The 68496-nt window shown below is 54.1% G+C and overlaps 4 protein-coding genes and 1 long non-coding RNA gene across 12 annotated transcripts in view; 3 read left to right on the top strand and 2 right to left on the bottom strand.

The window, feature by feature from the left end:
* The window catches only part of Slc15a5 (solute carrier family 15 member 5), a gene marked incomplete at its 3' end in the record, with an annotated part of 17698 nt that extends 12902 nt beyond the window's left edge, over positions 1–4796 (top strand). The window contains exons 13-14 of the mRNA XM_090324450.1: positions 3663–3771; positions 4394–4796. Coding sequence (XP_090180576.1) covers positions 3663–3771; positions 4394–4796 — 512 coding nt within the window. The remainder of the gene's footprint in view (positions 1–3662; positions 3772–4393) is intronic.
* An 8006-nt stretch (positions 4797–12802) lies between these two features.
* On the bottom strand, positions 12803–20879 carry Dera (deoxyribose-phosphate aldolase). The gene is made up of 9 exons (XM_090324513.1): positions 20801–20879; positions 19274–19494; positions 19015–19162; positions 18303–18398; positions 18013–18147; positions 17330–17461; positions 14182–14294; positions 13724–13873; positions 12803–13208 (listed from the first exon to the last, which is right to left on the bottom strand). Exons 1-9 carry the CDS (start codon positions 20826–20828, stop codon positions 13152–13154), a joined length of 1080 nt encoding a protein of 359 aa, XP_090180639.1. The 5' UTR covers positions 20829–20879; the 3' UTR covers positions 12803–13151.
* A 694-nt stretch (positions 20880–21573) lies between these two features.
* On the bottom strand, positions 21574–30963 carry Strap (serine/threonine kinase receptor associated protein). Of its 2 annotated transcripts, none has more exons than XM_090324432.1 (10): positions 30633–30963; positions 29232–29367; positions 26279–26360; positions 25797–25869; positions 24576–24672; positions 24287–24424; positions 23598–23734; positions 22890–23039; positions 22723–22788; positions 21574–22070 (listed from the first exon to the last, which is right to left on the bottom strand). In XM_090324432.1, exons 1-10 carry the CDS (start codon positions 30742–30744, stop codon positions 22012–22014), a joined length of 1050 nt encoding a protein of 349 aa, XP_090180558.1. In that variant the 5' UTR covers positions 30745–30963; the 3' UTR covers positions 21574–22011. The 2 variants fall into 2 exon arrangements, with proteins under 2 accessions (XP_090180558.1, XP_090180557.1); XM_090324431.1 differs by having other exon boundaries at positions 21574–22073; positions 30633–30960.
* Positions 30964–31195: 232 nt separating this feature from the next.
* On the top strand, positions 31196–42208 carry LOC150042464 (uncharacterized). 7 transcript variants are annotated; one of them, XR_016533604.1, is made up of 4 exons: positions 31196–31503; positions 36603–37501; positions 40181–40562; positions 41966–42208. It is a non-coding gene; the product is annotated as an uncharacterized LOC150042464 (long non-coding RNA). The 7 variants fall into 7 exon arrangements; XR_016533608.1 differs by having other exon boundaries at positions 31208–31503; positions 37400–37501; XR_016533606.1 differs by having other exon boundaries at positions 31208–31538; positions 37400–37501.
* A 6912-nt stretch (positions 42209–49120) lies between these two features.
* The window catches only part of Eps8 (EGFR pathway substrate 8, signaling adaptor), a 30421-nt gene continuing 11045 nt past the window's right edge, over positions 49121–68496 (top strand). Inside the window, 15 exon segments of the mRNA XM_090324449.1 lie at positions 49121–49282; positions 58986–59064; positions 60028–60104; positions 62279–62346; positions 62859–62940; positions 62943–62977; positions 62980–63021; positions 63112–63261; positions 63536–63553; positions 63555–63610; positions 64112–64248; positions 65167–65237; positions 66037–66163; positions 66455–66543; positions 67117–67191. Of these exon segments, the coding sequence (XP_090180575.1) occupies positions 59006–59064; positions 60028–60104; positions 62279–62346; positions 62859–62940; positions 62943–62977; positions 62980–63021; positions 63112–63261; positions 63536–63553; positions 63555–63610; positions 64112–64248; positions 65167–65237; positions 66037–66163; positions 66455–66543; positions 67117–67191 (1086 nt within the window). The 5' untranslated portion in view covers positions 49121–49282; positions 58986–59005.

The raw sequence follows: 68496 nt of genomic DNA, 5'->3' as shown, positions 1-68496 counted from the left end.
TCCCAGCTACTCAGGAGGATCCAGGTTCAAAATCAACCCAGGGAAGGAAAAGTCCATGAGACTCTGATTTTTCCCATCAACCACATACAGGATAAATGCTTCCCTGAACTGTGGGCTCAGCAGAACCCCGACGCCATGGCCCTTGACTGCGTCTCTTCCCTTCTTTACATTGGGAAAAGGACCAACTCGCCAGCTAGAAAATCAGAATCCTAACGCTCCACAAGAGTAGCCGAGCATGGTCCCCAAAATTCTGATTTTCGAGCTAGAATAGTGGTTGGGTAGAGACTGGATTCTATAGAATTATTGTTATTATTATTATTATTTTCGCACACCTCGCAACTCTTGGAGCAGTTGACAAACATTCAGGGAAGTAACATAGCTTCGTGGCTTTGAATATCAACAGCTGACGCGAGCACCCTCCGATCATAAATAATTCATCGTGCGGGGCTGGAAGTTAATTACCTGCCGCAGTAATTGCTCAATAAAGTTCGCCACCCCGATCCTCTTTCTCTTTTATAGACAAGTCACATCCTTGGCTCCCTGTTTCAGAAGCCCCCGAATTTTTACCTGGCAGGGCACACAAAGCATAGTTTCTTTCTGAAAACAGGACACCCCACAGGCGAGTGCAGACTGACGTCCACTCAGTCACATCAGACAGGTAGACATGTGATTTCAGTCAGCCGTCCCCCCGCCCCCCAAAAGGGATTATGTCCACTTTTTCTTTACAAGCCCTCCCCCCCCCGTCCTGGCTATGGTCAACTGAAATCTGATCTACTTCTTATAATTCTTTTTTGCTTCTTTTTGCTTTGTTGTGCATCATAATTTGTTTTTCCTTGCGCATAAAATACAGAATTTTATCTTTCTCCCTAATGAAATGCCACCCCGTCACCTGAGCATGTAAATAAAGGTGGTTGGTGGGGGAGAGGGGAGGACAGGACTTGATTCTACCATTGGCACATTACCCACCCTCATGCTACCTTTGCCTTGCCCTGCAAAATGCAGCTAGCAAAAATCCCTAAGATTGGGCTGGGACCCTGGCCTAGTGGTAGAGTGCTTGCCTAGCATACATGAAGCCCTGGGTTCAATTCCTGTGTTCCACATACATAGAAAAGGCCAGAAGTGGTGCTGTGGCTCAAGTGGTAGAGCTCTAGCCTTAAGAAAACCCAAAAACAGTGCTCAGGCCCTGAGTTCAAGACCTAGGACTGGCCAAAAAAAAAATTAAAGACCCCTAAGATTTCCCCCAAATGATTAATTCTTTAAAAATTAATTAATTAATCAAACTAAAAATTATTACCTGGGAAAGGGCTGAAAAGAGAGCTTTGCGGGAAATTCTTATGGGCCTCGCTGGGAACGGAAGGTAGCCAGCTCGCCCTCCTCTTTTGGGGGGTATCAGCCGTGTTCCCAGCTGTGTCTCCCCTGTGTCTTGATGGCGGGACATCCGGTGGGTCTGGGTAGTTAGCCGTCGGAAGATGATTCTAAAAGGGAGGCGATGTGCTTTGTTCACACGAGCCGGTAGTTGGTTGTGGCTGGCTGTGCTGAGTTAGGGTCCCCTTCTCCCCTAAAAAGGAAAATCGCACCCTGAAATCCAGAAACCAACACATGCGTGGACTCATGCCTACATGGGGAGGTGTGGACTGGATTGTGAGGCCTGTATTCATTTCAGAATATGTGTGTGCGTGTGTAGATATGCGTGTGACACACACATAAACAATGCTTGCTATAGCCATGCCGTGATTTAATTCACATCCACTGTCTTCCACACTGGACGGGGGGATTCAGCCTGTGGTCGGGTGCAGTCAGCAGACACCGAATTTCAATGCCCGGGGCCATGCTGTTTCATTACAGGGGAAGAATCTTCCAGAAATATCTGACACTCAGATTAACTCCAGATCCATCCCTTTGACGGATGCCACCCAATGACAGTCTGTCACTAATGGCGGCGGTGGGTGATTAGAGCCTAAGCCTCGTCTCTGCAGCGCCTTTCCATGGTAACTCATGGAAACCGTCCCTGGATCTCAAGGGTTGTACGGGCTTTTTGTCACTTCTGCACCTCTTTAGGTTAAATCTCGTGGCGTTCCTGGAAAGAACGAAGTCACCCTTCACGAGGACGTTGGCTGTGCCCGGCAGGGCCCACGCCAGCGGCCTCTGCTCTTGCCATGGGCAGTGCATCCAGATTCCTCTACTGTGTTGGAAAGGCACCGAAGAGAGCAAATTCCCTTTCTGAAAATAGCAAACAATGCAGCTTCACTTATTCATTCATTCATTCATTTTGCCAGTCCTGGGGCTTGAACTCAGGGCCTAGGCGCTGTCCCTAGATGCTGTGTGTGTGTGTGTGCGTGTGTGTGTGTGTGTGTGCGTGTGTGTGTGTGTGTGTGTGTGTGTGTGTGTGTGTGTGTTTATATACAGTCAGGTGCAGTGGCTCACGTCTGTCATCCTGGCTACTCAGGAGGCTCAGACCTGAGGATCGCAGTTCAAAGCCAGCCTGGGCACTAAAGAACGTGAGACTCTTTATCTCCCAGGAACCACTAGAAAACTGGAAGTGGGGTTGTGGCTCAAGGGTAGGGCGGTAGCCTTGGGCTGAAGAGCTCAGGGACAGCACCCAGGCCTAGAGTTCAAGCCCCAGGACTGACCAATAAACATATATATTAAATATATTATATAGGCATATATATACATATATACAACTAAAGCAGCTAGGTAGTGAGTCTTTGAGTGGGGACTGTCACCAAGCCACCTGACTCTTCTGGAAGGTTCTTTCTCAGGCTGGGGAGGTCCCCTTTCCCGCCCAAAGCCCTTCCCTCTTTCTCCTCTGCCTCACACTTCAGTTCAACCGCTAGAAATGTCAGGTGGAAAAAAAAAAAAAAGATGACACAAATGTGAATGAGGACAATAAAAGTTTATCAGCTCCTAAAATCAAGTTATGGGGCCTAAGAGCTGAGTCAACGGACGATGTTAAATGGAACATTTTACAGCCTGCCCAGGGATGATGACGATAAATAATAAAATAAAATATAATAAAATACGGCAGAGAGAGGAGGAAGGAATCTCTGACAGACAGCAAGCGGAGATCTCGCTCGCTCAGGCTGCCCCGGTGACAGTTTCATGGTTTTATTGTTTTGTCAGTCCTGGGACTTGAACTCGGGGTCTGGATGCTGTCCTTGAGCTCCTTTGACCTCAGGCTGGCGCTCTACCACCTGAGCCACAGCTCCACCCCTCGCTTTTTTGGGTGTGATGGTTCCTGGGAGGTAAGAGTCTCACGAGCAGGGAGCCCGTGAAATCCCAGCCACTCAGGAGGCTGAGATCTGAGGCTGCAAGTTCAAAGCCAGCGCCTTGAGTTCAAGCCTCTGGACCAACACAAGTGGCAATAATAATAATAATAATAATAATAATAATAATAATAATAATAATGTGGTTAGAAGGTTCCAGAACTCTACAGACACACCACTTCCCCGGAGATGTCCTCACAAAGGACAATACTGCGTGATCATTCTACTGTGAGTTAGACTACAGGGTGAACTGGACAGGGCAGTTGCCCCTGAGCTCTGGCGATTATGGAAAAGGGATGAAGCCCTCTGTGGATGGTGGGGGGCGGGGGGGATAAAAAGAAGATCCCCAGAACTCCCCGCTCCTCGTGGGGTAACCCTGACCCTTTCTCCATGCAGGCAGCTGGTTCCCGGCCACGCTGGACGCAGGCCGCCTCGAATGCTGCTTCTTCTCCCTCGCCGGCCTGACGCTGCTGAGTCTGCTGGGCTTCTGGAATCTTCCACTGAGGTAAAGGTCGGGGGAGAAGTCCACAACCCGCTTCCGAGGTGAGAACTGTCACCTGGACTGGCCCAAACAGCAGAAGAGAAATCAGAGTTGGAGACCAGGCCCCCCGCCCTGTCTGTCTGTCTGTCTGTCTATCTTTGCCTCCCTCTGTCTCTGTGTGTCTCCTCACAGTCTGTCTCTCCTCCTTGGTCTCTCTCGGTGTCTCTCTGTCTCTCCTCTCCATCGTTCTACATCAGTTTCTGTCTCTGTCTGTCCCTCTGTCTCTGTGTCAGTCTGTCTCTCTCCCCGTGTCCGTCTGTCTGTCTGTCTGTCTGTCTCTCTCACCATCTCTTTGTGTCTGTCTGTCTCTCTCACCATCTCTGTGTCCGTCTGTCTCTGTCTCTTTTTCTCTATGTGTGTCTCTGTCTGTCTGTCTGTCTGTCTGTCAGCGGGGAGGAGTCAGGAGCAGCCACAGCAGGACAGCACCTGGAGGTGAGGTGAGGCCTTGCGTGGCCTGGGTTCCCACGGGCTCCTCGGCCATCAAGTCCTCCAGCTGCCAGGCCCTGGGGCGCCAGGGTGCACAGAGCCACCCAGCCCCTGCCCTGCAGCCGGCCAGATTGCTCGCTCTCCCTCCTCCTCCTTCTAGGCCCTGTCACCTGCGTCCTTCAGACACCATGGGACAAGATGGCCTCCTCCTCCAGGAAATGGCTCCGAAATTCTACGGCAGCGTGCAGGAAACCCCGCCACACACACCCGTCAAACCACACACACACACACATCAAACTATACACACACCCGTCAAACCATACACACACACATCAAACCACACACACACCCGTCAAACCACACACACACCCGTCAAACCACACACACACACACATCAAACTATACACACACCCGTCAAACCATACACACACACATCAAACCACACACACACCCGTCAAACCACACACACACCCGTCAAACCACACACACACACCCGTCAAACCCCACACACACCCGTCAAACCCCACACACACCCGTCAAACCCCACACACACCCGTCAAACTACACACACACCCATCAAACTACACACACACCCATCAAACTACACACACACCCATCAAAACCCCCCCACACCCATCAAACCACACACACACACACACACACACACACACACACACACACACACGATCATCACGGTATGACCAGGACATGACTTCTCGTGGGCTGATAACATTTTCTCCGTCCTGCACCCCCCGCGGAGAGCAACACGTACAACGAGCTACCTGATAAAACGCCTGGGGGATCCCTATACAACTTCTACCACTTCTTTTTGTCTTTTCTCTCTTTTTCATTTTTTTGCCAGTCCTGGGCTTGAGCTCAGGGCCTGAGCACTGTCCTTGGACTTTCTCAAGGCTAGAGCTCTACCACTTGAGCCTCAGCACCACTTCTGACTTTTCTATGTATGTGGTACCGAGGAATCGAACCCGGGTCTTCGTGCATGCTAGGCAAGCACTCGACCACTAGGCCAAACTCTCTGCCTCATATCATGTCTTTTAGTCCACTTACCCGGCCCTCACTGCAAGCAGACGCCATAATCATGTAATAACCATATCTCATTTTGCTATATATCCCTTGTGTCTCATTATTATTATTATTATTATTATTATTATTATTATATCTGGCCTTAATGGGAGTTACAGGGAAGCTACACCTGAATTTTCTCAGAGTTCCAAAGCAGGATTCACTGAAATGGAAGCCAGACTATACACATGACGGAGTGCGTAGCTGGCAAACAAAGCAAATGCTGGTAAATCAACATCAGCGCACAGGTACCCGCGTGCTCAAATGCTGGCATGTCGTAGCAAGAGGAGGAAGAAAAATAGGAAAGTTCTAAGGATGGGGTGGGGGCAGTGGAACAAAGCCTACAGAGAGGGGGACGGGGAAAACTCCCCAATTCCAACAGCATCACTGATGGTCATTACTTTAATTCAATAAGAAAACAAGTGTCCCAGGATTCGATCCCAGGGACTGTCAAAACGCAAATCTGGCCTGGCCCCGGGCAGCCGTCTTGAAGTTCAGCAGGAATCTAACTCCATGCAGAAACAACATGGCAAGCACTAACTATTATTAGCTATTCACGGGTGTGTGTGTGTGTGTGTGTGTGTGTTTATGATCGGCCATTTAGAGACACTGTCGTCATTAAGGCAATAACACGGCCACTCCCCAATTAAAAATAAATAAACAAGCTACATCAGCTCCCTCTGCTGAGAATTATTCATTAAAGGACCCCTAGTCAGAGCGGAGAGTGGACAGGCAGGAACCCCGTCTTCTCTGCGGGAGCGGGGGGCTCAGAGGGCATCTTAGTTACCAGCCCAGGTTTATCTTTCTCCCTGAGCAGAAATAAAAGCAGTGGGAGGGTGGACTGGAGAGAGAGAAGATAAGGCCTCATTTGGGAGGCCGCTGGAGTCTTCCAGACAGGACAGGGAATCCGCCAGGTTTCTCGGACCCCTGGCTCAAAGCCACTTTGCTTCCCGACTGGGAAAGTTCCAGCTTCAACTCCAGAAAGAAACTCACGTTTTCCTCCCCGCCCCTTTCTTGCTCCATACATGCCCGGAATTAACTAAGCACCTACACAGCGCATGGCTTGGGCAGAAGGAGGCGGAAGGTTTGCTGTCCAAGCTTTGGATGTTGCTGTTGTTTAAAGGTGAGGAAAGTGTGGAATTTCTCCCCTTCTGGACATCTGTAAAAGAAGAACAGGCATGGTTCAGTCCTTTCTCCATCTCCTGGAGCGGATGTGTGTGTGTGTGTGTGTGTGTGTATAAATAAATTACAAAGCAGTTGGGAGGAAAACCATGAAGATCACCACCAAATCTGAACATATAGTGCTTCCTCATTTTACAGACCAGAATCTGAGGCTCAGAGACAAAACATGCTTGTTCACGACCATGGACTGAGTAATAGAAATGAGACTAGTGTATATCTTAATAATAACAACAGCATATTAATAATAACAACATAACAGTATAGTCTATATGGATGATAAAATTATATATTAATAACAATCACAATAAAATATAACAATATAGTATATATGAATAAGAATACACCCATTCTTAAGAATAACTAATAACAGTGTATCAATAATGCCAATAATAGTAGCAATACATTAACAATAACAATGCATATTATATGTTAACAATAACTATAATTTATGCAATACAATGAATAGCAAGAATATGAACAACATATAAAAATATAATAATAGTGTTATACGAATAGAACTAATAATAATGTACTTTTCATATATATGGAATCGTTCTGATCTAACTCTAAATCCAAAATTCAGCCAGTTTTTCCCCAGGGATTGCCTGCTTAGAGATCACCCGAACACTTCTTCCTCTGAGCTGGGCCCCTGAGTTTCTCACTGGCTTCTTTTGGGGGGGATATGCCTGGGGTTCCGACAGCCTGGCCTGCAGTTCTCAGCCTGCAGGGGAAAAGCCACGTCCCCCGCACATTCGAGGACCGGTGGGGACATCCAGTGGCCAGCCAGGTGGACGACAACCGAATTTTCTTTTGTTATTATTGACTTTAAATTTGGTGTCAATCCTGAGGTTTGAACTGGGGGGGGGACGGGGGAGAGGGGAAGGGGGGAGGGGGAGGGGGGAGGGGGAGGGAGGAGAGGGGGAGGGGGGACTGTCCCCAGGCTCTGTCCCCGACCTCCTACCCTCAAGGCTGGTGCTCTACCACTTGAGCCACACAGCTTTTGGGGGGGGGATTTTTGCTAAAGCTTTTCAGAGCTGAAATCGCTCATTCGAGCCGTTGCTGGGACCACAGTTCTGCTGCAGCTGGGCCATGTGGCCACTTCCAGGTCACGGAAGGAGCGTGGCCCATCCTGATTTCCAGAGAGCACAAAAGAAGGCTTTTCTCAAGGTGCAAGGTCACAAGGGCGTTGAGTGTCTGGTGTCTTCAGAGACTTTTCATCTCCGTCTCCTCCCCTGCCCCAAGCTCAGTGCTACATCAAAATTGCACTGCCCTCATTTTGTGCAGCGTTTTCAATCTCCTCTCCCCCCACCCCAACATTGGCTCAAGGCGTCGTGAATCGCTGATACAGCCCCCTAAATAAGAAATCTGGGGCCGGGAGTTTGGCCTAGTGGTTAAAGTGCTTGCCTAGCATGCATGAAGACCCGGGTTCGATTCCTCAGTACCACATACATAGAAAAAAGCTGGAAGTGGTGCTGAGGCTCAAGTGGTAGAGCTCTAGCCTTGAGAAAGTCCAAGGACAGTGCTCAGGCCCTGAGCTCAAGCCCAGGACTGGCAAAAAAAAAAAAAAGAAAGAAATCTGTGTTCCGTGCCCTCCCTTCATGACTGACAAACAGAACCGAGCAGACAGAAACTTTGAAATGGCCCGCTTGGCCCCTCTGTCGTCTCTCAAAGTTTCTCCAAAGAGGAGGAAGAAAAAAAGATGTGTTTGTTTACTCGCTGTGGCTCTGAATGGACAAAGAAGACATTGCCTAAGTCGGGATCACCTTTAAGAATCACCTAGATGCTCAATTAATGAAGAGTTTTGCCAGGAGAATAGGAGCAGAAGGGTGTCCTGGAATAACCCCAGACCCATCCGTCACAGCAAGGGGTGAAGATTGGTTTGGAAAAATGCCCGAGTGTCCTACAAAAGTAGCATCAAAGCTGGGTGCCGTGGCTCCCGTCCGTCACCCCAGCTTCTCAGGAGGCTGAGATCTGAGGATCAAGGTTCAAAGCCAGCCCGGGCAGGAAAGTCCCTGAGACTCTGATCTCCAGTGAACCACCAGAAAACCAGACGTGGAGCTGTGGTTCAAGTGGTAGAGCGCCAGACTTGACCAAAAGAGTTCAGGCCCTGAGTTCCAGATCCACAAAGCACCAAGTCCTTGCAGGCAGCACAGACCATCAAGAAAGGAGGAAAACAGACAGAAAGAAACACAAAACCAACATGTCCGCTAGACACAACCGCACGCTACCAGGTGAGGAAACCAGAAACCATCGAACCATCTCACCATGGCTTTTGGTCCCCTCCATCCTGATATTGGTCCCATGGAAAAACACATGTTCCGGGCGAGGCAAAACACGTGTGTGTGTGTGTATGTGTGGGGTGTGTGTGTGTGTGTGCACACACGCACACGTGTGGCGGAAGTACCTTACCATTTTGTGGACTCCGCTCTATCCCAAAGATTCTTGTTATCCAGCAAAGCTCACCACATTCTTTCCCGGTGCATTGAATTAAAGGTGGTGATGGTGGTTGGTTGGTTTTGTGTTCATGGACTCCGGTTTTCTTTCAAATGTGGGGATGGGGGGCTGGAAAGGGGAAAAAAATAGCTCACTGGAATCCATCTTTGAGGCTGGAGAAGCAACGGATGACCGAATGAAAGATAGAAATCCAACATCTACTCCACCCCCCCATAGCAGGGTCTGGTTGATGGCTGACAGCAAAACATACATGCATGTGTCTCTTTATCTCTGTCTCTGTGTCTCTCTCCACCCCTCCCCTCACATCTAACACCCCCAGCCACATAACTATCACTGAGAAACCGTCGTTTATCACAGGTTACAGGAGAAAAGCAAAGCTCGGAACCACCGCCCACCGCCCCCCTTTCTTTCAGCCGCCCTTGTCTGTTGTGGAACCAGGGGCGTGAGGGGGGTACCCCCAGTTTTGTTCTGCTATCGGCTCCCTCATCAAGTTAACAAGCCACCAGCCACAGCTCGGAGAAGCCGGCTCGTTCCCAGAGATCTTGCATATTCTATTATACCCAACGCCCCTCCACCCCTTTCAACCTCGTGAATCAAATATTTATCAGCTGCGAACCTCTTCTTCTTCTGCTGCTTTTTATTTTCTTGCCTTTTTCTTCCCTTTTCTTTTACTGGCTGTCTCATGTTTCAGCTCAAACGTTGCTTGGCCCACCAGCCAGTTGCCAAACCTGTGAAGTGGGGAATTAGCCACACAAGGAAGAAAAAACAGAACTTTATTTCATTTTTATTTCAGAGGAACAAACAGCCAACAAACCTTCCCATCCCGTTCCAACCTCCCTCATTTTTTGTTTGTTGGTTTTGTGCGTGGGTCCTGAGGGTTGAACTCACAGCCTGAGCACCGTCTCTTGACTTTCCCTCCAGGCGGGCGCTCTACCCCTTGAACCACAGCTCCACGTCTGGAGATCAGAGTCTCCTGGACTTTCCTGCCCGGGCTGGCTTTGAACCTGTGATCCTCAGATCTCAGTCCCCTGAGGAGCTGGGAGGACAGCTGCTGGGACCCGGCTGCGTTTTTCATCCTGCACTCTCCTCCTCAGAAAATGGTTATTATCCTCTCGTGATTGCCCGGGGGACCAGGGGAGAGGCCTGGGGTCTCCACAGGTCTAACTGGTACTTACACCATGATGGAAAGCCATTTTCTGAACAGATTAAAAGAAGGAGCTGGCGGCCCCCGCCTGTATTCCAGCCACTCAGGAGACAGGGACCTGAGGATGCTGGTTTAATGCCAGCCAGGCAGCCAGACCCAAGAAACTCATATCGCCAAGTAACCGGCAAAAAAATAAGGGAGGCGTGGTTCAAGTGGTAGAGAGCCAGCCTTGAGCCAAACAGCCAAATGAGAGAGTGAAGCCCTGAGTTCAAGTCCTCTCAGCAAAATGGACAAAAAATGAGACTCAAGGTCAGGAGTGTGGCCTAGTGGTTAAAGTGCTTGCCTAGCATGCATGAAGACCCGGGTTCGATTCCTCGGTACCACATACATAGAAAAAAGCCAGAAGTGGTGCTGAGGCTCAAGTGGTAGAGCTCTAGCCTTGAGAAAGTCCAAGGACAGTGCTCAGGCCCTGAGCTCAAGACCCAGGACTGGCAAAAAAAAAAAAAAAATTCTTGACTTCACACAACCTGGAGTCTCTTGAAACCACACACAGCTGGGCAGTTTCCAGTTTCCATGTTTTCTAGCCGACGCCACCGACTGTGGGGGACTCACAGATCCGTGTGCACTCTTCCACAAGGGAGTGAGATCAAGGAGTGGGGGTAAAACCACAGTCTCACACATGCCAGGCAAGCGGCCTCATCCTGTGAGCCCTGTACCCCAGGAATCCAAAGGCCTTGTGCCTGGGGTCCCCTCGCTGAGGGGCTGGGATTGCAGCTGTCTGCCACCATGCCTGGCTCCAGAGAGAGGCAATTGTTGAGCACTTTCCTGAGAAGAAGGAAGGAGGAAAGAAGAAAAGAGAGGGGGAGGAAGAGGAGGACGAGGAGAAAGAGGGAGGAAAAGGAGGAGATGAGGAGGAAGAGAAGAAAAGGAGGAGGGACAGGGAGGAGTGGAAGTAGAGGAAATTCTGCCTTCAAGAGGCGAACATACACCTGAATATCAAGTATGGTGGGTGGCTATTACTAGATATTTAGCCCATTTTTCAGTCACTCGTCCCTGCTGGTGGGATTTACTCATAGAAGCGTGTCTCCAGTCATGGCATAAAGTGCTTTGTGTGGATTACTTAAGAAAAAAACAAAAAGCCTCATCACGTTTCCATAAATGAGTTACCAGCGCCAGGCGTCGTCTGATCGAGACCCGGTAAATATCATTTGAAAACCCATCTGCACCACCACACAGAAGTAGGGGACCGAGGACTGAGCCCCGGGTTCCTTCTGCACAATGCCCGGGACTCTGCTTCCTGATTGCGATGTTGAAACCCTCACTGTCCTCTTCTGATTCCCGGGCCAATCAAGGCAACCCCAATAATCAGGACACATGACAGTACCCCAGGGGAAAGAGATAGCTTTGGGCCTTCTGGGCATCTGTTACCTTCTGGGCCAGGACAGGCTCTCGCCTGTCACCCCACCCCTCAGAAGGCTGAGATCTGAGGATCGCAGGTTCAAAGCCAACCCGGGCAGAAAGCCCATGAGATTCTGATCTCCAATGAACCAGCAGAAAACCAGACGTGGAGCTGTGGCTCAAGTGGTAGAGCGCCAGCCTTCAGCGAAAACAAAATGCCAACTTAAAATATGATCCCTACACCAATGAAAAATAATTAAGATACTAGTAGGGAGGAGACAGATGATAGACACACAGACGAACGGAAAGAGTTTTTGTTTTTTGTTTTTGCCAGTCCTGGGGCTTGAACTCAGGGCCTGAGCACTGTCCTTGGACTTTCTCAAGGCTAGAGCTCCACCACTTGAGCCTCAGCACCACTTCTGGCTTTTTCTATGTATATGGGGTGCTGAGGAATCGAACCTGGGTCTTCGTGCATGCTAGGCAAGCACGCTACCACTAGGCCAAACTCCCAGGCGAGTTTTTTAATGCACGCATTGCACGTCATGGAAGAAACTTGTTGAAACGTGAGTGCCCCCCCGCACGTGTGGATTCGTGAAACCATTTGGCAAAATCATGTAAGACGCAGCAAATGCTTTTGTACACTTTTGTGTTCCCACAAACAGAACCACGAGCCGTCCGGTCATGGCGGAGGCTGGGCCGGCGGAGGCCTGGAATGCGAGGCCCCCTCCCTGCAAGGCCACGGAGGCCATGGTCACCCAGGCCAAGTCAAGTCTCTCCCTCCTCTCCAGCTGCCACGACCGGCCTGGCGACAGCTCCTCTAAGGCCAGGCTGGTGAGAAGCTGGCATTCCCGTGGTGACAAGGCCGAGGCGCTGGAGACCAGGCCACCCCCCCCTCCAGTCTGTTTCCTGGCACCCCAAAAGTGCCTGCGGCTGCTGCTTCCCTCCTCTCTTCTGCATCGTGGCCTGTCAGGTTCTCCAGTGAGCAGACACACGCAGTGTGAATCGGATGCAATTTAGGGGTCTCCTTCATAAATCACCCCGAGACCCGGAGCCGGGGTGAGAAGGTGCGTGCGTGTGTGCGTGCGTGTGTTGTGTGTGTGTGTGCATTCACACCTGTGGGCTTTCAGACCAGTGAGAAGGGCTCAGAGTCAGTGCCCGGGCTGCAGGCCAGGGGAGGCTGACCTGGGCCATGGAGCCCCCACCCCACCAGAGACAAAGAGGAGAAGACAGCGAGAAAGATGGAGAAGACGGGGAGGGGGGACAGGGAGGGAGGGAGGCGGAATGGGAAGATGGGAGGATGGGAGGGAGGGAGGGAGGGAGGGAGGGAGGACACAGAAGCACGGCGGGGACGTCTCATTTAAAGGCTTCCACGGCGTTTATTGCTCGTTTCTCTGGCAGTGCCATCCAGGCGCCGGGATGCCAGGGTCTGGGCCTGTGCCACCTCCTGCCCGGCCGCGCCCGGCACCCCTGCCATGGGCTCTGCTGGCGTGGGATGGGGAGGAGAGCAGGCCGCGCTCCGTGCCAGCTTCTCCACCGCTCCAGCCTCAGCCCCACCTCGGCTTTACTTCTCGCTGCTGCTCTGGAGACTCGCGGGCCTCGCTGGCGGCTCTCCCGCCCGACCAGCCTCCCCTGAAGCCTGGCACGGCCAGGCGGCCGGGGCTCAGGACATGGGAAGGTCGTGGAAGGCCGAGTACCGCCCGGTCACGTGATGGTAGACCTGCGGGGAGGAGGGAGGAGGGAGAAGGAGGGAGGAGCGAGGGGGAGGAGGAAAGAGGGAGGAGGGAGGAAGGAGGAGGGAGGGGGAGGAGGGAGGAGGGAAGGGGGAGGAGGGAGGAGGGAAGAGGGAAGAGGGAGGAGGGAGGAGGAGGGAGGGAGGAGCAAGGAGGAGGGAGGAGGGAGGGAAGGGAGGAGGAGGGAGGAGGAGGAGGGAGGGAGGAGGGAAGAGGGAAGAGGGAGGAGGGAGGAGGAGGGAGGGAGGAGCAAGGAAGAGGGAGGAGGGAGGGGGAGGAGGGAGGAGGGAGGAGGAGGGAGGGAGGAGCAAGGAAGAGGGAGGAGGGAGGTGGAGGAGGGAGGAGGGAGGAGGAGGAGGAGGAGGGAAGAGGGAGAAGGGAGGAGGAGTGAGGGGGAGGAGGGAGGAGGGAGGAGGGAGGGGGAGGAGGGAGGGAGGTCCTCTCCAGTCCTGCCCATCCCTGGCCCGCAGCCCCCCCGGGTCCCGGGTGCCGCCCCCCTCACCTGCCTCTCCACGTCCAGCAGCAGGGCGCTGGCCCCGAGCCGGAACAGCCCGGGCTGCAGCCACTCGACGCCCAGCTCCTCCCTGACCAGCGCCAGCCACGCCAGGGCGTCCCTGGCACTGCGGATGCCGCCTGCCGGCTTGAAGCCCACCTGCGATGGGGGGGGAGAGGGGGGACCCCTCAGTCAGCACAGCATTCCTGGCGAGGGAATGCACCCCATCTCAGCCCCAGCCACCCCCCACCCCGCCTGCACTCCCCTTCTTCCCCCTCCTCCTCTCCTTTCCTCCTCCTCCCCCCTCCCCCTCCCCCACCCCCTGCCCTCCTCCCCCCCTCCCCTGCCCCTTCCCCTCCCCTCCCCCTACTCCCTTGCCCCTCCCCTTCCCCCTACTCCCTTGCCCCTCCCCTCCCCCCCTCCCCCTCCCCCACCCCCCTGCCCTCCTCCCCCCCCTCCCCTGGCACCTTCCTGCCGGTCCTCCAGAAGAACTCTCGGATGGCCCTGAGCATTACTATGGCGACAGGGAAGGTGGCATTGACGGCTTCCTTCCCTGTAGACGTCTTAATAAAATCAGATCCTGGGACAAGAAGGAAGGGGCCAGGTTAATTCAAGTGTTTACATCCGCGTGCTCGTGTACACGCACACTAGATACGTATGTACATACATATATATATTTCCAGGTTTTTAACACCTGGGGACGGAAAGGAGTGGTATAAAAACACTTTTTTGCTTGGCCCCCCAACCATCCCTCAGGGACACGACCTTTCTTTCATGTTGAAAGAACAAAAGGAAATTTATTAATTATTCTTATTACTGCTCAGCCCTGGGTCTTGAACTCAGGGCCTGGGCGCTGTCCCTGAGCTGCTTTCCCTCCAGGCTGGCGCTCTACCCCTTGAACCACAGCTCCACATCTGGTTTTCTGGTGGTTCACTGGAGATCAGAGTCTCCTGGACTTTCCTGCCCGGGCTGGCTTTGAACCTGCGGTCCTCGGCTCTCAGCCTCCAGAGCCACGGGCACCACAGGACTGCCCCGCCCTGGTGGGCTGTGTGCCGTGCTTCCCGTGGCTGGAGAATGTGCTGAGACGAAGAGGAACCCAGGCCCCGCGGTGTCCACTCTGTGGCCGCCCGTGGACGACGCCGTCACTCACTCCTTCCCCCACCCCACTGAGCGGCGGTCTCTCGGGTGGACACAGGCCCCCCCCACCCACAGACCCTTCCAGAAAGCCCCTGCCGGCCACTGCCCTGGCCAGACTCCTGGTAACCTTGGCAACAGGAGACACCCCGAGTCCACTGCAGCCGCAGGCCGACACTGGGGTCTCCCTGACCCCAGGGCCTGTTCTCAGCCCTTCCCAGCCCACTCTCACCCTGTACCCCGTGGATGTGCTGTCCCAACTCTGCCATGACCCTCCGCCCCTTTCTATCCACCAGGGGATGGCTTACTGACCACAAATCCCGGGGGCCATACAGCCCACGCCTTTCTCTACCTGGCCACGAGACAAGACGCAAGGCTGTGGCCCCCGCCTGTCACCCCAGCCCCTCAGGAGGCCGAGATCTGAAGATCGGGGTTCAAAGCCAGTCCGGGCAGGAAAGTTCATGAGACTCTGATCTCCAGTGAACCACCAGAAAACCAGACGTGGAGCTGTGGTTCAAGGGGTAGAGCGCCAGCCTGGAGGGAAAGGAGCTCAGGGACAGCGCCCAGGCCCTGAGTTCAAGCCCCAGGACCGGCACAAGGAAAATAAATGATCTCATCATTGAAAGAAAGGGGCCCAAGGCAAAGCTGCTTGTCTAAGAAGTCACGGCCCACAAGATGAGGAAAAAGCAAAAGGGCAAAGTTCTAACAAGGGCCAAAATATCACCACATATTCAGAAGCCCGCAGCTTCAGAGACTGTCCAACTTTCCGCTTTGCTCACTTGAAAAACCTTAGCACAATACTTTTTTTTTTTCCTGGTGGGCTTTAAAGCTACCCCAAGCTTTTCTACAGGGCCGTAATTACGGAGCTCCGTGGTACCGTTTCATTAAAAAACTTTCATTAAATAACAGCTGCTCTTGTATATGGTCTTGTAGTCAATTTGGTCAAACAGAATGACTGCTAATCAGCTGTTGATAAAAATAGAAGATGAAATTTTAATTCTAATAGATTAACCGCAAACTCGAGACCGTCTTCAAAAAAAGAAGGAAAAAAAAACCCCATCCCGCTCTGGTCTCCAGCGGATTGAATGACTGTTCAGTAACTCATTAGCGAACAGAAGCACGGAGAACATTTCCAGTTCATTAAAGAAATGTACTATGTATTTTTGCATTGTCCTTCTGATTCCTTACAGGGAGAATCTTAATTACAAGATAATGGATAATGGTTATTAAAAGCAGGCTTCCTGTAATGAACCTCTATTCATTTGTGAACCCCAGAGACCACAGGGGGGGGCAGGAAGGGAGGGGAGACTAGAATGACTGCCTCCCAAAGATTAACGGATCAAATTATTATTCAATTTGGAAAATCTCATTCGGGCTTCGTCGAAACAAGAAGAGATTAAACTCTAGTATTCAGACCACAGCAGTACATTTAAAATAATAATAATAACAATAAGCTTAAGGCTATTACTGTATAATAAGCTTCCGGTGTGATTACGAAGCGAAAACACCAAGCTTACAGTGAGAATACACACTTCCTTTTTCTTTCTCTCTTTTTCTTTCTTTTTTTTTTTTTTAATATTTCTAGAGCCAGTCTGGTTTGTGATGGAGGAAGTGACTGGAACCCAAAGGGTGATTATTCCACAAAGGAATAAATAGCCTGGTGAATGTATTATTTGCATTTCATACTTTACTAATGAAACGTGGAATTTAAGATGCAGGGCGGCTTGAGAAAACCCGTCTTTGAGTGCTGACCCTCTGATAATTTTACGGCTTGCTAAGAAATTACCCACTAAAGCTGGCCACAGTCATGTACTATGACGCTGACACTAATTCATACTTGCATCATGTCGTGGCTCAAGTGGTAGAGCACCAAGCCTTGAACGGAAGAGCTCAGGGACAGTGACCAGGCCCTGGGTTTAAGACCCAGGACCAGGACTAAACACGAATAAATAAATGAATAAATTAAATAAATTAAAAAAAAAAACAGAGAAAGAAAAGGAAAAAGAAGAAACAGCTGCTAAACTGCTGTTGATGACTGAATAATCAACTGACGCAACAGGCAACAGGCTCACAGCGCCACCTACCGCCCCGAGAGGAGAGCACAGGGATAAAACGCCACCCAAACGGAGCAAGGCTCACAATTGTCCAATCCTTTCCAGGTCACTCACGCTGCTCCCACGAGAGACGTCCCCACGGGCCCGGCCCTCCCTCATGGGAACAAGCCAGAGGCTTTCCTTTTGACCGATTTCCCCTGCTAGGAATAGGCCTCTGGGGGCCCAGAGAGCGTGGCCTCGTGGTAGAGCCCTCGCCTGGCATACACGGGGCCCTGGGTTCGATTCCTCGGTGCACGTCCACAGAAAAAGGCCAGAAGCGGTGCTGTGGCTCGAAACTTGAGCAAAAGACGCTCGGGGACAGCCCCTGGGCCGTGAGTTCAAGTCTCACGACTGACAAGAAATAAGTAAAATGAAGAAGGTGGCCTACCTGCCATCAAAGCCACCATGCTGGCCTTGTAGACGTTGGTGAGCGAGCCCAGCTCCCCAGTGGCCAGGATTGTCTTGAGGTGCACGTGCTCTCCGCAGGCCCGACGGAACTCCTGGATCTCGTGGTACAGGGCTGGGGACGGGAGGAAGGAGGGTTACGGAGGGAGCAGCACGACGCTGTCGCTTGTCACATCCCCCCCACTCAACGTGCGATGAGATTGGCTGGCTCCCCCGCCTGCCATCACAGCCACTCAGGGGGCTGAGATCTGAGGATCGTGGTTCAAAGCCAGCCCGGGCAATAAAATCAGCACATACACACGCACGCGCACACACACACACACACACACACACACACACACAGCTGGAAGTGGAGTCATGGCTCAAGTGGTAAAGTGCTGGCTTTGAGGACAGAGTCCAGGCCCTGAGTTCAAGCCTGGAAAATGGCTCCAGAAAATTTAAACATCAAGTACACGGGGCCGGGAGTTTGGCCTAGTGGGAAGAGTGCTTGCCTTGCATGTACAAAGACCTGGGTTCGATTCCTCGGTACCACATACATAGAGGCCAGAGTCTCATGGACTTTCCTGGTTCTGACCTGGGCCATTCCATTTTTCTAGGAGCCCCAGGAGGGGGGGAGGGAAGGGGGGAGGAGGAAGGGGGGAAGCATACACATACACACACACACACCTTCCCACTGGCCCTGGAGCACCAGGGTACGGTTGATGACCACGTCCACTTCCGAGGCCCCGTCCTCCACTGCCAGCCGTACCTCCTCCAGACGCGTCTTCAGGTGCGTCTGTCCAGCCGGAAAGCCGGTGGCCACTGGGGGGGGAGGGGGGGAGAGGGAGAGAGATATGGTATGCCTTTAAATTAAATACATCTACATCCCGGCCTGCCGTGACACGTACCACTGGTGCCACCCTGTGGCGACCGGGCTGGGGTGCAGTGGACTGCCAGGAAAACCCACCAGGCCTTACCTGAGGCCACGGGAATGGCACAGCCGGCCTCCCTCAGGGCCTGCAGGGCGTCGCACACCCGGGCTGGGTAGACACACACGGCGGCCACGGAGATGCCTGCGGGGAAGCCAGCCACGGGCTGTGAGGACCCCTCTGCCCTCAGTGCTCCAGAGACAACACGGGGAGTCAAACGGGAGGAGGCTGAGCTCCGAGGACCGAGGTTCAAAGCCAGTGCAGGCAGGAAAGTCCATGAGACTCTCATCTCCAGTCAACCACTGGAAAACCAGACGTGGAGCTGTGACTCAAGGGGCAGAGCACCAGCCTTGAACTGAGGAGCTCGGGGACAGTGCCTGGCCTCAATGACCTGTCCACACAAACTCAGGCCTGCATTTTTGTTTTTTAATTTTTTTTGCTGGTCCTGAGACTTGAACTCAGGACCTGGGCTCTGTCTCTGAGTGAATTCTTTCCCTCCAGGCTGGCGCTCTACCCCTTGAACCACAGCTCCACGTCTGGTTTTCTGGTGGTTTCATTAGAGATCAGAGCCTCCTGGACTTTCCTGCCCGGGCTGGCTTTGAACCTGTGATCCTCAGATCTCAGCCTCCTGAGGAGCTGGGGTGACGGGCACGAGCACCAGTGCCCCGCCCGTGCCCGCATTTCTTTCCCTCCCCAGCCCAGTCTTTCCCAGAGTCCCCAGGGAAGGGCGTGGCCGGCATGGCCGGGGTCTGCCCACGACCTCTGTCGTGCATGTCCAGGGCTCTGAGCAGGTCCTGGCGGATAGGGTACTTGGCTTTGTAACACAGCCTGCGGACACTGGAGGCCGTGTCGTCTCCCGAGAGCGTGGTGAGGTCCAGTAACGTGACAGCCTTCAGGAGCCACGCGGCCTGGGTGGGGGAGACACAACAGATCACTGCCCACCCACACGCCCGCCCGGGAGCCACGGGAGAGCCCTCGCCCGGCGCTAAGAGAGCTGGAATGTTCTGGAACCATCTCACCTGCCACTCCTTTTTCACTGTCCTGCGGGCCTGGATTTGCTCTGCCCGCCGAAGCACAGCAGGCTGGTTCACCTGCACTTTGTCAATCCAGCTGAGGTCCAGTGGTTGGCACAGGACATCGGGTCGTTCCACCTGTGCCACCTGTTGCACTGCCTGTTCTGCCTGTTGCTTCCCCTGTGCCAGAGACAGCTCTTTCTGTAACAGGAAGAGCCCCGTGAAGTCTAAACGCGAGGAGAAAGAAAAAAACGCTGTGTGAGACGGGGAAGTTGATGTAGATAGAGGCTGACACTTCTACCCCAGGACACTTGCACGGATAAGTCTATCGTCTCCTGTCAGCATGCTGTCATCACTTCCGGGCTGGTGGCTCATAGCTGTCACCTCAGCTCCTCAGGAGACTGAAATCTGAGGATGGAGGTTCAAAGCCAGCCCGGGCAGGAAAGTCCAGGAGACTCTGATCTCCAGTGAACCACCAGAAAACCAGACGTGGAGCTGGGGTTCAGGTGGTAGAGCGCCAGCCTGGAGGGAAAGGAGTTCAGGGACAGCATCCAGGCCCTGAGTTCAAGCCTAGGAGTCACTCTCTCACTCTCTCTCTCTCTCTCTCTCTCTCTCTCTCTCTCTCTCTCTCTCTCTCTCTCTCTGTGAACTGTTAATTCAGGCCATCTTCCCATACTGTAAAGACACTGTCCTCGACATTGACTCCAGGCCAGTGTCTCTCGGTGACTCCCAAGTTAGGGGCTGGTCTATGTGGGGAAATGCTTTGGGGATGAGGGGGGCCCCCAACCCACATCTCAGCCCTTGGGAGGCATGCACAGTACCTAAAAGCTGGGATTGCCCGGTTCTCCTCTCCCCTCCTCCTCCTCCTCCTCCTCCTCCTCCTCCTCCTCCTCCTCCTCCTCCTCCTCCTCCTCCTCTCTCCACCTGCTGTCTCCTGGGTCTGGGGGATTTCACGGCGCCTTTCCCTGCCTTAGAACTCAGAGACCAGCACATGTCAAGGTGACCCCAGTCTCCCAGGGGCAGGGGCAGCAGGGAGCTTTCTAAAGAGCAGACCTCCCTTCTGAGTCGCTGCCAGGGCTCAGCCTTCTCGTTGTAGGCAGAGGCGAACCCAGGTCAAATGGCAGCTCGGGCTTCCCGTCCCTTCCGTAATCATGAAGACCCACAGGGTTCTTTTAACTGGGCAGGTGCTGTGCAGACAACAGACCCCCATGACCGCTTCATAGCTGTCCCCCCGCCCGCGTAGCACGAGTGTGCGACAGACAAGCAGCGATCGCCTCTGTACGCACGTTAAACACAAATCCTACTACTGATACAAGACTTGAGCAACAACAGCCGCCCCGCCCCGAGCGTCCCGCGGGAGGTGCGAGAGGTGCACGGTGGCTGTGCGCCCGCACGCGGCCCGAGCCCGGCCCGAGCGGCGGCGGGACCGGCGGGACCGGCAGGACGGAGGGCGGCCGGGAGGGGCCCCGGGCCCTCGGCTCGCGCTTCGCCGAGGCGGCGCGGGGAGGACGGAGCGGGACCTGGGAGGCTCACCTGGGGGTTTCCGCAGCTGCTCCGCCATGGCGCCCCGGCTGCCGCTTCCGCCCTCCCGCCTGGTGCCCGGCCCCGCCCTCCGGAGCCAGGCTCCGCCCCCAGGCCTTGTGCCCGGCCCCGCCCCCCGGAGCCAGGCCCCGCCCCAGGCCTTGTGCCCAGCTCCGCCCCCCGGAACCAGGCCCCGCCCCAGACCTTGTGCCCAGCTCCGCCCTCCGGAGCCAGGCCCCGCCCCCAGGCCTTGTGCCCAGCTCCGCCCCCCGGAACCAGGGCCGCCCCAGACCTTGTGCCCAGCTCCGCCCCCCGGAACCAGGCCCCGCCCTCAGGCCTGGCGGCGCTCCGCCCACCAGAGCGACCCCTGTGGATGAGAAAGCACCGGAGCACACTGACATTTCTGGGGCCCAGCATGGCTTCTCCTGGAGGCAGAGGGTGTGAGCCTGTGACCAAGAGGCCTCCCGTCCCCAGTGTGCCCACCTGTGTGCGGGGGACACTGTGCCCGTCCGTCCGCGTCCGCAGGCCCCATCCCCATCCATCCACCCATCCGCCCGTCCCGCAGGCCCCGTCCAGTGGGCCCCGTCCCCATCCATCTGTGCGTCTGTCTCGTGGGCCCCGTCCCGCAGACCTCCTCTCCATCCATCCATCCACCCATCCACCCATCCATCCATCCACCCATCCATCCATCCACCCACCCACTCATCCATCCATGCCTCCATTCGTCCCTGCATCCCGCGGGCCCCATCCCCACCCCTGCCCAGGAAGCAGGCCGCGGGCCATGGTCATCCAGAGGCCTTTTATTCAATAACTAAAATACTCATGTGGGGAGCGTGGCGCAGTGCTGGGCCGGGCCGCCCTCATCCCCCTCGGTCACCACCACCGCCGCCAGGAAGGAAGCAGCGTTCAGCTGGAGGGGAGGCCAGGACGTCCACCGCCGTGACCGAGAGGGACAACTAACTAACCAGGGCGCGGGGCGGGGCAGGGCTGGCCCACACACTCAAGGGCCAGGCTGCAGCCCAGCCCGGGCTCACAGGGCCCCATGGCCGCCGGGGCACCATAGCCGAGCCAATCAATCTGCTGTCCCCGCTGGCCACTGCCGTGCCCGGTCCACGCGCTGAGCTGCTTAGGGAGGCGCAGGCGGCCATCGTCGGGATGCCCTGTGGCACGCGCACTCACGCGCACTCACACACAGGCACGCGGGCAGGCAGCAGGCACCGAGCTCAGGCTTTCACCTCGGGAGTGGGAGAGTAGATGGAGTCTGAATTCTCCGACGCCATTTCTTCTAGGGATCAAAGCACAAAGACACGTCAGTCCACGGGGAGGGGCGGAGGGGCAGACACACAGTCACAACCCATGGCCACTGGCTGGAGCCTGCCAAGGGGGGGGGGGGGGGGAGAGAGAGAGAGAGAGAGAGAGAGAGAGAGAGAGAGAGAGAGAGAGAGAGAGAGGAAGAGTGTGTGTGTGTGTGCGCGTGCGTGCATGTCGGCCAGGCGCTGGTGTGGCTCCCGCCTGTCCTCCCAGCTCCTCAGGAGGCTGAAATCTGAGGATCACAGGTTCAAAGCCAGCATGGGCAGGAAAGTCCATGAGATTCTGATCTCCAGTGAACCACCAGAAAACTAGACATGGAGCTGTGGCTCAGGTGGCAGAGCGCCAGCTTTGAGCAAAAGAGCTCAGGGAGAGCGCCCAAGTGGTAAGTTCAAGACCCAGGACTGACCCCACCGCCACAGTGAAGATGGAAACTTCTATAAGCTATTTCTCCTCGTGCCCCTTCTGCGTGAGCCATGATGGCTTTCTGTTTAAGCATGCCAATCCCGCCCCCCACCACGCGTGCACGCGTGGCCTGGGCCCTGGCTCCAGGCAGGGCTCTGTCCAGACAGGCCGCGCCCAGGCCTGCGAGAGCCTCTGCCCAGCGCCACGCTGGCATCACTCACCCAGCTCCTCTTCCGCTCCCTCCGGGAAGCTCAGCTTGGGCTTTGCCAGCTCTCCGCTGTCCTCTTCTGCAGAGAGAGGCGAGGTGAGGGGCTGGCCAAAGGACCCCCGCGCCCCCTTCCCTCCCCGGAGAGCAGGGGAACGGCGAGAGCGGGCACGGGGCACGCACCGGGCAGCACACACTTCCACAGGCCGTACGTCTTCCCCACCACCGTCTGCCACAGCCGCAGCGTGCCGTCCTCCGAGCCGCTGGCGTACAGCTCGCCGTCGGGGCTGAACCGCACGCAGTGGATGGGGCCGAAGTGGCCTTTGTAGGACTCTGGAATGCGGGTGGGGCCGGGGTGAGGGTCAGGGATGGCTCCAGTGGCCCACACCCCGGCTCGGCCACCGAGCCCGTCACCGGGCACCAAGGGCTCGCGCCCGTCGTGACCCCAGCTGCTCAGGAGGCCGAGATCTGAGGATCACGGTTCAAAGCCAGCCTGGGCAGGAAAATCCCCGAAACTCTTAGCACCCAGGAAAATCTACATGAGATCGGGGAAAGAGTCCAGGCCCTGAGTTCAAGCCCCAGGACCAGCAATAAATAAAATACATAATAAAATTTTAAAGGAGCAAAACCAACAATGAAGTCCGCATCACACAATGCAAAACGTGCTCAACCCCTCCACACACGGCCCGGCCGTTCCTCCCAGGACGAAAACGAGGTTCGCAGCCCTGCTGGGCATGGAAGAGGGGAGGCCAACCTGAAAATCCACAGCCACAGACCTGCACGCCTCCAGCCACCACCCCGGCCGGCAGAGGGCGCTCGGTCACAGGTCTGTGCTGTGGGGTGGGAAGGTGGGGGACCCCCATCCCCTCCAGGGGGAAGAGGTGCACTCACCCAGCTCCTCCCCACTGCTGTAGTCGTACTTATACAGCTTGAAGTCCTCCCCGCCGGCCACGAGGAACTCCTTGTCAGGGTGCAGGGAGGCCGAGTTGATGGTGGCGGGGGCCTCGAAGGACTTGATGGGATCCAAGCTGAGACACAGCGAAAAGGAACAGGTCGGCCACGTCCACCAGTGACCGCGCGAGGCCAGGGCCTGCAGTTCCCGGGTTCTGAGTCCTTAGGACGCAGAGGGGAGCCCACCACGGACCTGCCAGGCTCGGGAGGCCTTTTGGGGGGACAGGGCCACCCGCACCCCGTGGGCCCTGGAAACCGGTCCTGGCTAATCCCACCAGCCTGGACAGGGTCACTGCCTACACACGTGGCCCCAGGGCTGGGAGGACACGTGCCTGCCACCACGCTTGGCGAGGACATTTCACACTCTCCTCCATGCAGCGCGTCACGTGACAGCGCCCCCTCATGTTAAAAAACACGTGAGGACCGAGGACACGGCGCAACTTTTTTAGGACGCTGGAATTGTCTTCACCACGAGTGTCCAGACCCACGGAACAAGGAAACCCTAGTGGGATCGCCATGTCTGTGCTGCTCCAAGGATGGTGGTTGGTGTCGCGGAGCGCCAACGCCGACCCCACCCCGGCGAGCCTCCGCGCGTCCCTCCCTCCGTGAAGGCGGCCGCAGCCACGTACCTCACGGCGCTGTGGAAGGCGATGGAGCGGCCGTAGGTGAGCACGAGGATCTCGCCCTCGGGGATGTACGCCATGCTGTTGACCGACATGCTGAAGCTCAGGGACTTCACCTCCGTCATGGACGCGTGATCCCACAGGCTGCGGGAGACAGCGAGGACCCGTCCCTGCCTGTGAGCGCAGCGACGGGACAACCGACCCACGGCCCCTTGCACGTACATTCTGGGTCCTGCACAGTGTCACCTGTGCACAGCGAGCCCAGCCACAGCGTGGGGAGGGCGGGGGCACGCACCGGACAGTCTTGTCGTCGGCAGAGAGGATCTGCTTGTCATCGCTGCACCACAGGGCCTTCTTGATCCCCGACGTGTGTCCGCCAATCTCCTTGGGCTCTGCACACACCGCAGGGAAACACACCATGGCATGGCCTGCCCTGAGCGCCAGCGAGTTTCAGGAAGAAAACAAACCCACGCCAGCGCAGGCTGGGACGCCCCACACTCGCGCACAACTCAGGCTCGCCGCTTCCTGGACCAGCCCGTGCTCTGGGAAGGAAACCCACCCACAGGACGAGGTGCCCACGGCTGCGGCAAGGCCCCGCCCAGAACTCAGACTCGTGGTGCCCACAAGCAGACCCGCTGGTCATCGCAAGCCCCACGCAACACGGTGAGACGTGACATGGCTTACAGGCAGCACAAGAGACCCCCGTCCACACTGCTGCCACGAGCAACACGTGGAAACAAAGAGGGAAGTGGGGATGGAGGAAGGGAGCGTGTGAAATCCACACCTCCTCACTAAGCCAAACGCGGGAGAGGAAAGAGCCGTGGTCGGCGTCCACCCAGGCACGCATGCCTTTCACGGTCATCGGGCCACTGACCAAGGTCAGGGTCACGTGCCGTCTGTGCGTGGCAGTACAGGGATGTGAACTCGAGCCCGAGTGCCAGCCTGGCACAGTCACTTGGCTGGCATGTAGCCACACCTGTAGCCTGGCTCTTTTGCCGGCTGGAGATGGAGTCTCTTGACTTTTCTGCCCAGGCTGGCTTTGAACCGTGATCCTCTGGGCCTCAGCCTCCTGAAGAGCTCAATGTGTAGGTATGAATGAGCCTATCAGCACAGGTGCCCAGTGACTGAAATTTTATACATGGCTGGATCATGAATGCCAGTTTCAAAGATGCCAGTTTCAAAAGCATTGCGTCTGCATATCTTGGCAATTTTCACACACACACACTGCACTAGGAAATGGCTAAAGCATGACATAAGAGCTGCACTGGTACTAAAAAAGATGTCCCCCCAAATTCATAAACTCCCCACCACCATTTGCAAAGCCAGAAACTTACTGTAACACAAAAGGCAATGACAAATTCAAATGCAAGGCAGGTGGGGGCCGGCGCAAGGCCTGAGGGTGTAAGCGCAGCCTAGGAGACAGGACTCCAGCCGTGCTTCGTGGTGCCACTTCCCGTCCACTCTCTCAAAGGCACCCGGGAGCATAACCCCCCAGAGCGACGCCATCACTGCTCACCTGCCTCCGGCTTGTTCAAGTCGTAGATGCGCAGAAGTTTGTCCTGGCCCCCGGTGAGCAGGTAATTACTGTCCTGAAGGCAGAAGGGGCGTGTTAAGGAATGAGCTGCTCCGATATCGCCTTGCAACGCCACACGTGGGAGTGCCACGAGACAGCCACACACATTACAGAGAGGGACCGCCCCTCCCCACGCCAGCACTGCACTGGCGACCTTAGGATGTCTCGAGCACTGTCCTTGAGTTTTCTCGAGGCTGGAGCTCTGCCACTTGAGCACAGCACCACTTTCAGCCTTTCCTAGATAGGTGGTACCAAAGAATCAAAGGCAGGTCTTCGTGCATGCTAGGCCAGCACTCTACCACGAGGCCACAGTCCTGGCCAACCATCTCATTGTCACTGTTGTTTTTTTTTTTTTTGCTGGGAACGGAGCCCGGGCCAGGTCAGCAGGCCATGAGAGCTACAGCCCCGCCCGATCCCCTCAGTACCTGCGTGAAATCCACTGTTTTCACGATGTGTTTGTGTGCCAGCGTCATCAGCTCGTCACCGGAGACCGCGTCCCACACTTTGCTGAAGATGGGAAAGGAGGAATGATTAAAGGGACAGTCAACCACGTTCTTCTATCAGAACCACCAAGGAAGCTGGAAATTCAATCTCTGTATAAATGCATTACCAATCTTCTGTCTCGGGATCCTTTTTCAACTTTAGAAAATACTTGTCCAAAGAAAAAGACAAATCTCCACACAACTTATCATTCTCATTTATGCAAAAGGAAGAAACGCTTTCAAAAGTTCCCAGGGCTTTGTGCATGCCACGTCGGCACTCTACCACTAGGCCACGCTCCCGGCCCCTGCAGGTTAAGTCTTCCATCAAGACAGCATCCAGCCAGGCCTGCAGCAACTCCTCAACACACGAGAGGCCGAATCTCAACGGGTTCTGGCGTTCCAGGCCAGCCTCGGCCACACAACTAGATCCTGTCTCAAACAAAAAATTTAAAAAAGGACTTCCAGAGACTTTTACTTTTCTGTATTTGACATATATTTTTCGGGAAAAAAGTAGATTACAAAATGGTAAGAACAAAAGCAAAGGTTACCTTTGTTTAACCAATAAACAATAGAAACAGTGACTCCAGACGCAGTGCTGGGGCTCAAGGGAAAAAATTCCATGTATGTTCCTGGTTGAGAGCTTTAGCTGCTGAGAGAATATGCATTCCAGGGGATGTTTAATACATGAAATTTAAAAATAAGGATACAAGCTGGTGCCAGTGGCTCACGCCTGTCATCCTAGCTACTCAGAGGCTGAAATCTGAGGATCACAGTTAAAAGCCAGCCCAGAAAAAGTCCGTGAGACTCTTCCCACCACGGAACCACCAAAAAGCTGGAAGTAGAGGTATGGCTCAAGTATTAGAGCACTAGCCTTGAGGACAAAAGCTCAGGGAAAGAGCCCGGGCTTTAAGTTCAAGCCCCAGAACTGGCACCAAAAATAAATAATAAATAACCCATAAGAACAAAGAAGTGCAGTGGCTATAGAAAGAGAACGGGGATGGGAAACCGCTAACTACTAGTTATTCCAGAAAATCCAAGCAAGCTAGCAGTCTTAAAAGGCAAAGGCAAGTGGAAATGCAGTGGGCAGGACTTCTGCAGCAGCATTCATGAAACTTGCCCCACGGGCTCGCCCCCTCTCACCTCCCCACTAATCCCTGCAGCAGGCCACCACACCCACCTGTCAGGCCCACCCACCCTTATCCTAGGGTCTGGACTGTATTCCTTCTTCAGCTACGAACGTTTCCCTTGCCCCCTCGCACCCCACCCGGGGCCTCGTGACTCCACATCTATCTACCCTGGCTCTCCCCCAACCGTGCGTTTCCATCCTTCCACACAACTAGCTTGCACTGGTAGCTGGACTCACTCACTGCCTTTGTTCTTGTTTGCATCCAAGCTCACAGGGAGGAGCTGTGGGGCATGCAGTTGGGGAGGGTGAGGAGGGGAGAGGCTGGGATGGGGACAGGTGGGATAGACCAGGATGCAGAGGGAGGTGGTGAAGACTAAGGAACTGGAGGACTCTGGGCAAGGGCTTGGCAGTGCCACTTCTCATACAGTAAATCATCCTTCATAAACACCGGAAATCCCGAAGCCATGGCTTAGAGCACGCGCGTGGGCTGGTGAGACCCAGGGCAGCAGTACGCTGCACTCCCCTGTGCGGTGGAAGCTCCCTGTTCTGGACTGGAGAACTCCCTCCGTCCCCAGAGGAGCTTCCTGGCACACCCCAACTACCTGTGGGGAGGGGAGGGGGAGCGTGGGCATGGCCCGTTTACCTGCACCCGCGCCCCGGGCAGCACCTGCCTAAGCGTGTATGAGACCTGAGGTCCCATCCTCAAAACATCAGGCAGCTTTTCCTGAAAATCATTTATACCAGGAGAATCAGTGGGAATCACTGGGAGAGGCTGCTCTCTGGCTCCAAGCCACGTCACGGCACGAAACGGGAGACTTGTGCACACACAAAACACAACATCCAGAAGACAAGTCAGCCCAGAGCGTCAATCAAAAGCTCATCTCGCTCGCTCATTCCAATGTCTGCAACGCCTACCTTTCTAACTATGTTTAGAGCAGCATTTTAGGGCTGGGATGTAGGGCAGTGGCAAAGCGCTTGCCTGCCAAGTGCAACGCCCTAGGTTCAGTCCCCAGAACCAAAAAGCAAACGAACAAATCAAACATGAGCCCGCTGCCATCAGATTACAACCCAACTACCGTAAGTTTCCCAGGTGTTTTTCGATTATTTTCTGGTAAGATCTCATACTTCTGACCTCCCTGTCTCCGCCTCCTAAGAGTTAGCGGTGCTGAGATCACAGGCATGCCACAATTTTAAATATTCCCCACCAACTCTGAAGGCTAGAGTTGTATGGGTTGTGTGTTCATGTCTGATTTTCTAAATTCATCATAAAATCAATGAAAAGCATCTCCATTAATGATGTTCTTTTTGCACTTTCTGAAAAACAGACTCTAAACTTATAGCAACTCCTCCAAAAACTAAATCAACATCATAATCACTATGATTATTTAGGAGACTCTTCCCAAATAACTTATTTGGGAAATATAAGACAGCAAACCAGAAATACAAAACATGGTCTTAAAAAGGGGGGGTAGGGGAAGATGAATAGTTAAATTTGGAACACATTGTTTTTTTTACATGTCTAGGATCAGCTGGTAAGAACTGAAAGTTGAAAGGCAACAGGAAAAAGTCAGGGGCATCACCAGGTGGCAGAGAGACGGGTGTGCTTCTGAAGGTTGTGGCCAGGACTCAGGGGAAAGTCACACACATCTCCGAGAATCCCGAGGACGGATGAAGACAAAGCAGAGCAGGGGAGCAGAGTGGGAGATCCTCACATTGTCCCCTGCTCTGGATATCTGTGGTCAGAACACAGGCCACCCCACGCACACTTACGCTGTGAAATCTGCAGCTGCTGTGGCAGCTTTCGTGGCATCTTTATTCAGAGTTGCACCCCACACAGCACCCTTGTGGCCCAGAAACGTTCCAATCCAGTCCCCCGTGTCTCCCTGGCGAAGCATGGGTTTACCATCTGGAAAAGAGGTTCAACAAGATCATCGCTTAACAAGTCTAGGTTACCTGACTAGACTGCAGTAGCACTTGGTGTGGGGGGAGGGGGTGGGAGGGGAGTGGTGCTGCTGCTTTAATCATTCCCACAAGAACAAGCCAAAAATAATTGGACCAAAAATAAATGGACCAGAAACAAATGAACCAGCCTTCGTCTCTCCACAGCATTTGGGACTAGGTCAAAAGGTTCTCTGTAAGAGCCTTTAGTTTTTGACATCATATTTTTTCCCCTCTTTCCCCAAGACGGATACTAGTGCCAAAAAGGACCTTGGGGGGGGTGGGATAAGAACATTTTATCTTTGTTAAGGACCTACGGGGCTTCCCCAGCATCCTCTGGACTACTTCCCCGGCCTGGGCGGATGGACCTGTGTTAGAAACACCCGGCCAGAGCTTCCCCGACAAAAACAGAGGAGTGGGGACCTTGGACACCACTCCACGCCTGTTGTATATATACCCAGCTACTCAGGGAGGCCGAGAGATCTGAGGATCACGGTTCGGAGCCCAGCTGGGGCACAAAGAAAAGTCTGTGTGAGACTCGGATCTCACCAGTGAACCAGCAAAAAGAGAGAGCGTGCGTGAGAGAGACAAGACAGTAGGAACAGAGATAGACAGACAGAGACAGACAATCAGAGATAGACAGAGAGACAGTCAGTCAGAGACAGACAGACAGAGTCAGAGATAGCCAGAGACAGAGATAGAGACAGAGATAAGACAGTCAGAGACAGACAGATAGACAGAGACAGACAGATAGACACAGAGCCAGACCGAAAGAGAGGGACCAGAAGCGGAGCTGTGGCTCAGGGGCAGAGTCCCAACCTGCAGGGGAAAAACCCAACCCGGGAAGCCGGCCGGGGACAGAACTCAGACCTTGGGGTGAGCCCAGGGCCCATCCATCTTCGCCTTCCCTCCAGCCGAACCGGGCCCGGCCCTCCTCGTTCACCTTTCCAGCCGTCCGTCCGCCCGTCCGTCCATCCGTCCGTCCGTCCGTCCGTCCCCAGCCCGCTCGCTCTCCCCTCGGGTCCCCTCCCCTCCCGGGATCCCGGCCAGGCCCTTTCCAGTCCGGGCCCTGAGCCCCCCACCCCCCACGACCCTGCGTCGCCGGGGTCCCCGGGGCGGCGGGGGTGGTGAGGGGCGGGGCGGGGGTGTCCGCCGCCTCGCCGGGTCCGGGTCCCCCCCCCCCCGGCCCGCCCGCCCGCCGCCCCCCCCCCGGCCCGGGCCCGGCCCGCTCACCCTTGCAGGCGCTGATGAGGAAGTACCCGTAGGGCGTCACGCCGCTGAAGGCCAGGTCCACCACGGGCCGCGTGTGGCCGGAGCAGGTGAGCGGCGTCTGCCTCATGGCCATGGCGGCGGGGCGGCGGGCGAGCCGAGGGCCGGAGGCCGCGGCCTGGGCCCCGCGGCTGCGCGCGCTCGCTCGGACGCCGGCGAGGGCGGCCGCCCCGGGAAGCGGACGGGGCTGCGGCGGGCGCGGCCCGGAGGTCGGCGGCGGCGGCGGCGGCGGCCCCGGGGTCCCCGGGAAGCGAGGAGGCCGCGCGCGCGCGCGCTGAGGGAACCGCGGAGCGGGGCCTGGGCCGCCGAGCCGCTGGGTCCACGCACCGGCGAGCGGCCGGAAGTGACGCGCGGACGGACGCGCGAGCGTGAGCCGGAAGTGACGCGGGGCTGGGGGAGGCGGGTGGAAAGACGGCGGGCGGGCCGGCCGGCCGCCGGAGGATCACGGGAAGCGCGGGAGGGCGGCGGAGTGCGCAGGCGCCGGCGGGCGTGGCCGGGCGCGCGGTGTTGACGTCACGGCGGGCGCGCCGGGCCGTTCTTCCGTCAACGAAGCGCGGCGTGCTCGGTCCCCGCGCGGGGCGGCGGCGGCGGCAGCGGCGGCGGCCGGGGACCCGGGTTCGACGCCAGCGCGGCCGGCGAAGCCTTCGGCCCCCACCCCACCCCGCCCCGTCCCCCGGAGGAGCGGCCCGCGTGCAGGTGGAGCGATGCCTCCTCGCAGGCGGAGCCGCTGCCGGGCGGGCGCCAGTGCGCATGCGTGGAAGCCCAGGTCTCCCGGGTTCGAAGCCAGCCTGGGCGGGAAAGGCAGAAAGCAACGGAAAGAGCGGCCGACGCGGAGGTGTGGTTCAGGGGGTAGAGCGCCACCTTCAACAAGTAATCACGACCTACATTATGTGTCAATATATATTATATATATTTATAGAGATATTAGAGGAAGACACTGTACTCCATATTCTATAATATATTATAGAATATTACTAATAACCTTATTATAATATACAATATATACTGCATTACATATGCTTATAGAGATATTAGAGGAAGACACTGTACTCCATATTCTATAATATGTTATAGAATATTACTAATAACCTTATTATAATATACAATATATACTGCATTACATATGCTTATAGAGATATTAGAGGAAGACACTGTACTCCATATTCTATAATATGTTATAGAATATTACTAATAACCTTATTATAATATACAATATATACTGCATTACATATGCTTATAGAGATATTAGAGGAAGACACTGTACTCCATATTCTATATTATAGAATATTACTAATAACCTTATAATATACAATATATACTGCATTACATATGCTTATAGAGATATTAGACGAAGACACTGTACTCCATGTTCTATAATATGTTATAGAATATTATTAATAACATTGTTATATATAGTATATAATATTATAGACTGTATTACATATATTTATATAGATATTAGAGGAAGAAACTATAATATATATTCTGTGATATAGAATATTACTAATAACATTATTATATACTGTATTATATATATTTAGATAGACCTTAGAGGAAGAAACTAATATTCTATAATATGTTATAGAATATTACTAATAACATTATTATACATATTATATACTGTGTTATAAATAAACAGTTTAGAGAAAGAAAACTATAATATGTTATATAATATATTAATAACATATATTATATAACATTATATGTACTATGTTCTAGATATTTATATAGATATTAGAGGAAGAAAACTATACTATGTAATATATTATATAATAATATAATGTATAATATATTATTTATATTTATATAACTATTAGAGGAAGAAAACTATAATATATATTATACAATATTAATAAATATTAGAGGAGGAAAACTATAATATTATGTAATATATAATATTAATAATAACATATATAATATATACTATATTATCTATATATAGATATTAGGGGAAGAAAAAAAATATAATATAATATCTAATATTATATAATATATACTGTCTTATATAGATACTAGAGGAAGAACACTATAATATGTTATATATAATATATTAATAATAACATTATTATAATATGTATACTATATATATATATTTTTTTTTTTTTTTGCCAGTCCTGGGCTTGAGCTCAGGGCCTGAGCACTGTCCTTGGATTTTCTCAAGGCTAGAGCTCTACCACTTGAGCCTCAGCACCACTTCCGGCTTTTTGCTATGTATGTGGTACCGAGGAATCAAACCCGGGTCTTCGTGCATGCCAGGCAAGCACTTTAACCACTAGGCCAAACTCCCGGCCAATATGTATACTATATTTTATATATTTATATAGATATTAGAGGAAGAAAACTCAGGGACATGGCCAGCCCTTGAGTTCAAGCCTATGGCTGGCACAAAAATAAAAATGAGCTCCCAAGGTGGAATCACAAGGCCTGGCATGCACACTCCAGCACCACCAGAATAAAGAACAACGAAGAAGAAGACAGACAGGGGTGTGCAGGGCTGGGGGCTGTCTAATTAGGCCATCTGCCTAAGGAACAGTAAAACAATATAACCTGCTTGAATATATCTATATTTATATCTGTATACACACACACACACGCACGAATAGGTCATGTGCCTGTATCAAGATGTATTCATTCCTGAATGAAGGGAAGTGTCTGGTTATTTCACAGGTGAGAAGCCATCACATTTGTTAAACCAATTTTTTCAGGCCACCTCACAGGCGGTAAGAAATGTATTTCCCTCTCGGCCACTAGATGGCAACCAGTTCGCACGTATTATTAAATGATCATTCCATGGAGTTTTCGTAGTGCAGGGGCCTTCCTGACAATATTTTTGACTGTTCCAGCAACAAAATATACTTTTGTATAAGAAAGGTCTTTGGATACTCATTGATAAATTGTGCCTGTGATTATCTAGAGTTTAGACCATCCATCGTGTGTGTGTGTGTGTGTGTGTGTGTGTGCCAGTCCTAGGATTTGAACTCCAGACCTGAGCACTGTCCCTGAGAGAGTGTGCTGAAAGCTGGCGCTCTACCTCTTGAGCCACAGCTCCACTTCCGGTTTTTTGGTGGTTTACTGGACTTTCTTGTCCCGGGCTGGGTTTTTGAACCACGATCCTGAGATCTCAGCCTCCTGAGGAGCTGGGATGACAGGCGGAAGCACTGCACCCGGAGTGGGTTCCCTATTTTCTTTCCAATGCATATTCACACTGAATTCTAGGAATGAAGTCAGAGCTGTGTGACAGCACAGCCCTTGTGGCAGAAACTGGCATGGGAGGCCCCGCCCAGCAGCCATTTTCCATGGGGCCTCAGCAATGAATCATCTGCTTTGTGTGTTTTAATCCTCTTAGAGCCCAGCCTCCGTCCCTTCTGCTTGTTGAGCCCCTTCTGTGACAAACACAGGAATGGAGGCCGGCATGGAGAAATAAATAAGACACGGAGTGGCACAGGAGCCTCAGAGATGCAGGGTTTCCGTCTCAGGAAAACTCTCTGTGCTCCCGGACAGCATTTAAATTTTGAAGGAAGAAGAAGGCAATCCTCAATATGCACAGCGTTCTCTTTTCCATGATAATTATTCTCCTCTTCCAGCCAACTTAAAAAGTGACACCCTGTGTGACATCGGTTGCTGTTTGACGTGAATATAATAGGAATTGTGTACCTCCAAATGGAACGATAGATCTTTGTCAGAACATTTAATGAATTCTCTTTATGAATTCTCAGTTGTGGGGCTTGCACTCAGGGCCTGGGCGCCGTCCCTGAGCTAAGCGCTCTACCACTTGAACCACAGCTCCACGTCTGGTTTTCTGGTGGTTCACTGGAGATCAGAGTCTCCTGGACTTTCCTGCCCAGGCTGGCTTTGAACCTCCATCCTCAGATCTCAGCCTCCTGAGGAGCTGGGAGGACAGGCGGGAGCTGCCAGCATTCTGGTATTTTCACAGTTTTTTTTAAAACTTAGATTTTTTTTTTGTCACGGAAGTAAATTAAAGGTCACAGTTCGTATTCTAGGACCTAGCTAGCTGCTCATTTAGGAGTCGAGGTGTCTCAGCCCATCAGGGGAAGATGGCTTCCTCTAACCGTGCTAGGGAGATTTTATTTTTTGTTTGGTTTTTTGGCTCACTTTACTTTGTTTTTCAAAAGCTGGGGGCAGGGATGACATACTGGCAGGAAGACTGAACCCCAGGTGCTGCCGTGTGTGTGTGTGTGTGTGTGTGTGTGTGTGTGTGTGTGTGTGTGTGTGTGTGTGTGTGTGTGTTGTGCACATACGTACATAATACAGTACATCTGTTCCTGCGAGGTGGAAAACTGAAGTCGTTTTCTACTAGTGTTACATAGCTATGGAGAGAGGGAGAGGGAGACACCATGCTGTGGGAATTGGAGTTGAAGAGGAGCCATATGGGCTATCTTTTGGATTATCTGGATAATCTCGAATTAACCTACAGAGAATGACTTGGAGGGAGCTTTAATTACTGACACGGACTGTTATTTTTTTATTTCCCAGACTCCATTTCTCCATCCCTCAGCTGATCTAGGTGGGGAAGGAGTGGAGGGGGGAGGGGAATGCTGCCACATTAAAAAAAAAAATGAGGGGGACATATTTTCACAGTCAAAAGAAAAAGTCTCGAATGATGAATCATCTTTCCAGATTTCTGAGACCATTTCAGGAGACTCCTAAGAGGATGTAAATCTGTATTATGTGAGCCTCAGCCTTGCACGTGTGTCTAAAATCCCCCCACCACACACACACACACACACACACACACACACACACGCACACACACACCATTGTATCAGTCAATAGAACAGCGTTCCTTCCTGAATGTCTGCACTGTGTGTTTTGAGACTACATAGGAAATTGGTCTCAATCAATTAAACGGATCGTTTCTTGATGGATTTTCTCGCTTAGTTGGTTGATTATTTCCGTGCGGGTCGTGGGGCTTGGAATCAGGAACCTGAGCCCTGAGTTGTTTAGCAAACGGCTCTTGTTGCTCTTTCACTTGAGCCACAGCTCCACTTCTGGCTTTTTGCTGGTTAATGACAGATAAGAGTCTCATGGCTGGCTGCGAACCTTGATCCTCCTATCTCAGGCTCCTGAGTAGCTGGGTTGACAAACTTGAGCCACCAGCTCCCAACTCCAGGATATATCCATAATATATATATATATATTTATTTATTTATTTAATCATTCCAGGCCTGGTTACAACAGACGTCTGCTCCTTTATCATAGCAGTTTTCTGGGAATGCTTCCCACAAACTCATACATATTTTTTTTTCCCCCAAGCAGGAGTTTTGTTAAAGACAGCTAGGCACAGGGCATAGCAACCAGTCAACATTATAGACACGATGTATGTGTGCCCGTGTATTTTCGTTTCTTCTTTTCATTTGTGTGTACACGCAATCTTCACGTCTCTATCTAGCTCCCGGTCCTAAATTTTTATTCACTTGGTGCATACAGTCAGTATATTAATTTTTCCGAGTCTGGCATTTTCCCATGGATTCAGTGTTCTCTCTCTCTCGATCACACAACTAATCTCATTGTGCTTTAAACTTCAGCTCTGCTCTGGGCTCGGGGCCCATGACTTGTCTGGCCAAGAAACTGCCACTTCTTAAGACATCCAGATGTTTCTGCCAACCGCTGTTAGGTCTCCAGAGTCAGAAGGCTTAGGAAGAAGGCAGATCAAATCCAAGATAGGATTTCTAAATCGTACAGCCTCAGGACACAAAGGAAAAAACACACACTTTTTCTGGCTCGAACACAAAGAAACAAAGTCCTTTGAGCAGGGTCCTCTCTCTCCCTCCCTCCCTCCCCCCTCCTCTCCCCCCCATCTTCACTCCTTCAGTGGAGTATTGACATAAACTCCTGTAGTTCACATTTTCATTCCGTTCCTAACCAATTTTTTTCATCTTTAATTACGTTATTTCTGTTCTTAAAAATCCTCAGTGGTTCTGCATTTCCCCTCCCAAAATAAACATGGAAAGAGCTGGGTACCGGCCTGTCATCCTAACCCACTCAGGCAGCCGAGATCAGAGGCTCGTGGTTCTAAGCCCAGCGGGAACATCTATGAGACTCATCTCCAGTAAGCTGCTAAAACAGAAAAGCTGGAAGTGGAGCTGTGGCTCAAGTGGTAAAGCACCAGCCTTGCGCGTAAAAGCTTAGGGACAGAGCTAGGCTTTGAGTTCAAGCCCAGGACCGGCGCGCGCACACACAGTTATTTAAGAAATGCCACAACCCAACTGCATTTGGGGATTTCAGTTTTACTTCCTAACATGTCTTTTTTTTTCACTTTTTTTCATTGTAATTAATACAATGGTTACATTATATTTGCCAGATAGAAGGTGCATTAATTCACATACATTGGTACCCTTTCTCATGTCTTGGTTGGTTTGGTTTTTTTTGGTCAGTCCCAGGGCTTGAACTCAGGGCCTGGGCGCTGTCCCTGAGCTTTCACTCCAGGCTGGCGCTCTACCCTTTGAACCACAGCTCCACGTCTGGTTTTCTGGTAGTTTCACTGGAGATCAGAGTCTCCTGGACTTTCCTGCTCAGGCTGGCTTTGAACCTGTGGTCCTCAGATCTCAGCTCCTGAGTCACGGAGGACAGGCGAGAGCCGCCAGAGCCTGGTTAAAATCTTTTTTCTACTCATGGGTTGTAGCGGCCCCGAGCTGCAGCCGGAACCCGCTGAAGCTGAGAGCTTCCCTGCCTTTGTGACTTTCCTCATCCATCTGTTTTTACTTTCTCAGTGAACCCTGACTCTGTGGCTTCCAAAAACATCCATGAGAGCCGGACTCAAACGTTCCCCGGGGGCCTTTCCCCTTGACGGCCCGATGAAGTGACATTTGCTGGTAAGTAAATTACGCCATCTGTTTTTTTACAGGGATTTGTGTCTCGGGTGAGCACGTCTTATCAAATGTGCATTGAACTCGGCGTAGGGAGGGGATACACATATTATTTGATTCCCACAAATATTGAACACAGCCAAGTAGCACGGAGTTTGCATAAGCAAAACACTTCTCACCGGGAGCACTGAGGAATGAGCAAGGCCAAATCGGCAAGAAAGACCTCATTGTCAGAAGTCCTATCACCCAGCAGCCAGGCCCCGTGATAAAAAGTGGCACAGCAAATGTAACTGCAGTACTCGAGTGAGAACCCACCCACAACGTTGAACACACCTGACTCCAGGATTCCGCCCGGAGACAGAGGACAGCGCAGGAAAATGTTCTGTTGAGCATCAGACCCAGGGTCGGGCACCGCTGGCTCCCGCCTGTCCTCCCGGCTCCTCAGGAGGCTGAGATCTGAGGATCACGGGTTCAAAGCCAGCCCGGGCAGGAAAGTCCAGGAGACTCTGATCTCCAATGAACCACCAAAAAAACCAGACGTGGAGCTGTGGTTCAAGGGGTAGAGCGCCAGCCTAGAGGGAAAGAAGTTCAAGGGCAGTGCCCAGGCCCTGAGTTCAAGACCCAGGGCTAGCATGAACCAAAGAGAGGATGGAAGGAAGGAAGGAAGGAAGGATTGATTGTCTATAGTCTTGTACTTTATATGTTTCCACACTGAGAGCTGTCATCATTCTCGTCCAATCCTTTGTTTATCCTTTCCAAATTCCGGAACAGCCACACTGTACCTGAATTCAAGAGCTCTCGAGCGTATGTATATATATATTTTTTTTCTTTTTTCTAGAGTGTAAATGCCCCTGTGTATAGTCTAGGCTCCCTGTGTTTATCTCATTCAACTGGACCTGCTCAGGGACTCAAGGGGATTTGGTGCTCAGTCCTACCAAGAAATGAATTTTTTATTTTGCTTTTTTTTTTTTTTTAATCAGTCCTGGGTCTTGAACTCAGAGCCTGGACGCTGTTCCTGAGCTCTTCCACTCAAGGCGGTCCTCTACCACTTGAACCACAGCTCCACGTCTGGTTTTCTGGTGGTTCATTGGAGATCAGAGTTTCCTGGACTTTCCTGCCCAGGCTGGCTTTGAACCTTCATCCTCAGATCTCAGCCTCCTGAGGGGCTGGGAGGACAGGCGTGAACTATCCAGGCCTGGTGAATTTTTGACTTTGAATTTTGTCCCTTGGGTATTGTGATTCAGCCAAAAGACACTTTTTTTTTCCTCTATCTTCTCTGTATGGTATTATGAACTAGTTCTTAATGGGTTGAATTCTACAGGTTGCCAGTCAGAAATCTGAAGATACTAGCAGAACCAGCCAGAAATAATCCAAACGTATTTCTTAACCTTTCTAAAATATTGATTACCTTTCAGCTGAGAGAAATTTCTTCAGGCCCAACTACAGATTTGAATACCAAATGGAGCCAATGCTTAAAAGGAAAATAAATCAACCCAGCAGATAAGCTGGGTACTTATCTTAACAGAATACAGCATAGCTTCAGTATTGGAAAGCAAATGTTCCCACATCTTAAAAAATAAACTAGAATAAAATCTGAATTGCGATAAGCTCACAATCAACATATTTAAGCTTATCTTCTAAAGGATAAGCTATTTCCCTAGATGTTGTAAAAGAATTATTATCCTCATTTTTATTTTTTTTTTCCTGCCTCTCACCAGCACAAACTTTTTTGGCAGATAAAGACCCTTTGTTCATGTTAAAATGTGTTTCTATTTACAAAAAGACTTTCCTGTACAATGTACTGTTTTGTTTTGTTGGGACTTGAACTCAGGGCCTTGGGCACTCACTGTGCCTGAGCTCAGTTTTGTTCAAGGCTGGCGCTCTGTCACTTGAACCACAGCTCCACGTCTGGTTTTCTGGTGGTTCACTGGAGATCAGAGTCTCGTGGACTTTCCTGGCCCCAGGCTGGCTTTGAACCTGTGATCCTCAGATCTCAGCCTCCTGAGGAGCTGGGAAGACAGGCGGGAGCCACGAGTACCTGGCCACAGGTTTCCCGTTCAGGAAAAGGACAGGAGGCAGGGTATGGGGTTGGCAGAGACCAGCAGAGAACCTGCTCTGTCTAATCATCATGAGTCTGGAGTGGCTTTCACTTAGTTCTGAGAGGCTAGGGAGCGAGGTCACAACCCATAGAGGAGTAAAGCCACAGGGCCAGGTATCCCTAGGGAATCAAGTTTATTTTATTTAGTTTTGACAGGAAACCTTCCCGTGAATTGTATTCCTCCCCCCCCAATAATTTACAAAATCCCCAAAGGGTGCATCGATTTGTGTGTACATGCAAATAAGTGTCGGAGGCAAAAATAAAACAGGGGAGAATCATTTCTCTTCCAACGAAAGGATAAAACGCAAAGCTTCTCCCATAAATCCATAGACCAAAAAGCACATTCAATCTACCTTTGTGTTTTGGGTTCTGCACGAGACCTCTGGCGTGGGGGGCGAGGGGGGAAGGAATGGTTTCTATATAGCTATATTCCATGTAATAGCCTATCTGTAGAATCGTGTTTCTCTACACATCACGGGAGGAAGGGGTTTTTTTTTTGTTCTCTTTTTAAGTGGCTAATTTATAAACGGCATCATTCATCACGAGGGTGTCACCATTTCAGGCACTTATGTCCTTATCATTTTCAGTGTTTTCCCAGGTGTATTTGCTACCAGCAGCTGGGTGGAGTGAGTTGGATGACAATGAAAATTCTTTCTCTAAGCCAGGCGACAATCCCAGCTACTCAAGGGGACTGAGGTGTGAGAATCGAGGCTCACAGCCAGCCTGGACAGGAAAATGCATGAGACTCTTCCCACTACTGAACCAGCAAAAGGCCTGAATTGGAGGAAAAGCAAGCTCAGAGACCGGCACTAAAACAACAGGAAGGAAAAGGAAAAAAGAACGTGCCTGCCCTTCTCCGTGAAGATAGTCCATGGGTGTGCAAGAGAAATCTCACACTTCCCAGTAGGATGCATCCAAGTCTCTGAAAAGCCATGGCGGGTGCCAGTTCTCCTTTTTGCTATCTCCGAGGTAAATACCATCCTTTTGTCTGCATCCTTCCCTCCTGCCGCACAGCTTGAAACCCTGCGTGATTCCCACACGCACTGTGTCACGTCCTCGCTGACCTTCTTTCCAAACTCCACACCCACTGAGCCCTTCTTCAAACCCCCCCACCTCCACGCCCTTTTCAAACCTCAAGTCCAAGTGTACCTGGGGTCTGGAGCAGAATGGCCCTGTTTTCCCACATAGAACCTTTAAGTCGTTGTACAGGGGAGATGCCGCTCCACAAAGCATCTCCATGGAAGTCGTGGCCCCTGTGGCATTCTGCCTCAGCCCTCCCCACCCACCCCTGCCCTCACTTCTCTTCATTTTGTAGAATAGGCACTGTATTTGTTGTTGTTGTTGATGATGTTGTTTGTGGAGCTGGAACTCAGCGCCTGGGCGCTGTCCACTCGAGGCTGGCGCTCTACCCCTTGAATCACAGTTCCACGTCTGGTTTTCTGGTGGTTTACTGGAGATCAGAGTCTCACCTCTGCCGGGCCTGGATTGCCTTTGTGCAAATCAACACACCACCCGCAAGGCAGGCGTTGTTTAGATTGATTACACACTCATCCTCGTCCTTGTCTCAAAGAAAGAGAAGGAGAGGGGAGGAGGAGGCGGAGGAGGAAGAAGCATGACAGGCAGACTCACTCTAAAACAACAGTGTCGGGCCCTGGCAGCTCCCGCCTGGCACCCCAGCTCCTCAGGAGGCTGAGATCTGAGGATCACAGTTCAAAGCCAGGCCGGGCAGGAAAGTCCAGGAGACTCTGATCTCCAGTGAACCACCAGAAAACCAGACGTGGAGCTGTGGTTCAAGTGGTAGAGCGCCAGCCTTGAGTAGAAAACAAAAACAAAAAAACTACTCAGGGACTGTACTGTACCCAGGTCCTGAGTTCAAGCACCAGGACTCGCATTAATATATATATATATTTATACATATATAAATATATATAATGAATGATAGTTAAAAGTGGCTACAGCCCCAAACTTCTCCCACCTATGAATTCTTTATATATATATATATATAGCTATATATTATAGTTACATACAAATATATACATATTAAAAGTGATTATAGCGCCCAAACTTCCTTTACCTATGAATTCTTTATATATATAATAGTTATATATAAATAAATATATTAAAAATGGTTACAGCCCCCAAACTTCCCCCATGAATTCTTTCTATATAAATATATGAAGTTCTATATTATAGTTATATATATAAAACTATATATATAAAGTAGTTACATTCCTCAAACCTCTCCCACCTATGAATTCTATATGTATATATATAAATGTATAATTTATAAATATAGATATACTTATTTATAAATATATATTCAGAGTCACGCCCCATTAGCATCGGATTTGTTTTTTTATTTCCTTCCCTAGTGCCTCTGTGGGAAGCCGCTCCACATTCTGCGACCTGAAACAGAGGGAGCATTGTGTGTTTCAGTTAAAACACATTTACGAGCCGTCCCCAGGCAGGGAGAAAGGGGAAATGAAAAATGAAAAACGAAGGTTCTCCCTGTCTACAGAGCTGAGACGCCAGATGGAAAACAAATACGTGGAAAAGCGTGGCAACACACGGAGACAAACGCAAAAAGAACTGGGTGGTGAAACTTCACCCTCACCCTGAGGAGAGAAGACGCCCCCCCCAGCCAGCGGCCCCCCCAAACCTGACAGCACTACCCTTCCTCCACAGTGCCAACAGGCAAAGGTTCTGCTGAGAATTGACGCATGGTTTGGAAGTCGGCGTGAGACACACCAGAGAAGTGTGATTCGAACTCAGAACCTGGGAGCCAGGCCTGCCTTCCAGAGAAGGGAAGGAAAAAAATCAAAAGGCTCATTTTTCTGTTGTCCCTGTACCCAGAATACACTGGAAAAAAAATAATAAACTACAATAAAATAGGTGAACTTTCTTTCTCTGGGTCCAAGAGAGAGACTCGAACTCAGGACCTGAGTACTTCATTCATTTCCTGAATGGGCTACCGACTGAGCTGTGCCTCCAACCTCATTTTCGTTTTCTGTTAAATTCGTTTCTACTCACTGTCTTCATAAACGTTTTCATATTATGTAAATTAAAACAGAGCTACTCTCAAGATTTTGATGTTTTGTTTTCCCCTTTAAATATGACCCGATAACTGATTTCACCACCTGACTCTATTCCTATTCAAGTATTAGTAGCACCATTTCTTTTTCTTGTTATGCCGGTCTTGGGTCTTGAACTCAGGGCCTGGGCGCTGTCCCTGAGCTCCTTTCCCTCCAGGCTGGCGCTCTACCACTGGAGCCACAGCTCCACGTCTGGTTTTCTGGTGGTTCCCTGGAGATCAGAGTCTCCTGGACTTTCCTGCCCGGGCTGGCTTTGAACCTGTGATCCTCAGATCTCAGCCTCCTGAGGAGGTGGGGTGACAGGCGGGAGCCTGGATGGATGGGTGGGTGGGTGGATGGATGAATGGACGGACGGACAGATGGATGGATGGAGAGATAGATGGATGGACAGATGGATTGATAGATAAGCGGATGGATGGATGGATGGAGAGATAAGCAGATGGATGGACGACGGAGGGGTGGATGGGTGGGTGGGTGGGTGGGTGGATGGATGGAGAGATAGATGGATGGACAGATGGATTGATAGATAAGCAGATGGATGGACGGACAGACTGGTGGATGGGTGGGTGGATGGATGGATGGATGGATGAATGGACGGACAGACGGGTGGATGGATGGATGGATGGATAGATGGGTGAATGGGTGGACGGATGGACGGACAGACAGGTGGATGGATGGATGGATGGATGGACGGACGGTCGGGCGGACGGATGGATGGGTGGATGGGTGAGTGGGTGGATGGGTAGGTGGGTGGGTGGATGGGTAGGTGGGTGGGTGACAGGAGGGTGGATTCAGGTAGAGGTTGGTAAGGCCTTATTAGTGAAAGACCCGGCTTTCTTAGCTGCCTCCCTCCTGTGGCGAACGTGCAGGCAGGTGCACACACACGCATACACATGCACACACAAGGACAGAGGAAAGTCGACGAGGACAGGCCTGGGTGCTTGTCCACACCTATGAACACACACACACACACACACACACACACACACGTGCACACACACGCACCTCTCCTCTCCTGTGTCCTCCCATTTGGCTTCAGGGCCCTGGACGTTGCTCAGTGGCCTGGCCCCGGTCGACCCCGCTGCAGAAGTGACTCACGCCCCCGAGAGCTTCTGCACACACCTTGTCCCCGACCCAGGGTCAGGCTGTCCCTAACAGGGCCCAGGCTGGCCTCGGGCGCCCTTCCTCTGGCCCCGACCTCCCAACACACTGTGGCCTGGACTCGGGCTGGCCGGCCCCGCCCAGCGCAGGCCCCGGCGCCCCACCCTTTCCCTGACGTTCATTTCTTCCTTTCTTTTCTTCCTTTTTTTTTTTTTAACAGTCCTGGGTCTTGAACTCAGGGCCTGGGCGCTGTCCCTGAGTTTCTTTCGCTCCAGGCTGGCGCTCTACCCCTTGAACCACAGCTCCACGTCTGGTTTTCTGGTGGTTCACTGGAGATCAGAGTCTCCTGGACTTTCCTGCCCGGGCTGGCTTTGAACCAGGATCCTCAGATCTCAGCCTCCTGAGACAGGCGTGAGCCGCCAGCACCCAGCCCTACAGATTATTTCGCTCCTTGGGAATCACCGTGACAGTGCCACCTGGACTAGTCCACGTCTTCGGTGTCTCAGCCTGCGCAGACAGCTCTGAGAGGCGCCGCCAGGCTTCGAGCAGGTTCCGGAACAGAGCCTTGTTTAATCTGTAAGTCATCATCTGAAGGAAAGCAAACAGCTCATGCTTTGAACCTGCGGGTGGAGATCAGGCGGAGTCTGGATGGCTGTGTAGGGCGTTCACAGGAGTCAAAAAAACCAAACAACCAGGTAGCCTGCACCGGGCCCGAAAGAAAATACTATCATTATTTTGTTTGGTGTGTGTACTGCGTTTCTGCGTGCGTGTGTGTGTGTGTGTGTGTGTGTGTGTGTGTGTGTGTGTGTGTGTACTGGAAATCAGACAAGAATGTTTCCAAACCTCATTGCAATCAACAACTAGACCAGTCCAGACGGAAAAAACTAGATTCCCCAGACCCCATCTGTGCATGGCCACCGCTGCCTGCCTGCAGGGGTGCAGGGGTGAGGCTTTCTTTCCTCCTCTCCTGGTCTGTTTGGCCCTAAGCGATTCCCCCGCCCCCGCCCCCCCTGTTCCTGACCTCATCAGACTGTAACCTGGGCTAAAATCCCATCGCTATAGGAACGAACAAGCCAGCCCTCTCTATGTGTGTGTCTGTCCTGGGTCTTGAACTCAGGGCCTGGGCGCTGTCCCTGAGCTGCTTTCCCTCCAGGCTGGCGCTCTAGCGCTTGAACCACAGCTCCACGTCTGGTTTTCTGGAGATCAGACTCTGGTGGACTTTTCTGCCCAGGCTATTTAGTTGCTCAAGGCTTGTCCAGATAAGTCGGAGTCTGGTCCCGCAGGGCTCTCATCTTCCAGTGAACCAGCAAAACACCAGGAGGGGAGCCGTGGTGCAAAACACCAGGAGGGGAGCCGTGGTTCAAGTGGTAAAGCACCAGCCTCAAGCAACCAAAGCTCTGGGACAGCACCCAGAGTTCAAGCCCCAAGATTGGTGCATACACACACCCCAAAACATTCTAGGGTGTTTTTCCAAGTCGTCCATGGAAGCCTGGGTTGGATTGAACTCAGAGTCTGGCCGGAGGCCAGGGCAGTGGACAAAACGGGGGTCAGAGTGGGGGCCTGAGAGTCGCTTTGGCTTTGTTATTTTCTGGCTGAGGAGAAAATAAAGAGGACTTTTTCTCGCACTGACCGTTCCGTGAGAGTCCCCGGGGGCTCTGGCCAGCCACGGCTATGTCCAGAGAGCACAGGAAACGGAGCCTTCTCAAGCCTGGCTGCAAACCCAGGCTGGTGGCCCTTCTCGCATACAGATGGGTTCAGCTGTGACACGGCTGGGAAAGAGGAATCATGATGATGTTTGTAACCCAGTAGCTGATGCCTCCCGCCTGTCACCCCAGCTCCTCTGGAGGCTGAGATCTGAGGTTCCAGGTTCAAAGCCAGCCTGGGCAGGAAAGTCCGTGAGACTCTGATTTCCAATGAACCAGCTAAAAAAGCAAGAACTGTCTCCAGGGCTCACCTCCCAGGCAGGTTCTTCTTCCTCCTGCTGGTCCCCGAAACCCCTTCCTCCCCTCCCTCTCTCCTTCATTATTTTCTGTTCTGCCTGGACTGCGATCGTCCTGTTGGTGGTCTCTCGACTCCTGTGGGGATTTGACCCCACCCTGTCCAGGGATTAATGGAGATGGGGTCTCGTGTGAGCGGTTCCTGGGTCTTGAACTTGGGACCTGGACCCTATCCCCGAGCTATCCCCCTCTCCCCTGTTTAAATAGCGAATCCTGGCCCTCTGGCTTCATTTACCTTGTAAATCTAGTTATGTGTGTGGAGTCTGCTGAGGCCGAGGGCGCAGGCGGATTCATTCTCTCTTGCAAGTCCTGTGATCTTGCTGGGGGCTTGGTGTTAATTTGTGGTGGAAGGTGTGCGTGTGTGTGTGTGTGTGTGTGTGTGTGCGCACACGCAGGTAACAGCTCCAGGATGTGTTTATTTTCTTTAGGGGGAAGCTTTGTGTAACAGTTGCTGGAGTTTCTTGCCTCTGTGGGCGCTGAATCCTTCACACACACACACGCACACGCACACAGGCAAATGACTGCATCCACGTGGGAAGGAGGTGGTGCATTCATTCATTCATTCATTCGTTTGTTCATTCGTTCAGTGTGGGTCCTGCAAGGCAGCGCAGGCCCTAAGCTTCCTGGCTCCCGGCTGGCGCTCCAGGGTTTGTGCTGGGTGGTTCACGGGAGAAGGGAGTCTCAGGGCTGGCTGGGAACTGGGACCCTCCGATCCCGAGCGTGGTGGGGGGTCTCAGGGCCTCTGTGGGTGACTTGGGGGTGGAAGGAGTGCGGAAGTCCCTTTGGCACAGGCTCTGGGGGAGCTGACCAGGCCTTTCAGCCTGGCCCCCCTCCCTCCCTCCCTCCCTCCCTCTGCAGAGTTGTGGGGGGGGATGGCCACTGCTTGCATGCTGGCTGCCAAACCCACTCTGGAGGGGTGGGGTGGAGTGGGGAGGGGATAGGAGGATAGGGAGGAGTGGGGAGGGGATGGGGGATAGGGAGGAGTGGGGAGGGGATAGGGGGATAGGGAGGAGTGGGGAGGGGATAGGGGGATTGGGATGAGTGGGGAGGGGATGGGGGATAGGGAGGAGAGGGGAGGGGATAGGGGGATAGGAGGGGATAGGGAGATAGGGAGGGATGGGGAGGAGATAAGGAGATAGGGAGGGGATAGGGAGGGGATAGGGAGGAGTGGGAGGGGATGGAGGATAGGGATGGGTGGGGAAGAGATAGGGAGGAGAGGGGAGGGGCTAGGGAGGGGTGGGAAGGGGATAGGGGGATAGGGAGGAGTGGGGAAGAGATAGGGGGATAGGGAGGGGTGGGGAGGAGATAGGGGGATAAGGAGGGGATAGGGAGGATTGGGGAGGGGATGGGGGGATAAGGAGAGGATATGGAGGGGTGGGGAGGGGATAGGGAGATAGGGGGATAGGGAGGAGAGGGGAGGGGATGGGGGATAGGGAGGGGTGGGGAGGGGATAGGGGGATAGGGAGGAGAGGGGAGGGGATGGGGATAGGGAGGGGTGGGGAGGGGATAGGGGATAGGGAGGGGATAGGGAGGAGTGGGGAGGGAATGGGGGATAGGAAGGGGTGGGGAGGGGAGAGGGGGATAGGGAGGAGAGGGGAGGGGACAGGGGGATAGGGAGGGGTGGGGAGGGGATAAGGGGAGAGGGAGGGGATAGGGAGGAGTGGGGAGGGGATAGGGAGGAGAGGGGAGGGGACAGGGGGATAGGAAGGAGTGGGGAGGGGATGGGGGATAGGGAGGGGATAGGGAGGGGATAAGGAGGAGAGGGGAGGGACAGGGGGATAGGGAGCCTCTGCAAACCCGGGGTTCCCAGGGACCCCAGCCCTGGCCGTCCTCCTCCCCTCTCCCCCTCCCTCCTCTCCTCCGCTCCCTCCTCCCCTTCCTCCCTCCTCCTCCCCCTCCACTCCTCCTCCTCCCCCCTCCCCCCCCTCCTCCCCTCCCCTCCCACCCCCCCTCCCCACGGCCCCCGGAAGACCTGAGCGCAGATCCCGCCCCCCCCTCCCGCCCCGCACTGCGCACGCGCGGCCTCGGCTCCTTCCCGGCAGCCGAGCAGAGCCAGAGCAGTGCAGGGGCCGGAACCAGAGCCCTGCAGCCCGGGACGGAGGAGGGGGAGGAGGGGGCGGAAGGGGAGGAGGGGAGGGGGAGGAGGAGGAGGAGGAGGAGGAGGGGGAGGAGGAGGAGGGAAGAGGTAAGACGAGACCCTGTGTCCACCCCAACCCTGTGTCCACCCCAACCCCGTGTCCCACCCCAACCCTGTGTCCACCCCAACCCCAACCACCCGTGTCCACCCCAACCCCATGTCCACCCCAACCCGGTGTCCACCACAACCCCAACCCCGTGTCCACCCCAACCCCGTGTCCACCCCAACCCCGTGTCCACCCCAACCCGGTGTCCACCACAACCCCAAACCCCGTGTCCACCCCAACCCCCGTGTCCACCCCAACCCCAACCCCGTGTCCACCCCAACCCCGTGTCCACCCCCGACCCCATGTCCCACCCCAACCCCAACCCTGTGTCACCCCAACCCCCAAACCCGTGTCCACCACAACCCCGTGTCCACCCCAACCCTGTGTCCACTCCAACCCCAACCCCGACTCCACCCCGATCCCAACCCCAACCCTGACCCCGAGTCCACCCAGTGGTTAGACTTGGGGTGCCCCGGGCGTCACCCCAAGTCGGTGTCCTCTCCCAGGAGTGGTCCAGGTGGTGGACATCTGCACAGCCCCGGCCTGGGCGCTCAGGATTTACTGTTTGGGGCGCCCGCCCCCCCTTTCGCCTTCTCCTCCCCTCTCCCCCTTCTCCCCCGCTCTCCCCCTCTCCCCCCGTTCTCCCCCCATCTCCCCCCTTCTCCCCTCCCCTCCCCCGTACCCCCTCTCCCTGGCCCCCATTCTCTCCCCTCTCCCATCCCCACTTCCCCCCCCCGCACCCCGTCTTTCCTGACCCCCAAATGTCACTCCCCTTGCACCCTCACTTGCATTGGGGATTGTCTCACCCCGCTGTGGGGAGGGCACCCCCAGGATGCGGGTGGGGTGGGGGCCCCCTTGCTTTTAGGGAACGCTCACATCCGGAGGTCGGGCATTTTGGGGGGGCTCTTTCCCGGCTTTCTTGTGTTGAAGCTGGCGCTCCACCGTTTGAACCACGGCTCCACTTCTGCCTTGTTTTTGGTGATTCGGTGGAGATCAGAGTCTGTCAGGCTTTCCTACCCAGGCTGGCTTTGAACCGGGAACCTGGGATCTCAGCCTCCCGAGTGGCTTCACGGTGGCTGTGGGGTCGGGGAGAGGCCGGGCGGGCTCGGAGCTGGGCGGGGCGGAATGGCTGAGTCTTATCTTCCCTTCCCAGCTTCCTGCCTCCTCCAGCCATGGCTCATCTCCACCTGGTTCTGTTTTCCTTCCACTGCCAGGCACTCGGCGGAACAGCTGAGAGCCCCAGGCCGTGAGCTTGTCCTTGGACTTCCAGGAGAAAATGACCTCCGGGGAGGAGGGCAGGATTTAACCCGGTGGCGGTAAGGGCCGCGTCTTGGGTGGCGTTTATGGCTTCCAGCACCTGTTTCTAGAACACATTTTTTTTTTTATGTTCCAGTCCTGGGTCTTGAACTCAGGGCCCGAGCGCTGTCCTTGGGCGTTGCTCAAGATTGGTGCTCTACCACTGGAGCCACAGCACCACTTCCGTTTTCTAGAGGTTCACTGGAGATCAAGACGCTCCCATCCTTTTGCGTCCCGGGCTGGCTTTGAACCGCGATCCTCAGATCTCAGCCTCCTGAGGAGCTGGCGTGACAGGCGCCCGGCTTGTCTGCCGCGCGTGGAGGAAGGGTGTGCAGCCACTCAGAGGCGGAGATCTGAGGACCACAGGTTCAAAGCCAGCCCGGGCAGGAAAGTCCAGGAGACTCTGATCTCCAGTGAACCACCAGAAAACCAGACGTGGAGCTGTGGTTCAAGGGGGTAGAGCGCCAGCCTGGAGGGAAAGAAGCTCAGGGATGGCGCCCAGGCCCTGAGTTCAAGTCCCAGGACACACACACACACACACACACACACACACACACACACACACACTGGCAGAAAGCAAACAAATTCAATGTATTTATCTCACACATCTTGAGACATCCACGCTATGCTCAATCAAATGTGTGTGTCAATAAGAAAACATGAAATCCGTGTCTGTCAAGTGCCAGGATATGAGAATAGTGCAATCTTAACCCCCCCACACACACACTTCACTGAGTTACCAATGAGAAGAAGCATGCAAACTGCACATCGAATGGCAGGTGAATGCTCACCACTGTGGAAAGTACACGATGATCTTTCTACTGCCCCGCTCGCTCACTCTCCCCCCCCTCAAATCGCTATGCACATGTTTGTATCCCGTATTTATCCCACATTTTGTCTTCCCGGGCAAGGACTGTCATGTCTCTGTTTTTTTCTAGATGTACAGGTACTGCACAAAGATACACACACACACACACACACACACACACACAATAAGTCTATTTACAAATTACACACCGACTGCACCCAGTCTCCCCCCAAGAAAGTCTGAGATGGGGAGTGGGGAGGGAGGGGGAGGAGGGGGGAGGAGGGGGGGGATTTCAGTGGGGTTTGCATGGCTTCCAGGCCTGGGTGCACAGCTGCCTCATGAAAAGTGGAGAAATGGAGAAGCCATCGCGTGCTCAGGAAATCACCCACACTTCAGACAGGGCTGGGGGGGACAGAGAGAGAGGGAGAGAGAAAGAGGGAGGGAGAGAAAGAGGGAGGGAGGGGGGAAGAGAGGGAGAGAGGGAGAGGGAGAGGGAGGCGTCTGTTCTCTTGGATTTGGGGTGTGGGTGTCTTAATGGCGTCCATGTGAATTGCAGACTTTTAAGAGCGCCTTTGACTTGTAAGAAGTAACAGTGCCTCCCTACGCTGTGAGTGTGTGCGAGTGTGTGCGAGTGTGCCTGTGTCAGACCTGGGACTTGAACTCGGGGCCTGGGCGCTGTCCCTGAGCTTCTTTCCCTCCAGGCTGGCGCTCTACCCCTTGAACCACAGCTCCATGTCGGGTTTTCTGGTGGTTCCCTGGAGATCAGAGTCTCCTGGACTTTCCTGCCCAGGCTGGCTTTGAACCTCGATCCTCAGATCTCCGCCTCCTGAGGGGCTGGGGTGCCAGGGGGGAGCCATGAGCAGGGCTTAGCTAAGGTAAATAAAAGCGCCTCTGGTTCCGAGAGTGACCTAGTTGAGGCGAGACCGCAGGACCGTAGAGAGGGAGGGAAGGAAGGAGGGAGGGCGGGAGGGAGGGAGGGGGCGCCCTCGAGCCCCACCGGGGTGAGACCCGCGTCCAGATGGACACACAGCCTGGCCTGGCCAAGCTCCCCCATTCCAACGGGGCCCAGGCCAGATGGCGACCCCGCAGGGCAGCACAAGCCTGGCCCCCGGCCCGCGCTCGGGCCTGCAGCCAGGGCCGGCCCGGCCCCCACCCTCCCGGGCCCCCCAGAAACCCCTGGACTCGATATTGGCCCTCAGGTGTTGGTCATCTCAGAGTTTGGTTTGATTGTTGTCAGTCCTGGGTCTTGAACTCAGGGCCCTGGGCGCCGTCTCTGAGCCTCTTTTGCTCAAGGCGGGAGCTCTACCCCTTGAACCACAGCTCCACGTCTGGTTTTCTGGTGGTTCACTGGAGATCAGAGTCTCCTGGACTTTCCTGCCCAGGCTGGCTTTGAACCTCCATCCTCAGATCTCAGCCTCCTGAGGAGCTGGGGTGACATGCTGTGTAGACAGTGAACGGGGACGAGTGTGCAGGGTGTGTGTGTGTGTGTGTGTGTGTGTGAGTGTGACTTCACTGAGGCCCATGTGGGAGCCAGCCTGGACCGCACAGCCAGAGGCCGGGTTGGGGTTTTGTGGGGGGGGGGGAGGGGAGGACAAGGCTGGGTGTGTTGGGGTTCAGAGCCCAGGCCTGAGGTCCTGGTGAGGGCTGGGTCCCCCCCAACCTCCCCAGGGCTTGCCGGGGGCGTGAGTCCTTTCTCCTGATCTCAGCACTCCTCCCCCCCCCTCCCCTCCCTCCCATCCTCCCCAGGTCTTGGGGACCACGACCCTCTCTCCCACAGACCCTGGGATTCTGGGCCTGAGAGCCACTGGGCCCAGTCCTCCAAGCTCTTCTCTCCATCTCACCAGCAAAAAAAACCAAGGCGTCGCCCACCGCCGTGGCTCAAGTGGTAGAGCACCAAGCCTTGAGTGAAAAAAAAAAAAGCTAAGGGACAGGACCCAGGCTCTGAGTTGAAACCCCAGGACCCCAGCGTGCGCACACACACACACACACACACACCCACACCCAGCCAGGGGCACACATGTCATGAACCCAGGATGGCAGTTCACTGGTCACAGAGGCGCTTACAAGATCGAACCTCGCCCTTCTCCTTCTCGGCATAGGAATGTCCCGCGCGTGTGTGCACATACACCTGTGCTTCTGTATTTCCAGCTTCCCTCTGCTCCCTCGCTGGTGATGACTAACATATTGTCCTGTCATCTTTAAGGGTCTAAAGTCCACGGCTGGAATCCGGGGAGATGCTTAATGACCCGTGAGTCACAGCCAGGGGGCCCAGGGTGGCGGGGGAGGGGGAGGGCGTCCCCCTGTTTTATAGCCTTGGATAAAGGGCATAGAACCAGTAAGACGAGTGCTGAGAGCCCCTGCCCCAGCCCCCTTCCTAAATGAGACTCCTCAGGATTCCCAGAGGAGCTCAGACCTGCTCCCTCCTTGTCACCCGGGAAGCAGTGACTTCAGCCAGGCCCCCCGCCCCCTCCCTCCCGTTGGAATACTACCAGCCCCTGAAAAAGGCACGGCGTGAGCAAGCCCACCACGTCCGGCAGAGAAGCCCGTGGGTCAGGAGTTCGAGTCCTGGGGTGGAGGAAACCCTGTCTCCCTGCACAGGCATTTGGGTTCTTATGAGTGATTTATTGAAGGTTGTGAAATCGTAAATTACACAGTCCGGGGAGGCTTTGAAGTTTTATGTCTCCGTCCCCCCCGGGGGGCATCGCCAGCTCTGTCTCCCCCTCCCCCCAAATCCAGCTCAGGAGTTGTCTGACCGAGCACTGGTGCTGAGAGTCTTCCCACAGACGCCTGCCCGTCTCCTCCCCCCCCCCCCCACCCAGCCACGGGGAAATGGCTCTTGAGAATCCGCCTTTTATGAAACCTGGAAGCGATCTGTGAAGTTTAACCCCGCCAGGGTGAGCCTTCACCATCTAAGCTTGGCATTTTGGTCGGTGGTGGGGCTTGAACTCGGGGCCTGGGCGTTGGTGTCTGAGCTTCTTTTCGCATCAGGGCGGCGCTCTTACCACTTGAGCCATTGCACCATGTCCACTTTTTTTCCCCCCCTTTCTTTTTGCTGGTTCATGGGAGATGAGAGTCTCAGGGATTTCTCCTATCCCGGGCTGGCTTTGAACCGCGATCCTTCGGTCTCAGCTGTGCTGGGTTCTTGCAGCGTGTGCGTGCGTGTGCGTGTGCGTGTGTGTGTGTGTGTGTGTAGAATCGCCCTGATTTATCCAAGCTGGTGGGAACTGTTGTTTTCATTGGGGGGGGGCACGTGGGTGTGTCTGGCTGCAAACACACCTGCCACGGCAGCTGCGTGTAAATCCCCGCCCCTGCTTTGTGGTTCTTTTCCTCTTCCTCCTCCTTTTGACTTTTCTTCCTCCGCCTCCCCAGGCTTTTTCAAACAAATCCTCTTGACCCCGGCCCACGCCAAGTGGCGTGAAATTGGCCAGTGAGGAGGGAAAACAAAAATCACACCTTGATACCTATTGCTGTATTCCAAGAAGAAAATATCTATAACTGTATTGCTGCCTTGTTTCCCCTCCCCCCTCGCTTCTGAGTTCTGTGGGTTCGACTCCCCTGCCTGGCTTCTAGAGTGCCGTGGCTGAGACCTGCCCTCCCCACTTCAAGGAAGAAGAGCCAGCCTGGGTTCACGCCCGCCCCACACGCGCGAGGTGGCAAGGTCAGGTGGTTCTCGCCTGGCATCTGAGGTGGAAGAATGCACGGCGGCCCATCTCGGCTTCCACCGGCCTAGAGCGGCTGGGTGTGTGTTCCGGGCCCCCCGTGCGGTGAGTGTGCAAGGCCTGGGAAAGCCCCGGTTGAGAGAGAGAGAGAGAGAGAGAGAGAGAGAGAGAGAGCCAGAGGACACATTGTCACGGTGGAGGTTGGTGTTTTCTGGTTGTTTGATTGGGTGTCATTGCCATTTTCTTTTTTGCTCACGGCTTGGCGCTCTACCACTTGAGCCACAGCTCCACTCTGGGCTTCCTTTTTGCTGGTTCATTAGACAGAAGCGTCTCATGGGCTTTCCTGTCCCGGCTGGGCTCAGCTTTGAACCACGATCCTCCTATCTGTCTCAGCTTCTTCAGTAGCTGGGGTGATACGGGGCCAGGTGGTCGTTTTAAAAGACTATTTTTCCACATCATTCCAAGTGGTTTCTGAATGTTGGGGGGTTACTCTGGGCTCAGGGTTTGCGGGGGGGGGTCAGGCACACACACACACACGTGCAGAGGGCTCGTTCGCCTGTCCCTCAGCTGGTGGGTGTGAGCGGCCTCACGGCATCGTGCAGTCTCCATTGCCCTTTGGAGAGCACGGAGCTGGGGCAGGTGAAGTTTATTATCCTGGGATTTCGGTCCACAGACCTTGGACCTGCCAGGTTTCTGTGGGGCAGTTTCAGCCTCGGGGCCAGTGGAGTCAGGCTTATTTGTGTCTTCCCGGAGGGGAAAGACTTAAGAAAAGAAAAAGAAAGAAAACTCCTTCTCCTCCTCCTCCTCCTCCTCCTCCCCTTCTTCTTCTTCTTCTTCTTCTTCTTCTTCTTCTTCTTCTTCTTCTTCTTCTTCTTCTTCTTCTCCTCCTCCTCCTCTTCCTCCTCCTCCTCCTCCTCCTCTCCTCCTCCTCCTCCTCTTCTTCTTCTTCTTCCTCCTCCTCCTCCTCCTCCTCCTCCTCCTCCTCCTCCTCCTCCTCTTCTTCTTCTTCTTCTTCTTCTTCCTCCTCCTCCTCCTCCTCCTCCTCCTTCCTTGCTTCCTTGCTTCCTTCTTTCTTTTTTAAAGAGCCAGGGTTTCCGAAAGGTCCAGATTCTGTTGTTGTTGTTGTTGTTTGTTGTTGTTGTTGCTAGGCCTCCGGGCTGTGCGTTTTGGATTGTGTGTCTGTCCCCATGCTTCTTCTTGGTTCCTGTGTTATCTAGTTGCCGCGCTGGGACTGGATGTTTTCTTCCTCCTCCGTGACACATGCAAACCGTGTGCAAGCCTACTGGGAAGCACACCGGGCCCCTCCTGGCTCTGCCCCCCTCTCCACCCCTCCTCCCCCAGACCCGGATCAAAAGCAGGCCGCCATGGAGGGAGTGGGACCAGGTGGAAGGTTGAAGGTGTCGGGTCAGGACTTGTTTGGAGTATGTACCAGGACTGGAACTCGGGGGAGCCCCGGGCCTCTTGGCGCTCTACCATTTGAGCCACAGCTCCACTTCTGCTTTTTGCTGGATCATTGGAGAGTCTCATTGGACTTTCCTGCCCGGGGTTGGCTTTGAACCTGGATCCTCAGATGTCAGCTTCCTGAGTAGCACTGACAGACTCGGTCTGTTTGCTCGGGGTCCAGGCAGAGACGGGGGCCCGGGGAGGACATTGAAGCTGTCATCTGGGGGACGTGTGCGCACAGCCAGAGCTGGAGAGAGTCTGCCTGCAAGACGCAGGCCTGTCCCCGCAGCCCGAGCAGCACAGATCTTTCCAGAATCCCGCTGGGCCCGGGAGATTGTGTCTCTGGCACTTGGCAGCGGCCCCGGGGAACAGAGCGCACGTCCCGGCCACTGAGCCGAGAAGGGCTCTGCTTTGTGGTGAGGCCGGGGCCGCGTGTCTGGATTGTTCAGAGAGAGGGAGAAACGATCCACCCTGCAGCCCAGGGCGCTTCCCACGGTCCCCCAGCGTCCACGTGTGGACGCCCCTGCGCTGCACCTTCCCTGGCTTCTAAACCACAAAAGCTATCATCGCACCTGGCGGGCTATGGACGGGATGGCCTTCGTACCCACTGAGGCACAGCTGTCAGACCCGGGCAGAGAGGAAGATCCAGGTCTTAGGTCCTGGGAGAAAGAAAAAAACCCACATTATTTTTAAAAAGCCCCAGCCCTTATCTGGACAAATGGTATTTGTGAAAGCAAAAGATGCGGTGGGGGATGTGGTTGAAGTGTTGAACACCCGGGAAGGGCTGAGTTCTGAAACCCAGCACCTGGGGAAGAATGGCAGCAGGAGGGACACCGGGCTGAGAGGAGGGAGATCTGGCTTTGCAGATGGCATTTACCACAGCCACCCCGGGCGGCTGACCAGAAACACAGGAGTCCCCCTCTGCCGGTGGGTGGCTGGGTGTCTGCAATGAGCCCTCTGTGCCCGTTGGCACAGAGGTAAACTAGACGGCCAGCCAGCTGTGGAGCCAGAAGCCATTGTTTCATTTTGTGCCCCTGTGCTGGCAGGCGCTTTACCCTGTGATCCAGGCCTCCAGTCCAGACACTCCTTCACCCCGAGGGGTCCCTGGGAGATTCGGGGTGCAGTGTGGGGAGGGGCGGGGCGGGTGGGGCCGTGGGTGTCTGGGGAGGAGAGACACAGCTGGTGTCACTGCTTCCTTCCCAGAAGGCTCTGGGTGGCTCCGGGAAGGGGCCCCGTGACTCACGGAATAACTTGTCCCTCCCTCTGACTCAGCTCTGGAATCTTCTGTGCAAGTCGGATGCACTTTCACCCTGACTTCTGTTTTTAGAACAGAAGCTGGGAAAAAACACAGCCTCCCCACCCCCACCCCGGGCCTGGACTTCAGCAAAGGACCTCGGAGCCCCCACCCCAACACGCCACCCTGCTTTTCACACGAGACCAGGCGTGAGGCCAGCCACTCCTTGGGGATAAATGTTATAGATGGTCCTGGGTCTTGAACTCAGGGCCTCTTTTGCTCAAGGCTGGCGCTCTACCACTTGAACCACGGCGCCGTTTTTGTGGCTTTCTTGGAGATGGCTTTGAACCTGCGATCCCGGATCTCAGCCCGGTTGAGTTCCTCGATTCCACGCGGTTGGCAAAACCCTGTGGAGTGGGCTGAGTTGACTGAGATGATTCTGTGGCCAGCGCTGGAGCTGGAGGGGCGGGGGGGGGGGGTGTTGTTTTCATTCCTGTCCTCCTCTGTGTCCTGCTGGCTTTTCCCAGGCTGCCAGCCCTCTGTGTTGAGTGTAAACATGGGCTCAGGTTTTCTAGCCCAGCCTCTCAAGTTCAGCTTAGAGGTGACTTGATTCCTTCTCCTGGGATTTCGTTGTCAAAGTACTCCGTGGAAGCCTGGCAGAGTGGCCTGTCATCCCGGGAGGCTGAGATCTAAGGATCGCAGGTTCAAAGCCAGCCCCCGGGCAAGAAAGCCCTTGAGACTTTGATTTCCAAGAAAACCACAAGTGGAGCTGGGGTTCAAATGGTAGAGCACCAGCCTTGAGCATAAAAGGCTCAGGGACAGCGCCCAGGCTCTGAGTTCAAGCCCCAGGACTGAATCAAAGGGGAAAAAAAAAAAACCCAAAAAACAGTATTTAGGAAAGAGTAGTTTTTATCTTGGCACAAAGGACCAGGCCTGGTGCTATCTGTTAGTTTTGATTTTCTGGTGGTTCCCTGGAGATCAGAGTCTCCTGACTTTCCTGCCCGGGCTGGCTTTGAACCTGTGACCCTCAGATCTCAGCCTCCTGAGGAGCTGGAAGGACAGGCGTGAGATGCCGGTGCCTGGCAGGAGCCAAGGGTTGAGCTGAAATCCTCGTGGGGGGATGGGTTTGTGCTCGGGAGAAGTGGAAGCGGCTTTCTGGTACCCGTGGCTTCAAGGCTTCATTTTATAGCCACTTACGAAAGCCTGGTGTTGATTTACTGACTCTCTGAGGCCCAAGGAGCTGGAATGGGGACCTGGGGGAGACGGCCTGGGGCGTGTGCAGGCCGGAGTCCTTGGCTCCTGGTTATGGAGACACATCAGGTGATGCAGGTTAAATATTAAATCTGACCCCTCACCCGTGGTCGGGATCTTCGTGTCCGACCCCTGGCTTTTTTTTTTATGGTTTGCTATTTTTAGGCCCCATTAAGCATGAGATGTGAATTCAGCAGAGTTTCCATCTCGTAAAAGGTGGTTCCAGAACGTGTTTTTCTGTCTCTCCACCCACCAGGAAGAGAGAGAGAGAGAGAGAGTGTGTGTGTGTGTGTGTGTGTGGGAGGGGTGCCTCTGTTGGCTAAATACTTGAACAGTAAAGCTTTAATGTAGGGCATTTCCTCGCAATAAGAATAGACAGCAAAATGAAGACATCTTCTAAGCCGGGCTGTGATAGGAGGATCGCGGTTCAAAGCCAGCCTGGGCAGGAAGTCTGGGAGACTCTGATCTCCAAGGAACCAGCAAAGAGCAGAAGTGGCGCCAAGGCTCAAAGTGGCAGAGCACCAGCCTTGAGCTGAAGAGCTCAGGGACAGCGCCCTGGTCCTGAGTTCAAGTCCCAGGACTGGCAAAAAAAAAAAAAAAAGAAAACAAAAACTAAGCTATGGTATGCAACTCTCCCAAGTTAAACCTCGGAGCTTTTCAAGTGAACTTCTCCCAATCTCAGTGTATGCTGCTTTCTGTGCAAGACCTGAACAAAGTGCACCCGCCATAAAGTCAGTGCCGGCTTTGGGGGGGGGGGTCCCGTCTTCTGAGGCTCCAGGTCCAGCATCTCTGCACTTCCAGGAAGACCTAAACCTCTTAGAAGAGCACTTCCAAAACCTCGGGCCGACTTTGTCTTGCTGGGTTCTGTTCGGAGTCTGGGGTCCCTAAGGCCAGCTCTCCCCCCCTTCCTCTTCCTCCTCACTGGCTTTTAGAACCTGCACTCTGTGGCGTCTGGCAGGGAAGGGTCACCCCAGCTGAGCTGGGCTGGGGTTCGGGCCTGGTGGATCTGAGACCTTGTTTGTGCTTCCCATCCTTTTAAGAAAACACAGGAGAGATAAGAAGCATGAAAGCACATTTCCCCTGCGCGCGTGTGTGTGCGTGTGTGTGTCCCCATCCTGGGTCTTGAACTCAGGGCCTGGGCGCTGTCCCTGAGCTTCTTTCACTCATGGCTGGCGCTCTACCCCTTGAACCACAGCTCCACGTCTGGTTTTTTCTGAGTAGCTGATGGGAGATGAGCGTCTCGGGGACTTTCTTGCCTTGGCGGGCTTTGAACCCCCATCCCCACGAGGGATGGACCTGCCTTTCATTCGCGTGCTGTTTGGCTGCAGGGCGCTCGGAGCCGGCGGACATGAACGCTCACCTGCCCGGCCAGCCCGGCGGACTCGGGATGTACGCGCCCCAGATCAAGTGAGTGGGGGGTTCTCGGAGGGCAGGGCGGCGGGGGTCTCGTTCATCCATTCATCAGGGTGGTGGTCGTTGAGACAAGGCCTCTCCCTATATAGGCCAGGCTGGAATTGAACTTGTATGTGCTTCTCTTGCCTCTGCTTCTGGAATGGTTGGGTTTATAGCTGTCTGATGTGGGGGGGGGGGCGGGGAGAGGCGCATCCTGGGTCTTGAACTCAGGGCCTGGACGCTGTCCCCGAGCTCTTCAGCTCCAGGCTGGCGCTCTACCACTTGAGCCACAGCTCCACGTCTGGTTTTCTGGTGGTCCACTATGGATAAGAATCTCACAGATCTTCCTGCCTGGACTGGCACGGAACCGCCGTCCTCCGATCTCAGCCCCTCTGAGGAGCTGGCTTGACGGGTGGAGTCACCAGTACCCGGCCCGTCTCCACTTCTTGTGTTGCTTATTTTTCTTCTGAATTGGCAGTGTGTGTGTGGGGGGGGAGTTGGTGGTCCCTCAATACTCACTGAATACATCAGGAAAATGGAAATAAACTCATGCCTGCCTCACGTAACAATACGAGAGAGAGATGCAATGCAGGAAGCTAAGATCTGAGGATCGTGGTTCGAGACCAGCCGGGTTGGAAAGTCTGTGAGACTCTTACCTCTAATGAACCACCAAAAAAAAAAAAGAAAGAAAAAGAAAAAAGGCTCAGGGAGTTGGTGGCCTGGTGTTTGAGAGGGGGCTTTGTTTTCGGGGGGCTCCCCTTCCAACCCCAGCTCTCCTCAACCTGGAAATGATCTACGTGTTCACTGCTTGGGCTGTCACCGCCAGTGCACGCCCCGGGCTGTCCTCTCCCGCGGTGACTGTGGCACGCTGACATTTTTATTGCACGGGCTGTGACTTGTCGTGACTCACCGTGGACTTTCGCCCCAGACGATCACTTTATTTTTCCTTTCTATTTTTCCCCCCTCTTTTAATGACAGTGGCTACGGGCCGTCACCGTCCTTCTCCCACATGGACCGAGATCACAGTTCAAAGTCAAGCGCAAAGGCTCTTTATGGTACGTGCCCATCCCTGGCTGAAACCCTGCAGCAGCTCTGTGCCAACCCCACCTCTGCTATGCCTTCCCGCCCAGCGCCCAGGGAAGCAGGAATCCAGAGAAGCTTCCAGGAAAGCTGTCCACGCCGCAGGCTTGCCGGCTCCTCGGCAAGTTCAAACTGTGGCTCAAAAGCGTGGTAGGGCTCTGAGGTCCATGTTTCTAAGTCCATCTCCCAAATGACCAGCCGAAGAAAAGGCTGGGCTGGGGGCGTGGTGCACGCAGCAGAGACTACCACCCAAGCTTGAGACTGAGTGCAAAGCCCTGGTATCAGAGAGGAAAGAAGAGGGTACAGTGGATTTGTGGACAGTGGTTCAGTCTCGTAGTGATTCTCTCATCCATCAAAGGCCAGGTTAACAGAAGACTGGACTTCACTGCCTCGAATAGTGCAGTGGAAATCTGAGGCAAAACCAGAGCTTTCTTTACTTTTTTTGGGGGGGGGGTCAGATCTGGGTCTTGAACTCAGGACCTGGGCGCTGTCCCCGAGCTCTTCAGCTCAAGGCTGGCGCTCTACCCTTGAGCCACAGCTCCACTTCTGGTTTTCTGGTGGTTCCCTGATGGAGATCAGAGTTGCACGGATTCCCTGCCTGGGCTGGTTTTGAACCCGGATCCTCAGATCTCAGCCTCCGGAGTAGCTGGGATGACGGGTGGTGGGCCAGGGGCCCCCAGCTCAGATCTTTCTTTTCTGACCACGTTATTTTGCTAGGACCGGACGGATCTTATTTCTTCAGGTCATACATCAAAACAAAAGAAGAAAGGTACCGCCTCGCGGCGTGCGCACATCCCCTATGCAATCTGAGATCTTTGAATGCTGCAAAACCAAAATCAGAATGAAAACATGGCGAGAGGCCCAGGTGCGCGGGGACTTTCTCCTCCGTGTTCCAGCGTAGACACGAAGGCCCCGTGTCCTGTGGAACCAAATTCTATTTACACTTTTATTGATTTATTTTGGTCAGTCGTGGGTCTTGAACCCAGGGCCTGGACGCTGTTCTGAGCTTCTTTCTCTCCAGGCTGGCGCTCTACCCCTTGAACCACAGCTCCACGTCTGGTTTTCTGGTGGTTCCCTGGAGATCAGAGTCTCCTGGACTTTCCTGCCCAGGCTGGCTTTGAACCGACCCCCCTCCCCAACTGAATTCCATTGACAGTCTGGCCTTCTGTGCGTGAAGGACTTCAGGGTAGGCCAGGGAAACATGCAGGCACAAGTCTCCGTCAACACGGCAGCATGGGCAGCGAACTTGCAAATTTTGGTCCTGCAGCCTCCTCGTGTGGTTTTTCTTGCTTTTCTTTGTTTTTGTTTGCTTCCCCCCCACACCACTTGTGCTTTGGAGACGTCACTGCCTACTCCTCTTCTTTCTTCTCTTTTCTGCCTTGCCGAGTGGCACAGTCACGTGACCCCTGGCCTGTGCAGTCACGTGGTGTGTGTGTGTGTGTGTGTGTGTGTGTGTGTGTGTGGCCTTCGGAAGCAGCCGTCCAGTAATCCAGTGCGGCTCGTCGAATACAGTATTTTTAGCGCTATTTACAACTTCTTCATCCCACGTGTTCAAGCTGTTTCAATCTCCTGCACCTACAGATGCCTGCTCATTTATATATTTTGTTTCTCGTAGAATTTATAATCTTTCTAGGAAAAACATTTTTTTTCATGTGTGTGTGTGTGTACCAGTCCTGGGATTTGAACTCAGGGCCTGGATGCTGTCCCTTGAATTTGTGTGCTCCACTCTACCACTTGAGCCACAGCTCCACTTCCAGCTTTTTGCTGGGTTCATTGGGAGATCAGCGTCTCAAGGACTTTCCTGCCTGGTCTGGCTTTGAACCTCGATCCTCAGATCTCAGCCTCCGGAGTGGCTGGGGTGACAGGCATAAATTGCCGGCACCGAACTGACCACAGATAATGTGCGTGTGTGTGGAACTCTGCAAACTCACCCTTGTCTCAGAAGCTTCCTGAGTGTGAACGTGGCTTCCTCGTGGCGTCTCGTGTCCGAGGAATGATAAGGGTGTTTCAGCCATGGCACGCCACGGTCACTTGCAGGCTACTGTATTTGCTATGAGAGCGCCACTGGTTTTAGAAATGGCCGTGCGGTGTGATGCATGCACTCCGCTCGTGGGTGGGTGAGTGACGGCTTTCAAAATCTCTCTCCCAGAACAAAGGAAGAATTATGCCCGGGACAGTGCCAGCAGCGTATCGGACATTTCTCAGTACCGAGTTGAGGTAAGGTGCTTTGGTGTTTACTAATATGAGGAGGTGTGTGTGTGTGTGTGTCCAGCCTCACCAGGATTCAAACTCAAGGCCCTGGCCCCGTTTCTGAGCTCTTTCACTCCAGCCTGGTACTCTACCACTTGATCCGCGGCACACCTTGGGTTTCTGGAGGCTCACTGGTGATAAGGACTTTCCTGCGTGGACTGGCTTTTTGGACCACGATCCCCCCATCTCAGCTTCCGAGTAGCTGGGATGACACAGTGTCTCAGCTCTGAAACCGATTCTGATCTATCTTACCAACCGAGCGTCACTTTTCTGTGTTCAGCCCAGTCCGTGCGCTACTTCTTCCAGCCAGGAAGGGGAGGGAGGAAGCCAAGGCTGCTTTGTGTTGGGTCCCCGTCTCTCCACTCCCCGCCCTCGATCGGGAGGGCTTGCCTGGCTTTGGGGTGGAAATGGTACTCGGGAGCTAGATGCATGTGTCACCCTCTTTCTTTTCCTTCTCTTCCATTTTTGCCTGTGGTAAGCACTTGACGACGTTTGTCCTGGACCGGAAAGACGCCATGATTAGCGTCGACGATGGGATTCGCAAGCTGAAGCTGCTGGATGCCAAGGCAAGGTGTGGACGCAGGATATGATTCTGCAGGGTGGACGGACCGGGCCGTGAGCCTCATCGACCTGGAATCGAAGGCAAGTGGGGGACGGCGGTGACCCCTGGATTCTCCAGACGGCCCCGCCCGTGCCAGCCCGTCGACTTTACGCTGTCTACTCTGTTTGTAGAATGAATTGGAGAATTTCCCTTTCAGCACGATCCAGCACTGCCAAGCCATCCTGAAGACCTGCACCTACGACTCCATCCTCGCCCTGGTGTGCAAGGACCCCACGCAGCACAAGCCCGACCTGCACCTTTTCCAGTGTGACGAGGTGAAGGTACGGCACACCCCCTTTTCTACTTTTGTCAGTCCTGGGGCTTGAACTCAGAGCCTGGACGTGCTTCTGCTCAAGGCTAGTGCCCTACCACTTCGGGCCACAGAGCCATTCTTGGCAGATCAGACTCTCATAGGCTTTCTGGTCCAGGCTGGCCTCCAACCTCGATCCTCTGATCTGGGCCTCCTGAGTGGCTGGGTTGACAGGCGTGAGTCACCGGCGCCCTGGCGGTGTCTGTTTGAAGGCAGAGCCTTCTGGTAAGGGTGTCTCCCTGCAGGCCAACCTGGTATATGAGGGACATTGAGAGTGCCATGAGCGACAGCAAAGGAGGAAAGCAGAAGCGGCGGCCGAGGCGCTCAGGTGAGCCGTGGGCGACAGCCCCGGGGAGAATGCTTGTCTGTTCCCTAAAGGGTCCGAGAAGAGATCTGTGGTGGAGTACACACTCGCGTCTCACATTAGAAGCTGCGGGCTCTGCTTATTTGTTCTCCACAACCTTTCCCTTCTCACTTCCTGTCCTCTCTGGAATCCATTCTCTCCCACACGGGGGGGAAAGGGGGGGCTGTTGGTTGTAGGGCTTGAACTCAGGGCCTGGGCGCTGCCCTGAGCTCTTTTGCTCAAGGCTAGCACTCTACCACTTGAGCCACGTCTCCACGTCACTTTTTTTTTTTTCTGGCTCCTTGGAGATAAGAGTCTCACAGACTTCCCTACCCGGGCTGGCTTTGAACCGTGATCCTCCTATCTCAGTCTCCCGAGTGGCTGGGTTGACAGGTGGGAGTCGCAGGCCTGGCCTGGCCTGGGTGGGTTTTATTCTAATGCCACACTGACATTGCCCGATTGTCTTCCTGTATTTTAGGATGATTTCGAAGGCAGAGCCGGGCATCCCGCCGCCCCCCAGAGCCCCAGCCCCCGCACCGCCGGGCACCGTCACGCAGGTGGACGTCAGAAGCCGGGTGGCGGCGTGGTCAGCGTGGGCCGCGGACCAGGTGGATGGTGAGTGTGGACCGTGACACTGGGCCAAGCTGGGGTTCGTCCTTGCTTCCAAATTCTGTTGCTGGTTTGTAGAGGGAAGAAAGTTAACCCATGGTAGAAAGTTAAATCTGTGATAACCGTTAAGGCCCCGGCGTGCTTGAGAGCTCGCAGCAGTCCGTTGGCAAACATGGTGTGAGGGTTTGTTGGTTGTGGTTGTCTGCTGGTTCCTGGGCTTGAAACTCGGGGCCTGAGCTTCTTTCCCTCAAGGCTGGCGCTCTACCCCTTGAACCACAGCTCCACGTCTGGTTTTCTGGTGGTTCACTGGAGATCAGGGTCTCCTGGACTTTCCTGCCCAGGCTGATTTTGAACTGGGGTCCTCAGATCTCTGCCCTCCCCCGGGAGCTGGGGTGACAGGCGGGAGGTCTTCAGAGCCCAGGGTTGAATGCGCTGAAAGGATGCAACCAGCAGGAGAGCCACAGGGCATCCTCTTTTCTTTCTGCAATGCCTGAGCTCCAGAACCTTCCGCTTCCTGTGGTGGCACTGGACAAAGAGGCCTGGGAGAGGGGGCCCGGAGGGGAGGGCCTGGACGGGGGAGGCCTGGACAAGGGGGAGACCTGGAGGGGGGGGGGACCTGGACGGGGGAGGCCTGGACGGGGGAGGCCTGGACAAGGGGGAGACCTGGAGGGGGGGGGGGACCTGGACGGGGAGGCCTGGACGGGGGAGGCTGGACAAGGGGGGAGACCTGGAGGGGGAGGGGGGGGGGGGGGGGGGGGGGGGGGGGGTGACCTGGATGGGGGAGGCCTGGACGAGGGAGGCCTGGACCAAGGGGGAGACCTGGAGGGGGGACCTGAGGGACCCCCGCCCCCCTCACGCTCCTCCCCGCCCCCCCCCGCTCCTCCCCGCCCCCCTCACGCTCCCGCCTCCCCTCCCGTCGGGCAGTGGAGCGGCGGCTGCAGGCGGAGCAGGAGGAGACGCCCGACATGACGGCGGCGCGCATCGACCGCGACGTGGTGAGTGCCGGCCCCGCGTGCACGCCAGCGCGTCAGTGCGTCAGCACGCACGCACGTCAGCACGCACGCACGCACGTCAGCACGGCCCCCACGTGCGTCCCGCCAGGCCTGGCTCAGGGCAGGTGCGGCAGGCGTCACTTCCGGCGTGACGTCACCCCGCACGCCCGTCCCCGCGTCACTTCCGGCTTCGCTCCCTCCGGGCGTCGACGCCCCACGTGCGCGGCCTGAGGTCCCGGCGTCCTTGACGCCACCGCCCTCCGCTCGCCGCTCGACGGCGCCTCACGTCACTTTACGTCACCCCACGTCACCTCACGTCACTTTACGTCACCCCACGTCAGGCCTGTGCCCCACTGACACTGTGTGCCCACCCTCCTCCCTCCCTCCCTCCTCCCTCCCTCTCTTCTCCCTCTCCCCTCCCTCCTTCTCTCCCTCCTTCCCTCCTTCTTCCCTCCCTCTCCCCTCCCTCCTTCTCTCCCTCCCTCCCTCCCCCTCTCCTTCCCTCCCTCCTTCTCTCCCTCCCTCCCACCCCCTCTCCTTCCCTCCCTCCTTCCCTTCCTCCCTTCCCTTCCCTCCCTCTTCCCTCCCTCTTCCCTCCTTCCCTCCCACCCTCCCACTTTCCCTCCGTCCCCCCCCCCAGTCCTCCCTGACTGGCACTTCTGCCCCGCTTGTCCTGCCCGTCCTCAGCTGGTGGAGGTGCCCCCCCCCCCGTGTCCTCCGCGTCCCCTCCCAGCCCAGCCGCTCCCCTCCCTGCCTTCCTGTCCGTCGTGGGGACTGACCGCCCCCCCCCCTCTGATTCCAGCAAATCTTAAACCATATTCTGGATGACATCGAGTTTTTCATCACCAAACTCCAGAAAGCCGCCGAGGCCTTCTCCGAGCTGGCCAAGAGGAAGAAGAGCAAGAAGAGCAAGAAGAAAGGACCAGGAGGTGCGCGCAGGCTTCCAACCAGCATCCCTCCCCGGCCCCCGGGTGACCACCTCTCCCTGGACACCGCCAGCGAGTCCCCAGAAAGCCAGGCCTGGCGCTGTGCCTCAAGTGGGAGAGCGCCAAGCTTGAGCTCAAAAGCTCAGGGGCAGCGCCCGGGCCCTGAGTTCACATCCCAGGACCAACACGCACACACGCGCGCACACACACCATCCCATCTAGGTAGTGAGACAATCCAGGCCGTACGTGTGTTCTGTGCGTGTGTGCTCTTGGCTGCCTCTCTTTCTCTTCTAGAGGGGGTCTTAACCCTGCGGGCAAAGCCACCACCACCGGATGAGTTCTTCGACTGTTTCCAGAAGTTCAAGTACGGCTTTAACCTCCTGGTAAGTGAAACGTCCCAAAGAGAAATAAACGGCGACGGTCGGAGTCTGGTGAGGATGCTTCTGAAAATTAAATCGGGGCATAAAGTGATTGTTCCAGCACTATTATTATTATTATTATTTGTGTGTTTTCATTAGCCAAAGACAAAAAAATGGTAAAAAAAACAAACAAACAAAAAAAAAACGTGCGCTTAGGAGACTTAGTCAAAAACTAACGCCTCCTGGTTTTTATTGTACATTTTATTCTAACATCAGCTAAGCCCTGTCTTCCCAGCCAGTCACAAAGCTGAGATCTGAGGATCGCAGTTCAAAGCCAGCCCTGACCACAGTGTCTAGGAGTCTCCTCTCTCCAGTGAGGCATTGAAAAGCTGCACGCAGAGCCGTGGCTCAAGGGGTAGAGCGCCAGCCTTGAGTGAAAGCAGCTCGGGGACAGCGCCCAGGCCCTGAGTTCAAGACCCAGCTGGGAGTCTCTTCCCCTGGCAACGTTGAGTCTGGGGCTGTGTTTGCCACTGCGTCTGCCTTAGGCTGCGGCAGCCGGTGGTGATTCTTCTGTGCTTCCCCTCCTTCCCCTCACAGGCCAAGTTGAAGCCACACATCCAGAACCCGAGCGCGGCCGACTTGATTCACTTCCTGTTCACGCCCTTGAACATGGTAAGGTCCCCATGTTCACGGAACAGCATGCTTTTCAACACCCACTTCCTGCCTCCCCCCGCCCCCACGTGGCCCTGCCCTCCGTGGACGCGCTTTCTTTGACTGTCTGTAGAAATAGGAGAGCTTCAAGAACCTTAGAAGCCGGGAGCTGGTGGTTCACGCCTGCTCGGCTTTGAGGGAGGCTGAGATCTGAGGATCGAGGCTTGAAGCCAGCCTCAACAGGAAAGTCCATCAGACCAACAAAAAAGAAAGAAAGAAAAGGCAGAAGTGCTACTGTGGCTCAAGTGGTAGAGCACCAGCCTTGAACTATTAAAAAAAAAGAGAAAGAACACACACACATGCACACACACGCACACGCGCGCACACATACACACACACACACACACACACACCACAGTCACCTGTAGGTCTTACACAGGGTCTGGGGAGTTGACTCCCTGCCCAGCATAAAATCACAGATTGCATCCTCAGCACACAAAGAAAACACAACAACACAGCACACAAAACCCCATAAAACAAATCCACAAGAAACCCAGCAGCCTCATAGGAATCCCCGGTGTTTTGTGGACTCTGACTTTTTTTTTTTTTTAGCACCAGACATGGGCCACTTCTCTACCTCTCCTAGATATTCTTAAATACCAGACAAAAACAGCTTTTTTTTTTTTTTTTAATGGAGGCAAGCAACAGAAAAGGCTAAGTCTTATTCACCCCCTTTCTCCCCCCCCCCCGGGGCGGCCACGGAAAGACTGACGTGAGATTTGAAGTGAGAATTGCTTTTCAAAGCCACAGCGTCAGTGTGAACGACATGAGAAATCGATCGCTTAGGCGCTGAGGAGATGGCAGAGTCCGGCTAGATCAATAATTCACGTCTCCGAGGCGTCACGTTTCTGTGTATCTAGTTATTGGCCAATAAATTCTTCTCGTGGATCCCCCACGTCTGAAAACTCATCCAAGGCCAAGTGCCATGGCTAATGATTGTAATCTCTGCCACTGGGGGGGACATCACAATCAGGGGGGTTTGCAGTAGAATGCCAGCCTGGGGGTCCACAAGTAAATGAGACCCCACCCCCCTCCCTGGGCCCTGGCATTTCAATAAACAAGCCAGGGTTTGTGCCTCGCTGCTGTAATCCAAGCTATGTGGGGAGGTCCAGGTATCTGGGCCAAAATGTGTGTGTGCAGGCATGTGCACACCCTCCTCTCTTGTGTCGCAGGCCTGGGAGAAGAGTGAGATTGTGATTAAAAAAAAGAAAAACGGGGGTGGGGGGGGTTCTGTGACGAGGAGATAATTTTTATTCTTTAGCCAGG

This window comes from Megascapheus bottae, chromosome 35 (genome assembly GCF_031878675.1).
Source record: "Megascapheus bottae isolate mThoBot1 chromosome 35, mThoBot2.hap1, whole genome shotgun sequence".
NCBI lineage: Eukaryota > Metazoa > Chordata > Mammalia > Rodentia > Geomyidae > Megascapheus > Megascapheus bottae.
Note: the sequence above shows the minus strand (reverse complement) of the source record. Positions and strands in the feature narration are given on the sequence as shown.

What these genes read in the sequence shown, in the direction of transcription:
- Dera (XM_090324513.1), bottom strand. Translation starts at nt 20,828, where the DNA reads ATGGCGGAGCAGCTGCGGAAACCCCCAG. An exon ending in GCAGCTGCGGAAACCCCCAG is followed by an intron (nt 19,495 to 20,800) that starts GTGAGCCTCCCA and finishes CCTCGCGTTTAG; the next exon opens with ACTTCACGGGGCTCTTCCTG. An exon ending in TGCCATTCCCGTGGCCTCAG is followed by an intron (nt 18,148 to 18,302) that starts GTAAGGCCTGGT and finishes CTCCCCCCCCAG; the next exon opens with TGGCCACCGGCTTTCCGGCT.
- Strap (XM_090324431.1), bottom strand. Translation starts at nt 30,744, where the DNA reads ATGGCCATGAGGCAGACGCCGCTCACCTGCTCCGGCCACACGCGGCCC. An exon ending in GTGGAAGTGTGTGCTGCCCG is followed by an intron (nt 22,789 to 22,889) that starts GTGCGTGCCCCG and finishes CTCTCTCTGCAG; the next exon opens with AAGAGGACAGCGGAGAGCTG. An exon ending in GGGAGCGGAAGAGGAGCTGG is followed by an intron (nt 22,074 to 22,722) that starts GTGAGTGATGCC and finishes TTTGATCCCTAG; the next exon opens with AAGAAATGGCGTCGGAGAAT.